This window comes from Ceratosolen solmsi, unplaced genomic scaffold, assembly GCF_000503995.2.
Source record: "Ceratosolen solmsi marchali unplaced genomic scaffold, CerSol_1.0 scaffold6, whole genome shotgun sequence".
In the NCBI taxonomy this organism is placed as follows: Eukaryota; Metazoa; Arthropoda; class Insecta; order Hymenoptera; family Agaonidae; genus Ceratosolen; species Ceratosolen solmsi.
The window spans coordinates 9,584,788-9,638,898 of NW_011948414.1; the positions used below are offsets into that span (position 1 = coordinate 9,584,788).

At 23.9% G+C, this 54,111-nt stretch overlaps 4 protein-coding genes across 4 annotated transcripts; 1 reads left to right on the forward strand and 3 right to left on the reverse strand.

Annotated features, from left to right (window-relative positions):
• Positions 1-4,472: 4,472 nt before the first annotated feature.
• Positions 4,473-15,224, reverse strand: stau (double-stranded RNA-binding protein Staufen). Its single transcript, XM_011506894.1, has 10 exons — positions 15,048-15,224; positions 13,607-13,784; positions 10,384-10,527; positions 9,341-9,694; positions 8,801-9,021; positions 7,936-8,286; positions 7,225-7,567; positions 6,254-6,460; positions 5,954-6,162; positions 4,473-5,111 (listed from the first exon to the last, which is right to left on the reverse strand). Exons 2-10 carry the CDS (start codon positions 13,779-13,781, stop codon positions 4,842-4,844), a joined length of 2,274 nt encoding a protein of 757 aa, XP_011505196.1. The 5' UTR covers positions 13,782-13,784; positions 15,048-15,224; the 3' UTR covers positions 4,473-4,841.
• Positions 15,225-19,542: 4,318 nt separating this feature from the next.
• LOC105368011 (multidrug resistance-associated protein 4-like) lies at positions 19,543-37,463 on the forward strand. The gene is made up of 18 exons (XM_011506895.1): positions 19,543-19,623; positions 25,304-25,414; positions 25,541-25,672; positions 25,932-26,136; positions 26,665-26,890; positions 27,140-27,296; positions 28,160-28,409; positions 28,691-28,882; positions 29,928-30,214; positions 30,950-31,133; positions 31,416-31,759; positions 32,115-32,872; positions 33,233-33,463; positions 34,083-34,354; positions 34,992-35,255; positions 35,894-36,204; positions 36,710-37,046; positions 37,293-37,463. Exons 1-18 carry the CDS (start codon positions 19,553-19,555, stop codon positions 37,374-37,376), a joined length of 4,416 nt encoding a protein of 1,471 aa, XP_011505197.1. The 5' UTR covers positions 19,543-19,552; the 3' UTR covers positions 37,377-37,463.
• A 2,064-nt stretch (positions 37,464-39,527) lies between these two features.
• Positions 39,528-46,597, reverse strand: Sld5 (DNA replication complex GINS protein SLD5). The gene is made up of 3 exons (XM_011506897.1): positions 46,254-46,597; positions 40,252-40,512; positions 39,528-40,065 (listed from the first exon to the last, which is right to left on the reverse strand). The coding sequence occupies exons 2-3, from the start codon at positions 40,470-40,472 to the stop codon at positions 39,612-39,614; spliced, it is 675 nt and encodes a 224-aa protein (XP_011505199.1). The 5' UTR covers positions 40,473-40,512; positions 46,254-46,597; the 3' UTR covers positions 39,528-39,611.
• Positions 46,598-46,721: 124 nt separating this feature from the next.
• On the reverse strand, positions 46,722-48,946 carry Tmem18 (transmembrane protein 18). The gene is made up of 5 exons (XM_011506898.1): positions 48,646-48,946; positions 47,548-47,665; positions 47,413-47,467; positions 47,245-47,338; positions 46,722-47,066 (listed from the first exon to the last, which is right to left on the reverse strand). The coding sequence occupies exons 1-5, from the start codon at positions 48,706-48,708 to the stop codon at positions 46,917-46,919; spliced, it is 480 nt and encodes a 159-aa protein (XP_011505200.1). The 5' UTR covers positions 48,709-48,946; the 3' UTR covers positions 46,722-46,916.
• Between the last annotated feature and the right edge of the window lie 5,165 nt (positions 48,947-54,111).

Sequence of the window (54,111 nt, forward strand, 5' to 3'; positions counted from 1 at the left end):
TAAGCAAAATTTTTATTTATTATTATAAACTACTTATACATAAAATTTCTTTTTAATTTAATTCATTTAAATACCTCTATAAATTTATAAAAACACTAATAGTTATAAATGTATATAATGTATACCGTGTATATTATTAACAATAGTCAAAGATCATTTAGTTAAAGGATTGAATAAAAAACAAAAACATTTTGTTAAACTGTTTATTGTTTGAAATACAAACTGACATGTTCGTTCGCTTTTTTCATTTTTTTTACGAGGCAACAAAATATGTTTCAACATTTTTTGTGGAATACGCTACCTCGCATTGCCTCGAATGAATATTATTATTTTCTAAATATCTTGTATATTTTATATGAATTCGTATTTAGCACCTTTTTTAATTTTATGTACACGCAGGTTCGTGCTTTTAAAAAGATTAATAATTTTATTTTACCCAAATAGTTAATTTCTTTATGTCAAAAAAATTCTTAATGATCATAATTTTTTTTCTTCAAATTATCAAAAAGCAAAATTAATCTAAAAGAATGTTGTTTGTAAATAAATATGAAATGAAAAATATTATAACTTAATCAAATAAAAATATATATATATAAAGTCGAACTAAATCTTTTGTCGTTATTAATTTTCATTTTTATCATTTACTATTATGAAAAAATGTAGAGCATAAGCATACAGAAACATGTATGTATAATGAAACTTATTTACTCCATTTTATAAAAAATCGTAAAATTAATAAAGTAATTTATAAATTTTAAATATTGGTTACTTTATTGGATTATTATAATATTTTAAAATGTAGTCACTCGTGGTACATAAATTATTACTTTTCATATGACAATATAAAATAAAAAATTTTATTCTAATTTCATTTTCTATATTGTTTGAGAAATTAGAATAGTTTATTCATATTTTAACTATTTAATAAAGAATATTTATCGAAATTATTTTCTATCTCGTTTAAAATAATATTTATCAATATTATAAAAATATATAAATACTTTTTAAACTAAATAAATTAATATAATAAGAATTTATTATATTTAAGTATATATTTAGGATGAATTTAAAAAGAATTTCAAATGTGAAAAGTATAATTCGTAATAGAATTAAAAATCATGATCAGAAAGTATGTGTTTAATTTAATGTTTATAGATTTGAATTTTTTATAAACGCTTAGTGATGGAAGGTAATATAGATTCCCGCATTCTATAAGAAATACGTATAATTAATGATGTGATATTTAGAAATGAAATATTCATCGAAGGGCTTATCACACTAAAACATAAAAAGTATATATAAAAAAATCTTGTGAAGATAAAGAAAGAAAAAAATTATAGCAAAACCTGTATGAAGCTTATCAGAGACAAGAAAACTACTTAGAAAACAGTAATTATTATGAAGAGGCATATAACAAATGTTTTCTTTTTTTAGTGCATGGCAAATACAGCACTGTTAATTACAATATTTTCGTATTTAAGGTAGGCTTATACCGTAAGATTTAAGAATTGTCTATTAGTCAATCTTTAAACATTTAACATAATTTTGTAAAACAAATAAATGTTTTCGTTACGTATGAATTTTTTTAATAAACCTTTTTAATGTAGTAATTTTGATTCTTGATCATGAAACATTTATGCAGACAGTGTAAATAATTTTAAAATGCAGAGAAAGTAAAAATCAAATAAGCAATTGAAAATTATATAAACTAATTTTTAGTCCACGTTAGAAATGCTCTTTATCATATTCTCAATTGTTTTCTAAAAACTTGATAAAGATTAACTAATAAATACAATTCATGCGAAAGCGACTAAAATGTAGATATTTAAGTATTAAGCTCTACCTTAGCTAGAAAAAAAAGTAGAAAGATCTATGAAATAAAATGGAGATTGCAAAACTGCATAAATTGCAAACTCTCTTAATAAGATATATTTCAATGGATTGAATTGAATTAAATTGGTTATATATGTGTATTATATATAAATATATACATATACATATGCATGTATATATTTATACATATATATATATATATATATATATATGCAATAAGAATAATGAATATAAGATAGTATTATTAAATCGATTTGTCGGTACTTTCATTACTTTGCAACATTGTAAATATTAACAAAATATTAACAATTATGTAAATACTTCAAATTACTATCAACACATTTTTATAACAATAATTTAATAATTGTTTTATAATTTCTATATTGGTTGTTATCTCAAGGAAATGTATTGTTCATAGTCAAAAAGTTTTCAGTGTGTTCAGTGAGTTTATCTTGTATTAAAAATTAAAATAACTCATATTTGATTATCTAAAGAATATTTATAAAAAATCCTTTATCTTTGAAAATAGCTGAATTATTAAATTCTATTCCTTTCGATTAATAACAAATTTTGTATTTCCTATTAATTTCATATTACTATTTTATTCATTATTTATTGTTTTAGTCTAATTTTGAATTTAAATTATATGCACGATAGTTGAAATTTTATACAGATTATAAATAGAACATATTGGTACTTGAAATATTATTTTCATTTAAATTGATTCAACAATTATTATCTAAAGAAAAATTTCACTCGTTATATTTAAATAGTTTGAAAAAATCAAACATATAATCAAAAGATAATGAAAGTATATATACCGACAATCGATATTCCCTACATTCATTATTGTACATACTTAAAGGATTTTTTTCTTTGTTTCTCTTCTTCGCTCGCTGCTGGGCAATAGACCAAAATTCGCTTGGCGTTGTTTCAGAATTATTTAGCGACTTTATAATATAATTTTATAAGTGTTCGCAGTGTCGCACTAAATCCTAATACAACGGGGAAGAATTTCGAGATATTAGCCCATTATCAGTTTATTATTATAATTCTAATAAAAAACCGTTTTCTTTGAAATTTTCTGACCGAACAAGCCACCAACTTTTTTCAATAAAATTTCACGTAAGTGGCTCGAGAAAATTTCAAATGGCTTGTTGTTTTACGTGTTCGTTTACTTTTTTTTCATTTTATATTCAAATACCTTTCATGACATTTACATGAATATAATCCCAGAATGCTTCTAGGCCCCGAAAAAAGCATATTGGGACTTAAAAACGTACATGAAATTACCTAGTCGTTTTTTTCGTTCATTTTTATGATTTTTCGCTTTTTTTTTTTTTTTTTTTTTTTTTTTTTTTTTTTTTTTGTAAGTTTGCTTCTTTCTTTTCTTTTTCTCTTTTTACGCACAACTTTGTTGCTGAATTGTATTTTATTTAGTTACGCAATGAGCATCAAAGTAAACATTTAAGAGAAAGTAAAAAGAAAATTAATAATCACTACAAATTTTAAGTTTTGGTAATTAGGTAATTTCGATACAGCATAAGTTACATTCATGACAATGACAAAGATCAAGGTATCAGATATTTTTTTTATGAAGTCGAGATATGGCCGCATTTCATCGATTGCGATTTATACTTTTTTTCGATTCGAAAATATAAAAAGTACGCTATGTAATCACAAGCTAAGAGAAAAAATTGTAATGAGCTACCATCGTCGTCACACAAATTTTTGCTTGCAGATTCACTTCGCAGTTTAGTCAAATCACGTCTTCGTTCTCTTTGTTTCTTTATCATTTACACAAAAATACACAGAAGTTTATCTTTGTTTTCTCGCATCAAGCCAGAAAACCTGCGAAATGAATTTACATGCCGATCAAACTTAATCGTCTAACGAAATTGATGATGATAAATACAGCGATAATACGTGCACAATGAATATCTTCTTTTTTCTTAATAATAATTAAAACAAGAGAAAATAAAAAATGAAATAAGTATTCCACTGGTTGAGTGTTTTTAATGTTAAAAATACCTTATCATTTGAAATTATTTTCGTTATCTATCTTCAACATTAAGCAACATTCAAAGTAAACTCCGTACAATAATTCATTCAGTCTGACAAGTGCCACTGTTAAATCATAAATTTTACAAATTGATTATTTTAAAACGATAACTTGTTCCAAATAAATTAAAAATATATCACTTTTTTTTATCAATATTAAAATTATACTTTGTGTACATATTTTTTCAATATCATAAAGTAAAGTGCGTTTCAATAATGTTCACAAATTTTGCAAAAATATTATTTCAATTATTTTTCATATTTTCTTTTTCTCTTTTTAGAAATTAAAGTAAATATTGAATTAATTAAATAAAAATTTTGTTCTTTTGCTGAGGACCAATAATGGCAAGATCAATTGAACAAGTAAATGAAACTTTTGCATGTCTAAACTTATGTTTAATAATTATATATACAAAATCGTTTACTGTTTTATTCAAAAAATTAAATCTGGCTGATAAATTTAATATATAATATTAAAGCCTGTTTTTATCTAAATAAAACAAAAGATCAGTTATACAAGTATTTATTAAAAATATTTATTAATATTTATAGAAAGTAATTGACAATACATACTCGTGATCCCATAAATTTTTAAAAAGGATTAAAAAGCTAGTTCAACAAATATTTCACACACAAGCAGTTACTTAACTCATAATCATGAATTCATAATTCCAATTTAACAAAAGTAACATTTACTCGTTAATTTCAATCTTTCCATCAAGCAATAGATAAACATATTTTTATTCTTTTCACAAAATATTTTCTTACATTAGTAACCTTTTCCGTGTAACTTTACACTCGCACAATGAAAAGTTAATAAAATATTGTCAATACATACTGTTTATCACGGAACGTGTCTGAAGTAAAGCATTAATGAAGGAAAAACTTTAGTGAGCAATGTGAATAAAAAGAAAAAAAAACAAAAAAGGAAAAATTCTCTTTCTTTTTCACTTATCCATTGCACCATTAATGACGCTGTTACTCTGAATCTGCGTGTTGTAGGTGTGAAGTCCATTTCCGTCACTATTAGATGTGGTGTTGGATTTGTCTTTTTTGTTGGAATTAGTAACACTATCCAGACCTAATTTACTTAGGGTCCGCAATGCAGTAAGTGCTGCTTGGTCACGACTAGCGCTTTTGGTGGGTCCATGGCCATGACAGACTTGCGGTGGATCCGTGCTCAGCGAAACAAGCGATAGGAATTCCTTATAGGTGCCCTAAAACAAAATGCATTTTATAATCATATAATTAGTTTTAAATAATTGATTTAAAATACAATGTATATACAATAAATTAATTTTTAGTCATTTTTAGTTTCATTTATCGTACATCATACAATAAAAGCATTATTAAAAAAATTGTAAAATTAATCAATGCAATTTGTTTGTTTTTAAAATTATTGTACTAGATGATAGTATATTCATGATTATTAAATACCCATTCTTAAATATTATATAAATATGACATAAGACTTTTATAAATAAATAATTTGTTCATAAATTATTGATGTAAAACAAATATTACGAGCAACAAAATATAATTCATTTAATTTTAATTGTACTTGTATAAATTTAAAGAATCTTTTGAATATTTACTTGTAACAAAAACTATTTTTAATTCACATATTTCTCAAGATGAGTTTTATTATAAAGTTAATATTGTTTTATATTTTAGTATAATGGTATATTGTTTAGTATACTCCAAATACCAAATTAAACAAATAGTATTGTTAGATATAATATATATATATATATATATATATATATATATATATATATATATATATATATATTTTTTTTTTTTATTTTTAATAACATATTAACTAGTAATACCTAGTACATAATAGTATAATACATAATAATTAGTAATAATAAGGTTTATTAAATTATTAGTTTTAATATAATTAATATAATTCATTAATTCTAATATTTTCTCAGTTTTACTTTAACAGTTTTTTTACGTCATGATTACAAAAAGGTAAATAATTTTGAATATTACAAGATGAAACTGTCATGAAATTTATTTCAACGAGCTTATGAATACTTATAATGTAAAATACCTTTGGAAAATCACTAAACTGTACTTCAAAATCAAGCAGTTGAGCAAGATATTTGAGTTGCTCCTTTGGTGAGACAATATTCGACTGGGGCTGCTGCTGCCCGCGCAGCTCCTCAGCAACAATTTGAACGCTTGGTCCGCTGATAACTTTAGAATCTGCACCATTATCTACCAGAAGAAGTCCAGGAACTAATTGACGTCCGATAGTACCTTATTGAATCAAATGATAAATAATATTTTAATAATGTATTTTATTTGCAGTTGAAGTACAATAAAAAAATGAAAATAAAAAAAGAATTACCTCCTTGAGAATGATTGTGCGTTGTATCGTTGTTTGTATCAACTTCTACAAAAGTGACCTTTCGCTTGCCTTCATTTTCTTTGTTTTCCGTTCCATTACTTCCCACCCCAACACTGTTACTATTTTTGATGGACGGCTTTGTTGGTTGTGGCTGTGGTTTACTGTATCCCATAGTCTTAAGAAGTGCCTCGGCTGCAGCCTTTTTTGCTAAATGAGATAAAAAAAAAAATATAATTATTTCACATGTTAACAACTCTACACTACTGTCTACGATTTTGTCATGTGTAAAAATAGTTAGCAATTGCAAAAGTAAAAGGTGTATAATATAAAATATCTTTGTAGCATCTCCATGTAAATTCAACAACTTAAATAGAAAATAATTATAGAAAATAATAAATAGCAATTTATAATGCGAAGATATGTTTAGATGTAATTTATCATAATATTTTTTGCAAAAATATTTGGATAAAAATTAAATAAGATACATAAAAATTTTTGAAATAATTAAAAAAATATTCTGAAGAAAAATAAAACGGCATTTGTTGGTAAGTGTCAGGAAATGCGTATTGGAGAGTTCAGTGGGTACTTTATTACCCTCTAATGCCTCTTCCACGCAGCGAACTTGAAATGAATTGCCGAACACTGTTTATTTGAGGTGTCGTCAATTATAAAGAAAAGGCGGTATTATAAAAACGCCTGTGTTAAAACTGCACACAATATAGTCTTACATTTTCCTTTCTACAAAAGAAATGTAGTTATTTAGAATAATTGACACAAAGCAGGCGTTCCGATTTTAATGCTTAAATTAAAATCTTTAAAATTTATTAAAAAATTTTAATCGCACAATTCATTAATCATTTAATTGAAAATGCAATTTTAGCTCTCGACTGTTTCTCAAGATTTTATAAATATCTAAACAATTTATTTCAAATATACTTTAAATGCACGCCTAATGATTATTCCTATATTACCTAATTTTTTATTCGGTCCTATTCCTTGGGCTGAGTATTGTCCGACCGAAACTTTCATGATGAATTCACGCCTCCGAGGCGCACCCTTTTCTTCCACGATATTATACATCGGTTCGCGTTCGCGCTTGGCTTGCTGTATTTGGACAAGGCGAGAAATAGGGTTCACCTCGTCGGAGCTGTCCGATTCAGTACGTGGCTCCTGGTACACCTTGATCAGATTGCGTGACTTCTTTCTTGTCGCTGAGGGCTTACGTTTCAAGCGCAGATTCCGAATATTTACAGCAACTGGTGGTAGACGCTTCAGTTCTTCCAGCATCAGTTCAGCAGCACGCTTTTTAGATACCTAAGGGATAAAGATAAGTTTGTTAAAATTGGCGTCTTCTGTTTACTCTACCTCTGTCTACTCTCGTCCTTTTAATGACTTGTAAAACTTGTGCATTTACAAATAGATAGTATAAAATGATAATAGATTTTGCAATTATATTTGCCAGCCAATTAATTATTTTCTTTCTTTCTTTATTTCTTCTTCTCTTTTTTATTAATAATGGAGAAAAAAGCAAAAAAAAAAAAAAAAAAAAAAAAATATGTTTGAAGAAGCATAAAATAATATTCACAAGCTATTTTATATAATATTGCGGAGTATATTTAAAGTAGAAATAAAAAAAATTAAGATTACGATTTATTTTCAAGAAAACAGGACTGAAAGAATACCTTTTTCGAGGATCCCTCGCCTAAAGTGACTTTCTCGCCGACTGTGCATCTAGTCATGAAGGTTCTGATGTGTGGTTTGCCAGTTTCTGAGACAACGTCAAAACTAACAGAGAGGCCACGTTTAAGGGCCGTTTCGTGCACTAGTGATACGGAACTTTTGAGTTCTGCGTTGGGATCGTCGATACCACTAGATCCGGCATCGTTTCCGACGCCCTCGCCCACCGCCACCGTGGAATTCACCATCTCCTCGGGTAAAGGCAGTTGTCGAAGCTGCTCGAGTGCACGGCTTGCCGCATCGTGTCGTGCTGCTTGTCCCGTTGTACCCCGACCTATGAATTCTCTCTCACCAACCTAATAAACATTTGGTACTCAAATTTCATTCTCTGTTTGTTTATGTCTTTAAACAATAACAAATGAGAAAATTATGGAAAATAAATCCAAGTTTTAGATTTTTTTCGAATTTTTGAAGCGATGAAAAATAAACAAAACATTTTTATATTATTTATGAAGTTTTTAACATACGTGATTATGAATTTAGTAAGTTTATGAACAATTGTACGGATAAGAAATTATCATAAGGATAAAAGAACATTAAATACCCTTCGTTGACTTTGTCAAATATTTAATTCAATATTTAACTTATTTTCAAACTTATATTATTGCAACTAGATATTGATTGAGTGAAAATGAATGTTTATTACTAAATATGATTAGGCAGCAGAAAGAAGAGTCTAGTATTTAGTAATTCAAGCTAACCAATAATTTTTATCAGTGGATAAGATTATCTATTTAGCTGGACAAAATATAAACATAAAATTTTAATAAGATTTGAAATTGAAAGTATTTTGCGATGATTAGATTTTACCTTTAATGTGACAAGATAAATTCCTTGAGGTTCTGGATGAAAGCCACGATTATAAGTTGAATATCGCGGTGTAAATATCCGTGGAAACGTAAAGCCGTGTGCGATGAATTGCTGTGGTGCTGGAGTTGTTGCCGGGGGTGCATGTCTAAATGTATAAATTGTCGGTTCCCCCCTCTTCATCGCCAGAGCATTTAGTTCTACTGTCGGCGGTAAATGTCCTCCTGAGGAAACAAATTCTGAATTAAATTTATCGTTCGTTTAATAAAACAATGTAAGCTGTAAATTTATAAACTCATCGATGTCTATGTATATCATGCAATTTAAAATTATGATTTAATAATTTTATAATAAAGGCTTTTATGGATTCCCTTAGCTTATCTGGAACAATGCCAGATATATAACTGTCCTTACTTCAATAATACGTCCACGAAACTGTAAGTTTATAAATTTTATTGGATTTTGGAGGCTGTAACTTTGCCTTTATGCGTTAGTTTCGTTATGGGAAACGCAATTCCATTGGTTGATAAACGAGTGATTTACCAGAACCGGTTGGGCACTTTCCGGGCATCCTGATGGCTCTGGTGGGCTTGGGTGGTGGTTTTCTGTACCAGGTCTTCGTCAGAGCATGGCTGGCTGCACTGTGTTGTGCCTTTTTTATGCTTGGCCCATCGGCGACGTATTCCTCTTCGCCGAGCATCAACGTTACGGTGAAGCGTTTTTTGTGCGCGGGCCCTTGCTCGTTCGTTAACCTGTATTGGTGCTGGATCTTATTGAACCTGGCGAGTTCGTTCACCAGGCACATAGGTGTCTTTTCTCGCGTGTTTGCCAAATTGGCGTTGGTCGCGTTAGATTGGCACTGCTGCTGGCTCCCTGAGCCGTCATCCTTTGACTCACCTGAATCATTCATTAAAAATTATAAACTTTTTTTCATAACAATTTCAAATCTACAGTTAATTCTTCTGTAATAATAATAATGAAAAGTTCGTGTTCACAAATGTAACCTTGAGGTAATTCGATATAACTAATTCATAACTAAAATACAAACATACATACATTATTATTACCCATGAAGAATCTATGAAGCATTATTATTTATAAAGTACTTAAATTTTTAAGTTTGTATTCGTGTGATTGTTTTTGTTATAGATTTTTGAAGAAATGATCTCTTAACATATTTTATTATTTTGAAATATAGTGATCTTGCCTTGGAAATACAAATTTAAATATTTTTTCTTATTGCGTTACTTTTTATTTCTCTAAAAATTTGCAATTCTTTGTCAAAATGCACATTCTTTTCTTTCTTTCTCGAGTAAAACAAATTTCACGTCCTATAAAGTGACGTTCTGATCTTTTATATATTACTTTATTTCAAACCTACTTTAATAATAAGATTATTAATACGAATTATTTTATATAATATGAATATAACGAAGTTAAAAATCGTTTTAAATAAATATGTAATTAATTTGATAAACTCTATTAAATATACAAACTCATTATATTTTGAATAATATATCCAAAGATATACTTTGAAATTCTGGTTATTAAAATTTTCTTAAGTAGAAACAAAATAAAAAACTTACCAGAATCATCATTTGGAATCTTCTTTTGTTCAATATTTTTTTGAATAGATTGTTGCTGTTGTTGAATTGAAGGATGATTCTGGAGCGTCAAAGGAATAGCATTTGCCTGATCTTTTAATCCAACGTTCACCAACGCGATCGTGCCTGTAATTGTCATTATATGTTAAATTTCTCAATTTCTAACATAAAAGATGACAAATTACAATATTTCATCGAAGACTTTAACAACAATAATCTAATTAAATTAAATGTATTTTTTTAAATAAAAAATTACTACAGGAATTAGCATGAAACAAGCATAATCTCAACGAGCTGTTAGTACTATTACCAATCTTAGGGGCAACATTACAAAATACCAAAGATCAATTCTAGCCTTTTCTGTTTCAATCCAAATTAAATTCAGCGATACATGATATATTTTACGTGCAATAAACATTATGTATAATATAAAATTAATAAAACACAATAAAAAATTTTAACTGAAAAACGCCAATTAATTAAAATTATGGTGTATTTAATTTACGAAATCAAAAATTACAAAACTTGGACAGAAAAATTTATATAAAATATATGCTTTTATATACAAATATCTTTAATGTACATTTTTAATATAAGCTAGTAACGAATGTTAATAAAATTAAAACTAATTATTATCTTGGAAATAAAATAAAAGAAGGGACAAAAACTTAAAGTAGAATGTATTTTCGACTTGAAGAATGAAATTCCATATTACAGAATTCGGATAAAAGTATCAAATCGATCAAACAAAATACCATCGTTATTTATCTTAAAATCCTCGAAACAAAAACAGACCTTCAATGCACCCACTTGGTCCAAATAAAAATTCCAAGTTTTCAAGATTATCTAGTTTGGTGATTGATGTTTTATTGCATCTGCACAGGATATGGCGTATACCAGTATTACCAGTAAAACGTAGCGATGCACTAACAAAAAATAAACAAAACAATGATGAATGTGATTTTCTAACTACACGGTTTGTCCTTTCGACGACTTTAAATTTGAAACCTTTTAATCAATAAACAGAATAAAAGCCATTAACAATAAAATCATTTAAAGACTTTCGTAATAAATTAAAAAATAGCATTTAAAATGTTGTAAATATTTATTTAAGATAAAGAATTAATTTTCGATACAATTAATGTAAGTATAATTCACTTTTTCGACAGTTAATAACTAGATTCATTAGTTCAGATATTATCAAAATACTTTTTATTAAAAAAAAAAAGAAAAAAATATATTTATACCACTAATAAAAATACCTTAAAATAATGTAAACAAAATGGTGGACATAATTATAAAGTATTGATAATTTATTTTAATTGTTTTAATGTTTAACTCCGGTGTTAACGTCTTTTAGCTAATATTCTGCTCATTAAAACAAAGTAATGGAGTAGGAGAAAGTTGATGTTATGATATTTGATGATGTTTGCTAAATCTAAAAACAATCTGGGATGTTGGTGCGAAAAAAAAGGTGTTATATGTGTAGCAATCTATCACACATTTAAATTAACTAACGTGTTTACTAAATAAAAAGAAAATTCTATCGTCACCATCACCTTATTAAATTAAGGACATAGAGTATTTTTAGCAATAATGGTATAACATAAAAGTTAAATATAGGCAATAACAAAAATTAATTCATATATATACTTATCAAAACTATAATGTCAAAATTAGAATTTTTCATTCAAGAAAAATACATTTATTTTTTAATCTTAAAAACGCATATGCTTAATTTATTGTATTTCGATAAATTACATTTGTTATATTTCACGATTTTCTGTATATTTTAAAATGGATAAAAATTGTTTTATACGGATTTAAGGTTCGGTCTTAAAAAATATCAAAAGCCATGTTACGTTTTAATTCGCGGCCAAAGCATTCTAGAATTTATTCACACAGTTTCAAAGTATCGTAAACCATTTTGAATGTAAAGCGCAAAGAATTGAACAATACCAATAAACACTAATCAAGAACGTTATTGTGTTTATAAATTGATGCATAACAAATTAATTAATCTATCAGGTCAATTGAAATTTTATTCTCTAAAATTTAAAAATATTTATTTAAATGTATTAAAAAAAACTTAGAAAATTGAATTATTTCAATTAATTAAAAAAATTCATTGATAAATATTTTTCTTAGACCATTAAAATTACATGATTTTCTAATGTTTACTTGTATTCATTTACAATTTTCATTTTATTCATTTACTATTAAGAATGTAAGTAATCGATACACTCATAATGTGCATTTCTAATGATACTGGAAATACTACATATTACTTCTACACTAAAAAAATAAAATCAATAAATAATAAAGATCTAGTTACATTAACAACGCAAGGTATTATTATAACTTAAAACAATAATGTGTACCAAGGAAATATTACAGATTATCTTTTTTTATTACATATTACAGATCTTTCAGACTCTATAAAAATTAAAATTCAGTTTCTTTTTCTGTTCTGAAACTGTAATCATAACATAATATCTAACAATTATAATAATTTAATTAATTGACAAATACAAATAAACAATGGTGATTACATTTATTTAATATAATTTCAATCATCGATAACTTTGATAGTAATATTAAAATTATATGTTTGCCAAGATTATTTCAGATTTATAAAAATTCTCTTTCGCTTCAAGCTTTAGACATAATTCTTTTATTTACAAATACTTGTATGCCGTATATTACAAATTTTATTATATTTTAAATATGCAGTTTGTATAATATTACCAATATTCAACATGTCTTAATTGTTAATTATTATTCTTAGAAATACAAACTGTTCTTGAAAAATATTAGAAACTGCTTAATACTAGATTTTTAAATGAATTTATTTATTACAATTTTTATAACACACACTCACTAATATTAAAAATTCTAAATATCAATATTTATTTAATAAGCTAAATTTTTGCAAAATTGAAAAGAAAACTAGAATAGTCTATGTCCTTGTATTTTAATTATATTTTGATAAGACATTCCCAGTTTCTTTTTTGTCTTTCTCAAACTCATTGAATTTAGTTTGTAAAAACTATGAAAGCAATTAAATGCATAAAATCAGCAATAACTATTAGCTAAAAATTTAAAAATGGACAAACTCATGCATCAGGGATCTTAGCTTAATTTTTATACATAAAGCAAATAATACGAGAGAGAGCAAAAATTAATGCAATAAGTAAGGACTTACCGTTAGAATTCTGAGTGCTCATACCCATCAAAATTCGTTGATTGGTCATGGCTGGATGCTGCATATGATGCATATGTTGTTGTTGATGTGGTGCCATTGATAACAATTGATGATGGGTATGATGTTGCACAGGCTGATGTGTCGGGGCCATTGGAGCCTGTTGCATGGGACGCATTACCTATTAGAATAAATACGCTTATAAGTATCATTTTTAGTATTCTACAAATTTAATATACAAATTAATAATGAAGTTTTATAGGATAGAATTGAACGAGGAAACTATAATATACATTTACATAGGCCATTAAATATTTAAATTAGATATAAACGTAAAATCATTATGATTCTTAATAAATAAATTGTTACTTAATAAATAAATCAATAAATGATTATTTAAAAAAATATATACATATATATATATATATATATATAGATATGGAAAATATTAATTTGAAGTTGAATTTTTTGAACTTTTAGTTGGTAAAATGACAAGATAAACAAATCGAAATTATATTGAATATAATAAAACTAAATTTTGTTTAGAACGAATAATGATTCATTACTTGTATTTTCATTAAAAATATAATTTTAATATACTATTACGTTTTAGTAAAAGTTATGTAAAAATTTCAGTTTATTGAACTGAAATCTAAATCTAAACTAAATCTTTCAATTCGAATGAAATTAAACTAATACATCATAAATTAAAAATTTGTTGTTATAACCTATTCCACAATGTTAAGTTTTAAAATAATGTATCTTTTATATTTGTTATAAATACATACACACATGCATTCAAACATATATATATACTATAATCTTAATTCATGAATTGGTACAGCCGCATTAAAAGTATCAATTATTATAATTAGTATATTTTTTCATTTTCCAGATTTCAATAAAAACAGTTAGTATATTATTTATTATGAAACTTTAATATTTGTTTGTAATTGTAAATTTCAAGATGCATTCAATTTTATTAATGAAGAAACTTTATTAGTATAATTTTAAATCATTTAATCATAAATTTTTTGGGTAAGGTAATTAAAACTGACGGGCTGAGTTATGGGAAAGAGGAGACGATTGCGGGTGACGAAATGATCAAAAAGGGAAGCGGCTACAAGAGATAAAAACCGTTCCTCCTTGCCCCTTCCTTTTACTACTACTCCGATAAAACGCATATGTACAAGTTCAACATGACGTTTCTCGAATATCGTTGTGCGTCAATATAATGTTCTTCTGAACAAGCCGGTAGGCGTTTAAAAGCATGCAATATTTTCATAAGAATTTCCATTTGAGAAATGGAATATTAACCTTAAAAACTATGTCTTTAGCATTAAAATGCAGGTACAAGGATATCAGACAGCTAGAAAAGAATGCAGAACAATAAAAAAGAAACGATTTATTAAATAAAGGATAATTGGTATATTCTTTGACTTACCTTAAGAAAGTCTCTCTCGCTCCTCTCCTCGAGGAACTTGACGAATTTTAAACAAACGTGTTTCTTAGTGTCGTCTCTCCGGCAGTTAAATAGCAGCGAGAGAGATAGAGGAAAATGAAAGAGCGAGACAACGGCGGGGCCGGCGACGACGACGTCGACGATGACGACGACGACAACGGCAGCGGCAGCGGCGACGACGACGACAACGGCAACGGCAACGGCAACGGCAGCGGCAGCGATGACGGCGACGACGGCGACGACGACGACGACGGCGACGACGACGACGACGACGACGACGACGACGACGACGACGACGACGACGACGACGACGACGACGACGACGACGACGACGACGACGACGACAGAAACGAAGACACGGACAAGTTTTTGAATATCGGACGGCTAAGGTGTTGCGACAAGTCTTGTTCGTACGTTAATTGTAATGTAGGGCCCCTTATGCGCGAATTCTACTCAGAACGGCGATTGGCAAACAGTAAAGAAAAAGAATATTGCGGAGAGAGAGAGAGCGCTTCCCTTCGCGTGTAGACTAAAATGCGGCCATTTTTCCCTGGGTACTTTCATAGCTTCGTATGCGTGCATGCGCATACGTTTGTTTGCCGCCGCCTGCCGCTGTGCTGCTAAATTAAGATGAGTACTTTAAGGAAGAATTTGGTAAATTTGCCGCCATGACAATGACAATGCAAGTAGATTCGTCCTTTTAGGTAAATTGAAAAATAAGTGTTCTTATCCGCGAGCTTCTTAGATTAAAAGATGGATAAAATCAGACCGATTGTAAGTTGAAAAAGGCAGCAACGAATCTCTCCATACATTACTTTAAACTCCGTAGCTGCGCAGTGACGCGCGAACGAATGAAACACACGCGAAAAGAGAATTAAAGTAGGAGAAACGTCGTCAAATATGTTGTGAAAAACAATGTTCATTTGATAATTTAAAGACAAATCATGTTTTTAATTACAGTTGTATTAGGAATGCACAATAGCTTATCTAGCTATGATGGTGTAATACAAATAATGTTAAAGTTTTAGAAGTTTAGAAGTTTTAGAACTTTAAACCTATTATTATTTGAATTGTATATTAGAAGCTTTATTAAACTTTATTAAGCTTCTGATTGACATTTATATAATTGGACTTTTATATACTGACATTTCTAGAATACAATATTCACTTAATATTAAGATAGTAAGTCTTCTGATTTTTAAATCAAAATATTGAAAAAATTTTACATCCTACAAATATTATTTAGCCATGAAAATTGCTAACTAATAACAATTACTGTTCGAGCTTAATTAATAAAGTATTGATAATGCAGTAACACATAATGTTTAACAATTATTTTTATAATGAGTAAAAAATTGTGTATGAAAGCATAAATAATATATTGCTTTGGTTGATAAGCTTGTAGATTTAATACGTTATTTAATAAAATAAATTTATTATTTAGCTTCAAGTAATATGATTAATCAACCGTATTTTATTTCGCTATTAAATTAATAAAATAAATAAAGATTAAATTTTATGACGCTTACATACAGAAATTAATTGAACAACTTCGTACTGGTAAAAGACAAAACTCCTGTTGTAAATATTTAATTTAATTTGCTCTACATTGTTTTAATAAAAAGTCCGTTATGTTTGTATCACTTTATTAATTTTATATTAATAAAAACATGAACAAATTAATAATCAATTATCTATTACTATTTATGTGAAAAGCTAGTATAATTATTTACTATATGAATGAAGAAAAAAAAATCATTAATAATGTTAATATAATAAAAATGTTGTCGATATACAAACTTTCCATTAATTTATCAATATATGTTTTCATTACTTTGAATTTTCTATAATATAAATAATGTACATACAAGAAATTGCATTTAACATCTACAATTTTATAAGAATTTAAAGAAATCAATAATAAACGAATCTATACAAATTCTATAAATTTATGAAATATTTATTACAATAAAATGCCGAACTTTCATGATACGTTAATAATTTTATAAGTTAATAGTATATCTATTTATTAATTTTATTTTTATTCATATTTATTAATTTATTTTATTTATTTATTAATGGACTATTCAGCAATTATGATGTAAAAATTATACTAATATAAAAAGAGATCTTTTAAATGTTATATTGTCAATGGAAATTTCAAGTATTTTTATTGACATTTTAAATATTATTGTTTCAAACAAATGAAGAATATGTAATTAATATTCATACAATTACAATTACTTTACTAAAAATTGCGTTTACATTTGTACAATTGTAAGCAATTTCTTAAGTTATTATATTATACGGGAAACTTTGAAAAATAGTTAAAGAAATGAGAAATTAATAAATTTACAAAATTCATTTTACTCTGGGAGTTTTCAATCTGTTGTAGATTCGATTACAAAAGCATAAATTATTATTAGTAGTTAGGAAATATTAGGAAAATTACCAGTCACATATTAAATAAATACATGTAAATTCAAATGAGAAATTCTATATGAATTTTTAAATACATTTATATTTCAATGAACTTAATAAAGAAAAGCGATTGAACAAATAATGATATTTAATGTATTATTAAATTAATTTCTTTTTGATAAATTATATATTTGTATTGTTACTCAAAAAAATACACTGATAGTATAAGTTTTTGTATTTTAAAAGTTATATTTAAAGTTATAATTATTATAAGTTAGCCTAATCTTCGTTTAATTTATAGAATATGACTAATTAAAAAGTATACAAATCTCAAATATCAATAGCTAATAATTTAATCAGAAAAAGAAAAACTAATTAAAATATTTTACAAATTTAGAACTGTTTAAACGTTTAAAATATTATTTTTTCTATAAAATTAAGAAATCTTTTATAATATACATGAGAAATATTGAAAAATTGAAATCATAAGATATAGTTAAAAAAAGGTTGAATAAGAAATACTTCATTTAAAAAATTAATAGTATTATAATATATTCGGTATATACAGAATTTATTAACAATTATATTAATTAATTGACAAAAATATTGGATATTAATTATAATTATATATTCTAGTGATATTATTTCATTTTATAATATCATTTATTAATTTATATATTCATATAAATGCATAAGTATATTGCTACTATATTAAATTAAAAAATAATTTTTTTATAATATTATAATATAAACATAAACACTGTTTAAAAAATAGATAAATTAGTAGAATTTTAATATATATTAATTGACTGAGTGTATTCATTTAATATTATTCTGATATTAGCTTAATGCTTAAATGTAAACGAATAATTATTGTGTTTTAAAAATTAAAAATGTTTTAACAATTATTAATTACAATATTTAATCCTTTTTTTTTATTTTATTCAGTATCTGTGATTTCATAAGAAAAACAATTACTACTATTTCAATCTATTAAACTCCATAACATAATTTACTTAAAGTATTTAATATAAGAGACACTTGTTTTTTTATTTTAATTATTAAATTGTAAATCATTGATATGATCTTTGTATTATGCGTGTACTGAAAAATTAATATTTACATGTATTTATCGTTTTAATAATACATATATTTAAATTAATATTTACCGCATATAGAGATAATAACTCCCTCAATATTGAAATCATGTAATCAATTACAATAGTAAAAAAGACATTTTTATTCTATGATAAATAATAGAAAAAAGAAATCATGTAAAAACAAAAATGATTTATTTAATATTTAGGAATTAGTATAATATGTGTTAATAGTAGCGAAACGAAACAATTGTTTACTAAAGTTTTACGCCATGTATAATTAATGTTTTATCAATAACAATAACATTTTTCGTCAGATTTTTGTAGCATTCATCGAATTTTGCAGGTATTTTGTACAAGTCACTTTGAGTTATTTATAATAAGGTATGAATGATTAAATTCCATTGAAATTTATGCTTTTGCATAAAATATAAATCGACGTGCAAGTTTTGTCATTCTTCTTGTCTTCTTCGCGTATTATCTGTCTCCCCTCCATATTTTTTCCTTGTCCCTCTGCTATTCTTTCTCTCCGTAATAGTTAAGTCATGCGTTGCTCGTATCGTTTCCTCTGCGATTTGTATTTGCCTGACTTAGAATCTCGACGGCTCGCGACGCCTTAACTTTGAGGTTTGAGCACTGAACGGTAGAGACGAAATTTTAGTGCCGCTGGCACCGCCTGTGAGAGTTGATCGTATTTGATATTTATCTGATTTTCAATTCGTATGCTTAAGCGATGACTGCGCCAAGTTTGGGTTTGATTGTCATCAATCGAGTTTGTTTACACGATTTTCAGAGTGTTTATACAGACGTTTACGCATAATTACGATATATTTGTATAGTTATTAAAGGTATCCGAAGAGAGAAAAATTCAGGAAAATATAACACAGTGCCTTGTTGAACGCTACGTGCGTGTATAGTTAGTGTATCGTTATTTCCCCCCTCCCCCCATTTTTTTTTTTTTAATGAAAAATGGGTCAATATGTGCGTGATAATCCGAGTCCTAGACTCACGGCAAATCTCTTTAGCAAATTATTTTTTTGGTAAGATATTTTTCCATTATTTTTCTGACTCACTTTGGCAAAGCTCTGAATTTATTATTTTAACCTTTGTTTCGTCAAATAAAACTTTTAGAATAATTACAAATGATTATAGAAACATATTTTAGAAAATATCTAAATATTCCTTTGCTTGCTTATCGTTGTGTCTATAAGGATATCTCAAGATAGTAAGCTTGTCAAATATTTTATCTTGATTTCTTCTTCATATTATAGAAATTTTAATTTCTTATATTGGTTTATTTAATTTCTTTATGAAAATTATTTGGACATCATATATACGCATAAAATACTTTTAAGATTGTTAGAAAAATTTAACATAAATTTAATCGGAATGATATACAATAATGAAATTCATGAGTCAATGACGAAGCAATGAAATTAAAAAAATAATAGAATAATAGTGATTGTCCTAGGCAAGAAAAAACAAATGTACATGCGTATACATTTGCAAGCGCGTTAATGTTAATATAGTGTTTTTATTTAGCATTTTCCTAACAAAACGGATGTACAAATTTCATTTCAATTATATATTGTCTTCTTAACATAATGTAAGGTATTAACCGTAGGTTATAAACGTGGACGTGAGTCTAGTCTATAAGCCAAAAATGATCAAAGTAAATTTTTATCAAATTACGTAGTTTATTCATAGAATGTAATTATAGAATTCATAAAAATAATTATTTATAAATACGTACAGCGAATAAAAGAAAGTTACAAAATATAACGCGTGGGTAGTACTTGAATTATTAAGCAGATTAAAATCAACATATCCTTAAGCGAAATATAATTTTGCTGTCAACTAACCAGATTTTTGTAAAATATTGATTAAAAACTTTGTTGTACAAATATTGCTTCTGCATCATAATTATTAAGGCTCTTACTGTAGGCGGTACACTCAATAAAGCCAGAAGATAGTTTTACACAAATTACACAACTGCCGATGTTCATTATAATCACATCAAAATACTTGTAAGAGCTATTTTTCAACACGTTTTATGTTTATATCCTGTTTGACCACTCAAGAATCTGCATCCATTGCAGTTTGAATATTTCCAACGTACTCCAGTACATCAGTGGTTGTAATGTATCCTACTTTTTTCTCTATACTATATCAAAGATAAATTACTGTCTATGTACTATAATTAATAAATATTTTATGGAGGTATCAAACAATGGTATGTCAAAGTTGATAAAAGTAAACATTTTAAGAATTCTAAATTCTGGCTGCATATATAATTATTGATATATAAGATTTAGGTATGATAGGTAGTAGATAATTAATGACACAATTATATAATTTATTGCTATAATTATTGTGATTTTTTTGTATATTGATTAAAAAATGTATAAACCTTTTTGGAATATTTTTATAACAATTTGTCCAATTAGCATGTTTAAATTTTATTTTATTATTTTATTATTTTATAAGTACGTAAACTTTTGTATATTAAAATAAACATTTGACAAAATAATTATTCTAGCATTATAAATAGCTTTAAAAGTATTTTAAATGTTTAAAGTCATTTCATTACGAGCAATTACGTTATAATTCAATTAGAATTTATTATCTCACGTATTACAATTGAAACAATTTTAGGCTATTAACTCATTGCTACATTAATTATTGACTTTCTCCATTAGAAATTTCCTATGAAAAATTGTATTGAAATTTTAATATAAAAATCAAAGATATGTCAGAGTAAGTTTTAATTTAAAAACATATAATTTGGTGTGTGATAATTGAGTTAATAATAATAGCATCAATTTTGTCAAAAAGTTTTATTTTTAAAATAATTTACACAAATTAACATAAATTTATTCTATTTAGTTTATTTGAATTTTTCTAAGGAAAGAAGTAGAAAAGAAATTAATTTTCTTTCAATATTTATAAAAATTCACAATAATTAAATATCAATAAATAATTCAGAATATGTTAAAAAACCATATTTTTTTAAAAAAGTTATGAATTTTGTTTTTAAATTACATTCTCTTATTTTCACCTTATTAGTTATTAATAAAAATTAAGCATACATAATTAAGCATAACTTTTCGCTTAGGTTATATATATTTGATTATTGTAATTAAAAAATTATGTACAAAAGCAAAATTAATTAAGCTTTCATTGTTTAATCTTACGTTAATTCATCTATAATTCCTTAATTTTTTCGACAATTCAGTGATTTTATATCTTAGACGAAAGCTAATGAATTAACTCGTATAATGAAACATAAATGTTACTTTCATTTTCCAAAAACAGTGATTGATAACTTCATGTTTTAATAGTGCAATATTTCGAATTTTTATATAAATCATAAATAAGATCATCTCTTATCTGAAATTTAGACTAAGTATTATATTTCAATTTAATATACTTAACTCTGTACACGAATAAAAATAAAATTATCTTTCACTTTTATCGATGAATTTTCATTTTCTGTTATTGATATAGTAAATGTAAGAGATAACGCTATTATATAATTTTTTATGACTTTAGTTCCTCAGTTTTATATATTTTCTGCTATGTTATTAAATAAATATATATACATTTCTATTGCACTTTTATTGAAATTTTATAATTTAAGTAAATATTAAAAATGAAAAATATTAAAATCAAACGAAATTTTTTTTTTCAACTTTGTTAAAATTTTAATTTGTTTCGTTGTACGCTACGATATCTTATAAACAGTGAATAAATACATACGTAATTTTAATATATTTTTTAATACTACTACACAAACTTATGTATTTTAACTTATTTGACATGAACATGATTGAATCAAAATTTTCTACTAGTTAAACAATATTCAACAATTAATTTGAAACAGATTTTCTTATTTTTCTTATTTCTATATATTACAATATAATATATAATCTGCTAATTATTTAGTTACATTTTTTAATATTATAGAAATTCAAAGAATTTCCACGAATGAATATATAAAATCATATGTATTTGAAATAAATGGATTTTAAATAAAGGTACACAATAGCAATTTTCTTAGAAATTCGGAAGGAATAATTCTCTTTTTTCATTTTTAGAAACTGAAATTAATATTAAAGTTTACATTTTCCAAAAATAGATTATATTAGTCAATTATAAATTTTTTAATTTGAATAAGATATATATTAGTTACTAAAATCAAGGGTTATTAGAAGCATTTCAAATGTCGTTGAATTTTTTAAATATGCTCAAGCAGGTAACAATTGCTTTATAAAATGGAATAATAATTAAAAATTTTAAATTAAGTAAAAAATTATATCGAGTTTCTTCGTAGAAGTGATATAAAATTATTGAGATTGTCGCAGTATTTTTTGATAAGATAATGCACTGTTCCACATATTAGCTATGTGATTGAAAAAAGTAATTTTTAATTTATCTCATTTTTTATTTATTTTTAAAATATAATTTTAAGTGACTTAATTTTTAAAACTAAAAATATTATTTAATAAAAATAAAAGCTAAGGAATTTTGTATTTCTCAAATAACTAAACTATCTTTAAAATCCTAATTTATGTTCAAAACTTACAACTCAGCAACAAGATGAAAATAAGAAAAATTATAAAACTAAGTCAACAATTTTTCATAGTGATTATGTTAAAAAATAAAGCGTAAAGATATTTTATTATTTAATTATATTTTTAAATTACCGAATCAATTACTCTCTAAAGTATTCTATTTCAGATTTCAATGAAATATACACATGTTTACTATTGCATTATAAATATACGAATAAGGTACATACTTTTTGTATAGACACGTTTAGTTATTAATAAATATACGCAATTTGATATCATGTAAAATAAAATGTGACTGAAATAGATATTTATTTACAAAAATTTATCAATATACATTTATAATATCTATCTAAAATTGATATAAATTATTTTCAATACAATTAGATTTATGAGATAAAATTAAGAATTAACTATAAGATGTTGAGCTGAGTTATTCTAAATGAAATTTTATAATACTATAAAGAGCAAATTAATTTTTACTTAATTTTAATATATATTTTATTTAATGTATATTTAATTTCCAGTTACATAATAAAGGGGTTTTTAATTAATTGTTGTTTTCATAATAGCTTACACATATATATTTTTACATAAGTATACATTATATTATTTGTTCAAATATTGCTTTTATAGAAATATTCAACATGGAAAAAATTATAAAAAAATTTAATTCATTTACTTACTTGACAATAAACTGAATTTAAATTGGTCCATTTTTTAAGAATATAAGCTCAAATTATATAATGCAATATGTAAATGTTTTTATAAAACAAATATTCTCTTTCATTGAATAAATTAATGATTCAAAAATAGTTACAAGAAAATTTATAACTATAATATAAAACTTAGGGTTTTTAAAAAGTTGTTCTGTTTATGATTTTCATTGTAATTTTTTACTTAAAAATATTCATATATATCCACTTATATTTTACTATATATAATTGAATAATCATACAGTTTTAAAAACAGAAAGTTTATGAAACAATTTTTCTACGAACGATAACATTGAAATTAAGTAAATACAAAATAACAATTATTTTTGACTTATTAAATGTTCAGTGAAACAATTTGTAAGTAAAATCATATTAGCAAATATCCAAAAGATTGTTTCATAGCACTTTTATAAAATTACATTTTTTCTAATAACATTTTGTGTTTTGACTGTTTTTAATACTAAACAGCGGGCAATCAATTAATTTATGATTAAGTTTAAATCTATTTAATAATATTTAATAAATGGTAGCATGTATGTTTAATTATATAATTGAACAGGTACGGCTAAGTTGTAAAAAATCGGTAAACCAAAAGCAAATAAAAAGATTTCATTTTATAATTTTTTTAATACTCAAAAACTATTAAGTATTGGATTGTACTTTTATTTTCAAGTTATTTTTTCAATTTATTTGCCTTTTATATTTATGATTATACAGAATCGCATATGAATTAAAAAACAAATTTAATTTAATACTATATTATAAATATAAATATGATAATCATATTATTAATGGATAGATCAATGAAAAATGTAATTTGCACTCTAATACATTAATCAATGAAACATAAAATTTAATATTTTAATGTATATTAATATATTTAAATCTTGACCAAAATGCAATTATTTTATTGTGCATAAAATGTTGAAATTACTTTCGAAAATGAAGTTATGAACATTTTAATAATATAATATAAAATATAAGATTGACTAAAGAAATTACAATTAAATTATTTGATTAAATATTTAGAAAAGAAAACTTATACATTGATCCCTGAATAATGTAATGATAGGCTATATAACAATTTTCAAAATTAAAAGTAAATTTTATTTATACGGAAATATATTCCTTTATATATAAGTATTACAACCAAAAAATAGATTCGATATACAATATAAATTTGTCTGTATTTTATTTTTTTTCTTATTTCGAAGTTTTTCTTACCTTTTATTACTTAATTATTAATGTGCTTGTTTTATGATATTCATTGAATTAAATAAAAGCCTAATAAAATAAAAAATTAATAAAAGAAATTGATATAACAGATAAAAGGTTTGATAAAACAAAATTATGAATATTTGAATTTTATTCGTTTAAATAATAGAATTTTCTACAACCATGCAATTTAACGAAGCTCGTACTATTGTATTTAGGTGGCTGAAACCTATTTTTTATCATGGAAAGTCTCGCGATCTCAAAAACGACGATCTTCATGATACACTTCCGTTCGATATCAGTGATCAGCTTGGTGGTCGCCTGGAAAAGTGAGAATCTTTCAATTAAATAATAATTATTTGTCGAATAACGAGTAAAAGATGACATAATTATTATTATTATTAAAATTATTATTAATATGACTTTTTTTTTTTTTTTTTTTTCAATGATTATAGAAATTGGAAAAATGAAGTGGAAAATGCGCGTCAAAACGACAGAAAACCAAAACTGGTTAATGCCATTAGGAAAAGCTTCGGCTGGTCATATTTTTATTACGCTAGTCACATGTTCGTCTTGAATTGTTTAAGGTGAGATTATCTAAAAAATTAGTTTTAATATAATTTAATATTAATAATCTTGTTTTATTCCAAATATTATAACCATGGCTTTTGAGCTGCATTAATAAATCTTCTTTGTAACGTTTACTTTCAACAATATAAATTGAGTGTTGTATATAAAGTTATATAAAATAAAATTACGAGAAATAAAGATGATATTTATATTGAGGAAACTCTATTAGCAAATATAGTGGAATTGCTAAACTATGTACGGATATATAAATTTTAGGGTATTACAACCATTAATGTTGGGTCTGTTGGTCGAATATTTTGAGATTGGTTCTCAGACAACGAGAGATGAAGCGTATGTGTTTGCCTGCAGTTTAGTGCTACTGATTCTATTACATTGTATATTGAAACATCACATTGACTTGGGTGTTCTTGAGATCGGTATGCGTCTCAGAATTGCTTGTTCCTCTCTTATTTATCGAAAGGTAAGTATAATTTGCATATTTACGGAGCTTGTGTATACGTTGGTAAATATTTTTTAAATTCAATTCCTTTAGTACCGTATTCTATTAACGGTGTTATAAAATTATCGTTTAGTTATTGCATTATTTTATTTTTGATACTAATTTAACTTTAATTATTTTAACTAAGTACCTATTTTTCTTATTTATCAAATATCTAATTAAAAATAAAATACAATTGCTTTTGCCGTACAAGGATTGAGTTATTTATTATTTTAGATAGTTACTCAAATCAATTGCAACGTTATAAATAATATACGTTAATAAAAATCTACTCATATTACATCAATTTATCATTAAGAATCATAATCAATCATATTTTAGGATTTAGTCATTAAATTTATTATTCTCATTAATTCGGTAAATTTAATATGTTTATTATTTTAACATAAAAAGTTAGTATATATATATATATATATATATATATATATATATATATATATATATGTGTGTGTGTGTGTGTGTGTGTAAGCTAATTAATTATCTGTATAGATTGTGCGGCTATCAAATGCATCGATGGCTGAGACTCAGGGCGGTCAAATAATAAATTTGTTATCGAACGATGTCGTTCGATTTGATCCATTATTTATGTACTTACACTACATTTGGATCACACCCTTTCAAGGAGCCTTAATCGCTTATCTTATTTGGCGTAACGTTCAACTCTCTTCTCTCACTGGTGTACTACTCATGACCATAGAGACTATTCCAGTTCAAGGTGCTCCACCTTTATTTTTTTTTTTAGATTTTTTTTTTTCTTTTAGATTTTTTCAGTCAATCAACACTATTATTAATATGTCAATTTAATTAAGTTATCAATTTAATTATTAACTAGTTAGCCTTTGTAATTTTGAAGTTCAATATGAATAGAAGCATTCATACTCATTGCTAATTAAAGTCGCAGAATGAAATGTATCACTTGAATTTAAACATTTTCTCTTAAAAGTATAAGTGGACATTTTTTTAGTTTACATTGGTAAGATAACATCAAGATTACGAGGAAAAATTGCAGCGAGGACCGATGAAAGAGTTCAACTAATGAGCGAAATAATTACTGGAATTCATGTTATTAAAATGTACACTTGGGAAAAACCTTTTGAACGTCTTATATCTCTCGCTAGAAGGTAAGATAAATACTATAAAGCGAATGCGTGATTTTTCTGAAGCTCATATGTAATTGTATATTTTGTTATTATTTCTTTTATAATTGTCCTTCAGACGTCTATTATATAACTGCACTTGCAACTTTGTATCATATACGTAATTATTGTATTTTGTATCAGGTAATTGTATAATATAGAATTAAAATTTATGTAAATATTAATTTCAATATTTATTATTATTGTACTTCAATATATTATAGCGTACGTTTATTATTATCTAAGATTTCTTTTTTCATTTAATAATTTTATGTTTATAATTTTTAATTTCGTCAAATTATTATTTATATAATTTTTTTTTTTTTTTTTTTTTTTTTTTTTTTTTTTATTCATAGACACAAAAATGATTTAATTACAATAAATAAAAATATATTCTCGTAAAAATATTGCACTTAATTTTAGTATTATGTTTGTAAAATTTGATGTAACTCTAATTAATGAGTTAATAATTTTTTAAATATACAAATATCTATTAGAGTGTAAGATCAATCATTTTATCTAACAAACTTGTTTTTGATGCATTTATTATTTTTGCTTAAATTATTCATAATAAATGTTTATATTACACAATATATTATACGTATATATTGATAGTTTTTAAGATAGAATTAAAAATATTAATAGAACAAGGAATTGAAATTATCCATTTTTTATTATTCACTATAATTATCGAATCCTTTAACGAAAAAGCTGCTGACTCTTCAAAATATAATTTTTATTTGTGATTATAATATATTTTTAACTGTATACAAGCATTTAAACTATAATATTTTTGTATCTATGTTTAAAAAGCTATAACAAAAATTTTGATGAATTACCTAATATAGGAACGAGATCAATATGATTACTTACATGTCCTATCTAAGAGGCATAAATATTGCCTCTAATGCTTTCATCGATCGTACGTGTTTGTATGTCACATTGATGACTTATGTTCTTATGGGCAACGTTATATCAGCTCATAGAGTTTTCTCAATGGTCCAATACTTCACAATTTTGCAAAATCTTCTGGCTTACAATTATCCACGAGCCATTTTTAATGCTGCAGAAGCTAGAGTTTCTATCAAACGCATTGAGGTTAATTTTGTTGTTAATTATTTTTTTATAGGCTTGATAAAATAATAATCAATAAAGTATTCAATATTTATATATACAATAATTTAATGCATTTACTAAATGTGTTATAATATTTTTATAAATTTAATTATTAAAAAGTATTTGGTTGAATATATAAAATTTGAAAATATAATACATTTTATTTGATAAATTAATTGAAATTGTAAGAAATTTAATATTTTTAAACAATTTTCTTTAATTTTTATAAATAATTTAATAATACATTTCGATTATAATTGTAGAAATTTTTAAAATTCGAAGAGATTAAAATAAAAGCACCTTTATTATCGATCGAAGACAATGCTGGCATAACATTAAAAAATATTACGGCTTCCTGGACAGACAATTCAATTGTGAATACTCTTCATGAAATTACAATGCATATAGCACCAAAAAAATTGCATGCTATCATTGGTTGCGTTGGCTCTGGAAAGGTATGATACAGTATATATATATGTATATTATTCGAATACTTAACAATTATTTTATAGGCTTAAAATCTTATTATAGTAATACAAAACTCCTAATTTTAACTATAAGTTATGTTTTAAATGTTTTTATATACATATTTTAATATAAGTTTTAAATATTTATTAATATAACATACAAGATTTTAATAATTGGCTGTAGTTCAGCGTTGTAGCAAATATAAATTATAAATGCTACAGTATTTGTCGAGTTTTGAGAGAAATAAATGAAAAATCATTTAAATCATACAATGTTTACTGCACTTATCAAAATATATTAAATTTACCGATTCGCCCTCATCCATGATAATAACGTATGAATCTAAATTTTTTAGATATAATGTTTTTTAAAACAGTTGTATAATACTCGTGTAAAATAAATTTCAGATACATTTTTTTGTTACTGAAAGTTTTTTTTTACATCTATAATATCGAAGTTTGCTCAATTATCCTAAACGTAATTATTTACACCTTAGTTATCCAATAAATTATTTATTTATACCTATTTCAAGCAAAAACCCTGTGATATTATAATAGTGAAATATAAAAGTTCTAAGATTTATGATAACAATAGAGAGCTAAGAGAAAACGAAATGTTTTTGTTTTAAAAGATTCAACCATATAACATAATCATACAGTGTAATAAAATAACAATACAATATCATATTTGTATAATACATTCATTTTTAAAATTACAATATATTATTACATTATATTTTTTAAATCATTAAAATTGAATAAATGTTATATTAGCATTAACAGTTGTTATTTTTAATGAACATTGAATATCAAACCGTAGAAATGATTATATTAGTCAAGTATTGATAATATCGCTGTCGTCAATATCGGTATATAATAATATCAATGCTGCAAATAGTTAATATTTTGTATTGATTCCTTAAGTGCACACTTTGATATTTCTGATATTTTTTCTCATCATCTCTGAAATTTAAGAAACAGTAATATTCAATATTTCCTAATAGCTGATCAATGAATATATTTTATGTTGCAGAGCTCACTTTTACAATTAATACTGGGAGAGCTGCAACCATCGTTTGGAGAACTAAAAATTAATGGTACGATATCTTATGCCTCGCAGCGTTCTTGGCTGTTTCCTGGTACGATACGCGACAATATACTCTTTGATCAATCATATAACGAGACGCGTTACCAAGAGGTCGTCCACGTTTGTCTGCTTGAGAGAGATTTTGAACGGCTGGCTCATAGCGATTATACGCAAGTTGGAGAAAGAGGTACGAACCTCAGCGGTGGACAATGCGCGAGAATTAATTTGGCTAGGTAGATAATTATTTTATAAATTCTTTGTTTGTTTTTTTTTTTTTTTTTTATCTTATAATTTGCTTTTGTGTATTTGATTATTAATTGACAAATAAAATTTGAAATTGCATTATAGGTGCTTTTAAATTTTTATGCTTTTAAATATTTTAAGAATTATTGTCTGACTTATGCTATTGTGTATTAATTTATTAATTATTTTATACAAATACATAGCATGAATATACGCAATTTTTAATTTAAGAATTATAAACATTTTAAAAATTTTTATTTTCCCCAACATAATATTCATTATATGACAATGATTTATCGAACGGAACGTTCTTTTTTAAATCTAAATTTATTCGATACTTTTCAAAATATTATATAGATTTACAAATGATATTTCTCATTATCCTTTTAAATTAGTATAAATGTGGTTTCTTTAAAACTCTATAAATTTAATAATATTTGTACGACAATAAGTTAATAAATTTAGATTTAAAATGTAGAAAAATCTTATTATAATTAGTGTTATAATCGATACCAAAATCCGTCCGAAAATAGGCTGATTTACGCATTTTCACTATTGGCCGATGGCCGATAAATGAAATTAACAGTAAAGTTTAAACATTATTTTAATACAATAATTAAGAATATATATGTAAAATTATGTATACACATATTAAGATACGTATAGAGTGAAATAAGAAATAATTATTACTCAATGTTGTAATTGTCATTTTGTGTTTCTTACAGAGCTGTTTACAGAGATGCCGACATTTATATACTCGATGATCCGTTTTCCTCGGTAGATACTAATGTTTGTAAATATCTATTGAATGACTGTATTAACGGATATCTGAAAGATAAAACTAGAATATTCGTGACACATCGAATTCAGCTTTTAAAGGAGACTGATACAATTTTTTTATTAAACAATGTAAGTCTTTATACGTTATATTGAAAGTGCTGTTGTACATACAATGTTATATACATTTCATTTCTCAATTTTTTGTCCGAAACATTTTTATGATTTTTAAAAAATCATGTTATTTCAGTCAGATACATACATTTATACTGCCTATAAAATGTTTTTATCTTATTAACTAAAATGGCCAGATGATAGGATAGATTTCTTTCGCATATAGTCAAACATACACAGCTAAAATTTTTTGTATTTATATATCAAAATACTTTTCATTATAAATTCATCATTTTATAGGGAAAACTAGAGTTTCAAGGAAAATTTGCAGATTTATCTAAAAAACAATTATATTTTTTAAATGTTCCTGTTGAAAATGAAATTAATGTACCAATAGAAATGAAAGAAATTAAGAAAAAAAATTACCATGACGGTATCTTATTAAAATCAATTGGAAATTATGAGCCAACAGATAAAGAGCCTCAAGAGACAGAAGAACTCATTGCAAAGGGAAAAATGAAAACGTCTATACTATTAAGATATTTTCGATCTGCAAACTCTAGTTTCCTTCTCGTGACAACAATTTTATTTTTTATTTTAGCACAGGTCATTAGAAGTTGTTCAGATTATTGGTTAGCATATTGGTAAGATTTATTTTACTTATACTTATTAATATTTTAGAGCAACATATGTTTTAAAGAGATTGTATAATTGTTAGATTCATATGAATATTTTTAACGAAATAAAAGTTAAAAGGATATATTTATATTTTTTTGTTTTTATTTAAATATGATACTTTTTTTTTTTTAAATTTTTTCAATATTATCTTTACAATACAAATTTTAAATACAAATATTAAAACTACGTCATTATTATAATTATATAAAATTATTCTTATTTATAAAATAATAAATATTTTTACTTTTATGAATATCGTGAAAATATTAAAGAAACATTAATTTATTTAAATAAAAAAGAAACAATATTCTTTAAAATTAGGACAAGCAGAGAAGAATTTCGCTTAAATTCTATAAAACAGGAAAAATTAAAACTAACGTCTAACGTAACAATAAATTCTACCGAAAATTCTTTGACAAATTCAACTACTACATCGACAAATCTAAACAAAACTGTTTTATTCAGTACGATGTCAAGTTTATTTTCAACTACAACACAAAATACGTTATCAAGAGTAAAGAGAAACGCATTGTTAAATTCTTCTGATTTGTTATCACATAAAGTGCCAGATATATTATTAAATGTAACTGAAACATTGTTACCAAATGCAATGGCAAGTTCATCGGTAAATAAACAAACTTCGTTATTGAGTGCAACTGAAGATATATCATCAGATAAAACTGAAAGTATATTATCAGAAATAAGTAGACATTATATATCGAGTCCTACAGACAGTTTATTAATAAATGGATCACATGATTTAATATTAAATTCAACACAAAGTTTAATGGATATTTTTTCCTCTAATACAACAGAAAATACAATTTCAAATATAATATTAGATCAATCGTCAAATTCATCATTATTTAGTACTGAAAACATAGAAGCTCCAAGTTATTCAGATGTGAACATTGCTTTAACAATATACGGTTGCATACTTTTAGGATGTGTTGTTACAGTAATAATTAAATGCTTATTATTCTACAAAAGTTGCATGAATGCTAGTACTAATATTCATAATAAAATGTTTTCTTGCATTCTACGAACATCTATGCAATTCTTCAATAAGCAAACTTCTGGTAAGATAACTGATCTAAGATTCTTTTTAAATAAGATAATAAAATTAATATTATAGAACAAAATAAAATTTATACGCAGAATATAATTCAAAATAAAAGTTGAGAAAATACTTTTGAGAAATAGTAGTTTTTCTTTTTTTATATTATCTCGCGCGCGCACGTACGCACAGAGAGAGAGAGAGAGAGAGAGAGAGAGAGAGAGAGAGAGAGAGAGGCGCACGTTGACAATTATAATTTTTTTCAATTTCATAAAAAATAGATATTTATAAGAAATAGATTTTTTTTTCGCTTTCAATAATAACTGTTGAGACTACTAGCATTAAGTGTGTTTTAGTATATATGTGCTTAGCTTTGTTACAGGACAAATTCTTAATCGTTTCTCGAAAGATACTGGTGCAATGGACGAAATTTTACCTATCACGATGTATGAATCAATTGAAATATTTTCTATCATCATGGGAATTATAGTACAAGTCACTATTATTAATTGGTGGTTTCTTCTGTCAATTATTATAACTGGTTTCTTATATTGGAAAATTAGAAATTTGTACGTATTCACTGCATGCAGCATCAAACGATTGGAGGGTGCAGGTAAAATAGTACTTTTAATAGACATTAACATTTAATTATCTATTTAAAACTGTAATATTATTTTTAAAAAAGTATTTGAATAGATGTTTAATTTAAAATAGTATTTGAAATAGAATAAAAAAGAATTATACTATCGAGATATTTTAAGATGATATGTTTTTTTAATTGAAATAATTTAACAAGTAATTACAGATTTTTTATAATATATTATTGATGGGTATTATTTAGGAAAGAGTTTTAAACTATTTGTTAAAATTTCCTACCATAAACAATATCTTTGTTTTTGTTAATGTAAACAAATATTTTAAAGATAATAAAAAATGAAATAAAATAGTTTTGCAGTGAATTTGAATGGTCTTTGGTTTGAAATTGAATATTAAAAGGATATTTCGTTTATTATCTAGAAAATATATTTAAAAATCGATTGCAATATTTTTTACGAATCTTTTATATATCCTTTGTTAAAGAACGTTTATTGTTAGCAAAAAATGTAATTTACATTTGTCAGGAAAAAAATGAATTTTAAAGACAATTTCAAGAGAGTATTAATCAATTTTAAGGCAAATTGATGATGAGGGAGGTGGATCATTTTTAATAATATAATGACAATAAATAACAGCGAAAAGCCCAGTTTTATCATACGTTACTGCTTCCTTGGATGGTCTGGTGACAATTCGCTCAGGTCGTAGTCAGTCAATTGTCTGTCGGCGCTTTGATGCCCATCAAGATGCGCATACACGAGCTCACTTCCTTGGAATTGCCGTGGCCTCGGCCTTTGGACTTTGGCTCGATATCATCTCAGTTTTTCTCGTTGGCTTTATCACATTTGGATGTTTACTTACTGATGAATCGAATACTTTCGCCGGTAACGTTGGACTGGCCATTACTCAGGTACACATCTCTAATATTATTTTAACTTTGTGGATGTTTTCTATACTAGTACAGTACTAGTTCATTTCTTCGTGTATAAGAAATTCGTAAGAGCTTAAGTGAAAATTTTTAATATAAAACAATAAGTTTTTACCGTTTGCTCCGATATGAATTAATATAAAGTTTTATAATTATTTTATTTTGTAATTTATAAATTATTGTTGAACGAGTCTACTACGAGTGTATTAATCTTAATTAGTAATAAGAATTGAAATTTTACTACATGCGATTTACTTTTCATGCGATTTATCTTTGCAGATTCTTTTTACTTCTTTAAATTTAAAAGTCACATTTTTTATTTCTGCTACCCTTTTAAAAGAAAGATAGGAATTATTTGTAATAAAAGAAAATAATAAAATTTTAAAGAAAATTATAGCATAATGAATGATACAAAAGTTTTACTCGATTAGATATTTTAATTTCGAGTATATTAAGCAATCGAGAGCTTCAGTAAAATTAAAAAATTGACAAATGTTTTTAATCTAATGTCCTATGTGAAATAAAACTTATTATTTATTTTTGCTAATAATTAAGATTATGTGAAAATTATACCCAAATGTTATAATACGTCTTATGTAATTCAATATATTTTTTAAAGACTTTGATGCTGTGTGGGATGCTGCAACGAGGTATTAGACAAACAGCCGAAACGATGACACAGATGACGAGTGTTGAGCGAATATTACAATTTACTCGATTGGAAGAGGAGGGCAATAATGAGGTGTTGAGCGTTAAAGATAAACTGCCAAGTGATTGGCCAAAAGAAGGGAAAATTGAATTTAAACAATTTTATTTGCGCTATGCTGAGGATCTGGAGCCCGTCCTTAAAAATGTAAATCTTGTCATTAAACCCGGCTCGAAGGTAAGAAAAGCAAAGCACTTTCAATATTCACCATAAATAGATACAAAACCTAATAAAGATATAATATCTATTATATCCTAATTACATTTAAATATATGGTATCTTAATGCAATAGAAATTAACTGAAATACTTACAAAAATCTATAATACCTTGATTGAACATAATAATTTAATTACGTAATCAATACTTACCTTATGCAGAATGTAATAATAGTTGAAAATCGATGAAAAGGTTTACGATGAATTTTTTAAATGTCAGAGAATATAATTTGCCGTAATTATCAAGATAGGTGGTTATATTATTTTCCACCTTGTCTTGGAATTTCAAGGCTATCGTATTCTATTCCTCGTTACAATAGGCGCAAATATCAACGTAAATTAGTATCTATTGTATGATTAATGTAATGTGACAACAGATTTGTTTATACATTCATATATGCATCATATATTTTTTAGTTAATATAATATCTAATATGTATACCGGTCGTGACTGTATCAAATATAAAAAATAAAATAAAATCTTGATAATGGATAAGAAAATAATTTTTCTTTCACGAGTAATATGTAATTAATAAAATAAGTTGTTGATTTCAATATTTTTTTTTTTTTTTTTTTTTTTTTTTTTTTTTTTTTCATAGGTCGGAATAGTTGGACGTACAGGAGCGGGCAAGTCATCGTTGATTTCTGCATTATTTCGGTTCGCTCAGTCCGAGGGTCACATATTTATCGATGGCATTGATATTAAGAACGTCAGTCTATACAAGTTGCGCAAACACATTGCAATAATACCGCAGGAGCCGATGTTATTTTCGGCCACACTACGCGACAATCTTGATCCTTTCCACGAGTTTAAAGACACGAGTCTTTGGGCGGCCCTCGAGGATATCAAATTACATAAAGCTTTCGTGCCTCTCGATCATCCTATTGGGAACGGTGGTAAAAATCTAAGGTCGGGATATACTTTAAGTGTTTTTTATTTTTTGCATACAGAAATTAATTTTACGTAAGCCTAAGCAAGTTTAGAGAATGGATTATGTCTATTAAGATTCTCATTAAAAGTGTATTTATTTAAATTTTTAATAATATAATGTTTGAAAATGCATTAAAAACTAATTAAATTTTTTTTTTTTTTTTTTTTTGTAATAATTTAATTGAATGTTAGGTTAATAATATTGAGATTAAAGTGAATTTTTATCTCATCAATCATGTCGTTTAATAATGTAAAAGGGGACTATAAGATTACACACTATTTTTACGTAAAATTTTCAGATTTTGTATTAATAACTCAACTGTGCTTTTATTAATATTTATGAGAAAAAAAACGCATATAAAAACCTCGTGCAATCTATCGTAAATCTATTAAGGAGTAAGATATTTGTTTAACTGATAATCATTATGAGGCAAGTAAGTGTGGATATATTCTTGATAATCTCATCTTTAATTCTTATTTTTAGTGCCGGTCAACGGCAATTGCTCTGCCTTGCTCGAGCAATCGTCAAGAGGACTCGCATACTCGTGCTTGACGAGGCCACAGCCAATGTAGATCCAGCAACGGATTCACTAATTCGCGAAACGATTCATAGCAAATTCTCAGACTGCACTGTGTTGACGGTGGCACACAGGCTCGAGTCTGTTATAGACAATGATATGATTATGGTTGTCGATAATGGTGAAATTGTGGAATACGATCACCCCCACGAGTTGTTGCGAAAGACGGACGGTCACTTGGTAAGGATGGCGAGACAAGCAGGCAATGAGATGCTAGAGTATTTGAAAAAAGTCTCTGAAGAGGTAAGTGCAATTAATACAAAAGCTCGTATAATGACATAATGAAATAATGACTGATTGGTTATATTATAAAATGTACTCATTTGACGTGAGGTGAAAGAAGTGTAAGGCAAAAAATTTAATATTTTTTACGAATTTATTGTGCAATAATTAGATCTATTGTATCGAGATAATCCGTGTACTGCACACTATAAACAATTCCTGTTTAAATTATAAATTTTTAAATGAATTTTTTTTTAATGTTTTCAGACATACACAAGGCTGGATAATGAAGAACTAACGATTGATCTTCCCGATGAAAAATTAAACATAATTGAAAATGTGAAAAAATAATTTCATTGAAATTTTAATGAATGAGACAGAAAAATGATAAAATTCAGTAGCTTCTTACAATAGAAATTCTTCAAATGTGATCATCGATTTTACACGTAAATTTAGTTAAATTTTAATTTTTTAAAAATAATTACTCAATATTAGATTAGAATATTGGATTAAACTAAAAATATAATTTGTAATCTGGATATTTTCATAATATTTATAGAATATTGTTAAAATATAAGTATAATAATATTTTACATTAACATGTCAATAAAAATTAAGTTAATACTTCCTAATTACAAAATAGAACTATTTAGCAGATATTTATTGAAGTTATTTAAAATATCTATTAACACAGTAAAAATAAATTATTTTTTAAATTTATTTTAAAAGATCAATAAAAATATCTTTATTGCAAATACAATTGTCATGAAGCTAATGTATCATTTTCAAATATATTATTAGAAATTAATATAAAGTATTTGTTATAATTTAAAAAAAATATTTTGGTATTATTTTGTATTATTAAATATATAAAAATATATTTGTATTATGTAAAATATATTGTATTTATGTATAATACATATAAAATGAACGATAAAGATAAAAAAAAACACACACACACAAATCTTTTATGTACTTTATTCTTACATATATATTAAATATTATTTCACGTAATCATTTTGTATATTTAAATTTATTCTTATAAACATTTTTTAATGAAGCAAAAAGGTAAGATTTTATTCATTTTAATTGAACTAATAATTCAATTTAAAATTCCATTGCATTTCATGAATATTATATTAACATTAACTGGATAATATTAATAAAGAAAATATTAATGCGATACTTTGTTGATTTTTTTTTTATATTTTTTGTTAAACTATCGAAATTTTTTTATACCGTAACAATTTAGTATACTTTTCAAAAAAAAAAAAAAAATGATTTAGAGATACGGATTCATTACATCTTTCGTGAGATTAAGTCATTCAAATCTCGTTCATTTCAGGTGCAGGTTTCTCTCATTCAATTTTGTTCGTGCTTGTGTATCTTCATTCCCGTCTATCGAGAGCGAAATTTAAAGTTTTGTATATATTTTTGCCCTTCTTATTCAATAAAATTATGAAATATCTATTTTTTTAACAATAGAAGTTGAATTGAAGATAAATTATTTCGGTGCTTTTACCCATTATAAATCACTATTGTTTATAAAGTAATATAAAAATGGTTTTTCATTAAATAACATTTTGTTAGTAACCAGTTCAATGCATTATATAGTAGGAATATTATTATTCAATGTATATTGTAAAAATCATAATTAAGGAAACAACTTAATTTAATGTACTAATAAAATTCAATCTTCAATATTACAGATTAAAATTCTAAAAAATTTCTTTAATTTATATCCATTATATGGATGTATATAAATTATATGAATTCTATTATCGTTACTGTGATATTATGTTAAATGTGAAACAATAATAGATATTACATTTATTAACAACAAGTAGAGATTAATTTAAAGTAAACGTAATTGTTTATTTAATCCATGCTACGCAGTGTTGTTTTAAAAATATGTAATTTTTGTATTGTTATGCATGTATATTCCATAGACTCTAGGTATCGAGTATTGTTAAACCAATAGGTCAGTTTGTTCCTTAATTATAGATATATAATATAAAAATTCTATTAAGTTTGTAATTATTTATAAGACAAAATATCTTATTTATTATTAGTGTACTAAGAAGGAAGTATAGAATGATGATATTAAATATTATGATTAGATATATTTCAAAAGTTTTAATATACAAATATTATTTGATTAATTTTTTTTATATTTTTTGAAAATGCTATCAAAGTTTGTATTAATATTAAGATTTCTTTAAATCCTACATTTAAATTGTAATTTAATATTGTGTGTGAAACTTAAAATATCCTATAGTAGCAATTTAGTTTTTATTAATTATTCTATAAATACAGTTAATCAATACAAAATATTTACAAATCTATAAAAATTAATCTTATAGTAGACAGTAATAAGAATTATTTTTAAATATCCTATTACAGAAGGAACATGATCATAGATATAATTTACAAAATTGAATCTCAGTAAGAACTCGATCATTTATTTTATCTAAAAATTATTTTTGATCTATTTATGAAATATTAGCTGAAATATGTTCATTGTGTATTTATTAAACTTAAGGCACATCATTTTTAAAAAGATGACAAACTATTGATAAAAGTATACTATATCAATTGGACATGTCCATTTTTTACTAAATGAGCAATAGCAGCATATTGTATAATATGTTGTGAATCTTCTTTAAAATCTTGCTCGTTCATATTACCTGGAATTAATATTCCATCGGTTGCCTTATTTGCTCTTATAAAAACATGTTTATTCAAATTGGGTTTAGAAGACATTGCATTTAGTTCAAAGTCCTTAATTCTTCGTGGCATATGCTGTAAGGCTAAAGTTGTAAATAAAGATTCAACGCTAGACACATATTCCCTTGCAAAATGTGTTTCAGCAGGTGTCATAAAAGCTTCTTCGGAAGACCTATTTGCATCTTCCGATAAAAAATAAATGGCATATTCTTCTATTTTGTCTAGTCTTTTTCTAAGGTAACTTGAAATTATAAATCGTATCCTATTGATTTCCATTGTATGAATATTTAAGCGAATATCTCCTTTTTCTAACCTAATAATAAATGCATTATTATTTTAAGTATTAATATTATAAAAATTAATGCAATTGTTAAAGAAACTTTTATCACACAAAAAATATTATTTTATATCAATTATGTGATATAAACAAATATTAGAACATTTATTAATTAAGTTAATTTTAAAAAATTGTTCGATTATAAAAAATTAATTGACTAACTTTTTTAAATTTTCTTCCATATGTGAAATTTGTTCTAACATACATTCAACAAGTTCTAATTGATGGGGTAACAGTTCTGGGGAGAATTTTTCGTTCAACCAAGCATTTTCAAGCGCTTGCAATGCTCGTTCAGCTGTCATTTCATCATCACTTTCTTCTAAGTGAGATACATTTTCATTATGTTCTGTACTATATTCGCTTTCTGAATTTTTTGTTTCCATTTTCGTATAAACTTATTTGTTGTTACACCTTAAACAATTACTAAACAAATTAATTGATCTTATTATCTAAGTTATTACATGTTTTCATTAGAAACTCTATTAATATACATAAATTTGATCTGTATTTATTAATAAATATATTGTTGATTTTCAGTACAATTTAAATATTTAAAATTAAACAATATTTTTTTATTTGTCACGTCAAAGAGGTTAAGTATCTTTGCATTTTAAGATTAAAATTTATTAATTTCGTTAAGCCATTTAAATAATTTATATTACTTCAGTTTAAAATGGTTTTCTTGTCCCTATTCTATGAATTTTTTTAACTTTTTGAATCACCAGTACATTTGAATTTATATTTCTAACAAACGTGAATTTAAGTTGCAGTGGTGTCAAGATGATAGTCACACGACAAGTGTAATTTAAAAATATTAGGATAATACTTTTTAAAAATTTTAATTTAATAATGAGATCATATTATAATAAAATATTTAACAGCCAATGAAACATAAAAGTAACGGAAAACTAATTTTAATGCCATTATTATTAAAAGAAGGTTATGATGATAATAAATACACATACAATAAACTGAACACTTTGACATCGTTCCTAATACTCATAAAGCCTTCGCTCCGATTTTGTTTCAAATGCTTTCAGAAATTTTTTCATTAGTAAATTAATTTTATAAAGTAAAACAATCGATAAAAATAAAAATTAAGAATAATTAATTCGATATATTTTTAAATATAATATTAAATATTTAGATTTTTATATTTTGTTTTTTAAGTAATAAAAAAAATTGTAAACAAGCATGTTGAAACATTTATTGAAATGTTAATTTATAGATAAAGTTTTGTTTTCTTATTCTCAGTTTAAAAAAGTACGTAAGTATATGTTAAATAAGTACAATTTCCAAAACTTATTTAAGTACTAGGTTAAGAATATTATTTTGCTTTGCTTTACGATATTTTAAAATAAATTCTACTTGTGAATCACAATAACAAGTTTCTTAAATAACTTTTAAAAGTTCTGGAAAAAAGTTAATTATAAACTTTGAACGTGGTATTGATTCTGTAATAATTTATTAATTATATACTTATTAATTTACATCAAAAGAAATAAAGTAAGAAAATGTCTAATTTAGATTGAAATAAATTAAAAATATTTTGAACTTTTGAAATAATACATATATTTCAATAACATTTTATTCTAATATTAATCAATAAATAAATTGATACAGGGTTGTAAGGAAAAATATAAATAAAATAAAAACATTGTTATATATGCTTTCGTTTTATTAATGTGTCAATTATTTTTTAGAGGTCATAATTTATTTTGCATACATGAGGTAAATACAATTTTTCTTATGCGTTTTTTTGAATGCCGAAACAGTAATTTTTTACAGTTAAAGAAATTTTCATGTACTAATGAAAATGTTTAAAACTTATTAATAAATAGATTAATAAATAGATTAAAATATATATATATATATATATATATAATATTTATAATACCGAGGTGGCAAACGATAAATGATTATAACAAGTTTTTAGCATATTAATTTTCGTATCAATCATCATAATTTCAGAATTATAATTTAAAATTTCTTTCAAATACGTAATTCATTATAATTGCATATTTAATAAATATATACAAAGATATTTTGTCTTAAAATAATCAATAAATCAAAAAAGCAATAGTATATGGAATAGTCAAATTTGTGTTTACAATATTTATATCATAGTGATGTAGAAATCTTATTGCATCACAGAAGTTTCTAATAGCTCTCCCTCTCTCTCCCTCTCTCTCTCTCTCTCTCTCTCTCTCTCTCTCTCTCTCTCTCTATATATATATATATATATATATATATATATATAATAAATAAACAAGATATTATTTTATATCTTAATTACAATTTTCCAATTTCGATCTTATGTAGATAAAGGTAAGGCTAATTTCACATCATATTTCATTTCTGAACGATTGTAAATATGGCAATATTGAGTCAAAATTATTAATAAAATAATAAGAAATATAATTATATCATTTTAATCTATTAATTTATGATAATTAAATATAATGTGAATTTTGTTCTTGTTTTTAATTCCTTTATACTTACTTTTTTCTCCATTTTTTATTTTTCTACTTTCATCTCATATTTTGTGATTTTAATTACATATTAAATTTCGATCTTTGTTTTAAATTCAAATGATCGATACCGTTTGAAAATTTCTTCATTGAAATAATAAGTTTCGATTTTTACATCTTTTTAATTTATTTTTTTTATCTTTACCAACCTTTTTCATTTCATAAATTCATTATTTTTAATATTTAATAACTTCAATATTATTGTACACTACAAATTACAGCATTTTAAATTTTGTATATAAATCATTTAATATTGTTAGTTCAAAATATATACTAATCATTAATTTCACCATTTTTTCTGTCACTTTTCTTCGTTATTACTATTGTTTGAAATTTTTATGCTGTCTTTAAAATATATTTTTGGTTTTGTAAAATCAATTTGCAATTTTTCTTATTGACAATATCATTTTTTTTTGCCAATTTTTATAATGAATTTTCATTCAATTTTTTTTAATTTTAGAAAAATTGAATTTCAAATTATTGATACTAATTGTTATTGATATGAAATTCTAATTATTATTGCACACACATGATTATTACAACTCGTTTATTTTAGTACTTTTGAATGCTTTATATTATTAATTATTTTAGTACTTGCATTTATACGTTTATTTTGTAACTTATGAAATTATGAGAACAAAATATGTCAATTTGTTTTTTGTAATTATAGAATATAAGATTATAAGATATAAATTATATATTAAAGATTAAAAAATATAAGATTACACAAATATAAACAAAGAAAGTATATAAAATTATATAATCAGCAGAACAGTATGCAAGGGAAAAACTAGAAAATTAAATTGTTCATGTCAATTAATTTCAAGATTCATATAGGTTTATTTTATACAATAGAACATTTAATGTTTTTTAAATTGAAATTAAATCGAATTGAATTACTAATTTTTAACTTTCATCTTACTTTAAGTCATTATTCAGGAATACTAAATGTCTGAAATCAATAAGTCAAATTAACTTGTATAACATAAAATTCAATCGATTTATTATCAGTGTTTTTAATATAATTTTAAATTTCGTATTATCAAGAATTTCTTGGACTATATACCAGTATCATATTCTGTATTTTATATATTGAATATATGGAATATATATTAAGGAGAAATATTGATATGAATTTCTTAAATGTTAATTTATTTTAATTTTTATAGTTAATATAAAATTTTGGTCAAATTCTTTATAAACATTATTATTTATTAATATTATCAAATATATCTATAAACACTATTAGCATCATAGAAAATTTAAATGTAGTATTATTGAATACAACCTTATAAACTTTTGTTAATCTTATACTTAATCCTCATGTTTTTTTTTTTACTATTTTCTATTCAAAGTTTCATTTTGTATGATAATTTTCATTTGGATTGATAATGTTTAGGTGAATAATCTTATACAAATTTTTATATTATATTACAAATATTATAAACGTAGTAAAAATTATTTCTAATACTGCTATGCAGTCATGTTATTCAATATTTATTTATAATATAGTTCTTATTCTATAAAGAAAATATTAGTAATTTAAATATTTTGTAACCAAATATACTTCTTTTGTAGCAGTACCTGTGAAAACAATTTGATATAGTTTGTGACTGGTAATTTATATTTTGGCGCATGAATTCTTTATTAAAATCAAAATTTAATAAAAAAATTGACAAAATAAACGATGTATTATGTTGACTTCCTGAATTAAAAAAAAAATATATATATATATACATGTCTTAGTTTATTTTTTTTGATTCGGTGCATCCCGATAAAATTCAAATGAATTTACTACATTTGAAATATTTTATATATTAATAAATATATTAATAGTATTCGATTTTTTTTTAATGGTTTGTGAACGATTATTTTATTTTTAACTTTGGCATATTCAAGGTAGCTTTGATTTATATAGATTTATATACAACATATGTAATTTACTTGAATGATATATATTCAGTTACTTATACCTTTTTCATGAGGTTATTCTTGAAATTTAATAAAATTTCTCTATTGAAATGCTTTTGCATTTTACTGCATCAATTTTTAATGGAATCAAATGTATCTATTACTTATTTAAAACGGAAATCATATAAAAAAGCATTGTTTGGTTTTCATTGTACTCGTAATTTATCTTTTTATCTTAAACAAAAACTTCTAAATGTACAATTTAATGTTAGTTAAGGCATCTTTTCTATGTTTTAAACTATTCCATTTTTATATTCATATGTATATTTCTTATTTGATAATGCTTTTCATTCTTTTAAAAATCAGTGATGTTTATTGCAGATTTTTTTTATCTAATTTTCTTCTATTTAATTCGGTTTTTAAATTCATTATTTTTAATTTTATTGACATTTTTTTCGAAATCTTAATTTGTATGTAAATGATGATGATGATGATGATGATGATGATGATGATGATGAGGATGAAGGTGGCCAAATGAACGCAATTCCATGTAATAGAAGAATATTTAATATATAAATGCTCTCATCAACTATAAAAATTACATAAGAATATTTTAATTGTGTAAATATATCCAAAATAATGCTCAAATCATTTATTTTTACTCTCCTTTAAAAAAAAAGTATGTTGTAAACATATACATTTGCATTTTTTTCATTATTCATACGCAGACTTGAATATTGCATTATATATATGTTTATATGCATTTATGTGTATACGCGAAGACAAATTTACAACAATAATAACAAAAAATAATGTGCATAATAAACACGTATAAGATTTAATCCAATTTCAATAAATACATTATTTGTAACGTTAATTTCATTCGTATTATTCGTGCTTAATAAGATTTAGAACAAGAAAAGTGGCAGAAAACGTGTACAATACTTAAGATTAGCATTATATAATGGAATTAAATACAAGCAAATTTAAAAAACTTACAACTGTATAGTATATTTCTGATAGAAAAATTATGTAATCTACTAAATTTGAAAATACCAATTATATGTTAAACATTTACAAAATTATAATGCGACAATTAATCGCGTAAAGTTTTCTAAAAATTTGTGATTAATATTATATTTAAATTATATTAATTTAAGAAGATTTACATTATATTTTCGTATCAATGAAGTTTTTCTTGACGTGCTACAAATATTAAATAAACAATTAAAATCATTCTAAAATTATAAATTGTCGTATTTTTTGTTTACATTGTACTATTTAATAGGTTCGAAGTTCGTAAAGAAAATTTAACAAAATTATTGTTTGAATCTTCTTTAAGTTATAAGTTTCTAAGATTTACTTATATACATTATGTTATCCAATATTTGTTTTTGCTTTCATATTTTAAAATAAAATTTTTTATAATATTTACACTTCATTATGTATGGAACTCTATAGTATATTTTATATAAATATATAACATTAAAAATTATTATAAAAATTTTTTGATTCCAGATAGTTTTAAAAGAACTTAATTAACAAAAATAAAAAAATCTATTACATTTTATAAGAGTTTCTTATATGTATCCATTGCTACAATAATTAAATAGTTTTTTATATTAGATATTGAAAAATATTTCTATTATAAAGAAAATTAAAATGACGTTAAAATTAATATAAAATATTTTAAGAAGTCGAATTTTTTATTTTTATTCTTACCTTCAAGCGTAATAAAATCTTTAATAAAAGCTGGAATCAATCACTTATATTCAAAAACGATTTCTTGAAAATACTTAAAAATTTTATAAGAAATCTCTCCTTAACTTGATTTAGTGATTTTTACTAGTTGTTTTGTGATTAATTATCAAAATATTTCAATTATATTTTTTAATTGGTATTTTTATATAGCTTTCAAAATCTATCACTATTGCAAATGCATTAAATAATAACTAACTCCATAATTTGTAGTTACTTGTACTGGATGTATCCTTCAAAAGAATAACTTATTGTTCAAACAGAACATATATTTAAACAATTACTAATTATAAATCTTTTAGTCTGAATTTGATTTCATTTCTTCTTCTGAATTATCAATGATATTTCATATTTAATTTTTATTGTTGTTAACATTTAATTTGTAAATTTAAATTATTAAATACAATAACCAAATGTTTTTTTTTTTTCGTATTCAAATTAAATACTACCTTGTAGCATTTACTTCTTACTTCAAATTTAAGAATTTATTGTAAATTTTCAATTCGAAGCAGTTTTTGTGTTATTAATGTTGAATCGATAGATCAAATTTTACATCACTTTGTTATATATCTTATAAAAGAATAATATTGATATCTGGGGTCTATGGGTGACTAGAATGGATTATTTTTAATCATTTTTTTTCTCGCCAGAATTAGAGACGCTATTAGTCCCATTTGATGTATCTCTATTATTTGTCAGTCTATGTTTTGCCTGTTGACGCAATTGTGCTCTTTTTAGGCTTGTCATTAATTGACTTGATTGATATAACCAACTTGCCTGCAAATGAGATGTATTTAATATATTGAAATATATATTGTTTATGTTGTAACAGTTTCATCGTACGAGTAGTTGATTAATTATTTGTATTATTTAAAGTTATACTACATATAATATTATAAAATGATTTTATTATAAAAAAGTATGAAACAAAATTATATGGTTTATTTAAACTTACCACCATTATCATACAGTTCATTAAAATTGGTACAGAAAATACAATTGATATAAATAATCCTTTTGAATCAAAATATTGTTGTTTGGAAAAAACCCTACAATTTAATTATTTTTTTTAATAACAATTTATTAGTTAGTGATTATAATGCTTTTTGTTTTATGGACTTACATCCAATGTGTTGCCGCTACTTCGTTAATACTTTCAGAAAAATAAACTAACAATACTGAAAATAAATTAAAAAATAATAATAATATATTTTCTAACTGCTTATATTTGTATCAAAATTAATTTGGAAAGACTTACAGAGAACAAGAAATAATAAAATCTGAAAGTTTGCATGATTTCTCGTCATTAATGCTGTCATTGTGACAGCTATATGAAACGTTATAAGTAATACAAGCCATGGATCCCTCCATTCAATCTATAAGTAAATTTCAGTTATTAATTTTATGAATGTTGTGTTTATTTTTCAAATTTTCTATTATTTATTATAGGTTGTATAATTGTTAATATAATATAACATTACATTTTTAAATTGTATTATATTATAATTATAATTTAGAATAGTTTTGAACTATTTATATAAATAAAATTAACTTTCTATAGGATGATAAAATGTTATAACTAATAAAAACCTATACACTATCTATTTTTTATTAAATAATATTACAATTTTATAGCATTGTATTCTTATATAATAAAATTAAGTAAATAATTTATTTTAAATATGGAATTTCTAAAAATTTACATTTCATTTGAAAATATCAATTTACATTTCACCTTATATTTGTATTAAACTTTTTAAAAAGTTCTTATTTAACAATTAAATATATAGTATAAACATTGATTCATTTGTGAGTAAAGTAGTGTTATTAAATTTTTCAATTAATATTAATTAGATTACTTTGATAATTTGACTATAAAAGAAAAACATAAATTATAATTCTTTTAAAAATATATTATTACAAATTTACAATATATAATTAACAATTTGTATTGAAAATGAATAATAAATATTTGTCTTTTGTATATTAATAGATTTTAGTAAATCTAAATCATAAAAATTTTCATTTAAATAATTTAAATTAAAAAATGTTTAATACATATTGAGCTTACAAAAAAATTTTTATTTTATTTTATTATCCAATAATACCACTTAAACATTAAATTTGAAATAAGTAAATAAAATAAATAAATAAATCATTCACAATATAAACATAAAAATAACTAAATGAAATAATACCTTAAATAACATTAAATTGATGTTAAAAAAATTTCTTTATCAATATCAATGGTAATATAACAGAATCCTTAACCTAAAAGTTCGGCACATCAAGGTCTAATTTTTTTGTACATATGAAAATTTTCAGATATTAATTGAATAAACATAAATAAACTTACGTTTTGTAAAAATGGCCAGACTCCATGCATCGTATTGGACGTAATAATTTCCGGATTTGACATATTATTTTTCCGAAAATTTTTCGTTTGCTCACTAAAAATTGTCAGAGTTTTGCACTATTCCACACTACTCAACCACAAAACAACTATCCTTTTATATTATTATATTTTCATTTGTCTTCTCACTCGTTTTAATTTAAATTTGCAATGGGCGTGAAAATACGAAGACGTACATGTACAGGTTATTCAAGGTCTTGAAATTTACTTTTTTTATTTGCCAGTGGATCATATGTTTTATTCTACATGTAAATATGCAATAATAAATTGTAGAAATATGTTTCTTATACATATATATATATAATATATATAATATATATATATATATATATATATATATATATATATATATATATATATATATGTAAATATAAATTTATTTATACATACGAGTGTGTATGTATAAATAATATGTACTTTTTATTTATTATAGTTTTATTTCATTTTTTATATTTGTTTTCTTTTTCTCTTTCAATCGGTAACAATGACGTTATTGAAGCTGATAGATCGTTTTTGCGTACATAGATATTCTGTGCTTCTTTGCGCATGTGTATGTTTCTTGAGTTTAGACGCGTCGGCGTACATGAATCCACGTGCGTTACGTGAAAATGACACGGTTGAGGGCAGTATTGATACCACGAACATACATTTCTCTAAATTGAAACTAATCGCATGCAATTATATATATATATATATATATATATATATATATATATATATATGCATATGTGCATATGAGTGCAGGGATAACGATTAATTGAAATGCAGTTTTTTTTTTACAGAGAAAATCTGTTACTTTATTTATGTTAAATAAATTACTTTCTTTCATTATTTTCTCATCTTTTTAAATCGAATTATTTTAAAAATACTTTTAATTTAATTGAAATATTTTATCTTTTATTTAGTTAAATATAAAGAAAAATATGTATAAATAACAAAATGTTAGTAACGATTATAAAATATTATTATTATGTATTATAATAAAAAATTAAATATTTTTATTAATATGATTCAATAGGTAATGTATTGAATATTTTTCAAGGTAGTTGCAAACTAGGGTTTCATTATGAACACGAGACATTACATAATTCATCACGTACTGATGGCTAACAACCTAAAATCAGTTTCAATACTGATTTTAAAGAAAAATGATTTTTCGTTAATGCTAATTTACATATATAAATGTTAAATTAACTACATATACATTTAGACAATAAAATATGGAGAAAAATGTTTAAATGTTGAAAATTTTAGGTATATAATATGTTATATTATATGTTATATTGTCATACGAATACGGATTTTTTTTTTAATATTATAAGCTTGTCTAGAAAATCATTGAAAGTCGATAAATATCATAGTACTGTGCTGCAACTGGTAGCATTTATTATCCATTAATAATTATAAAAAATTATTTTATAAAATTGTAATAAATTTATTATGCAATTATCATAATACTGAATATATGGATATACTTTTATTTCAGATTTTGAAATAAAATATTTTATTAACAAGTTTAAATACTGGCACTTTTCATATATATTTTCTACACATTTTTAATGATAATTCTTATTAAATACTCGTAAAAATATTTAAGATAAGTATATATTAAGATAAACAAATATTATTCAGATAATTAATGATAACATAACATATAATTAGTGTTTTTTGTATGGTTTAATAAAATCATGATCAAGTATTTTTATAAAATATTTTCAATAGAAAAGGAACGATCAATTTAAGAACGTATGATAATGCATAAGATGCTAATGAATTCAATTATGTAAAAGAATCGGACGACGTTTTTACAATTACTGATTTAACGTAGTTATTTTGTATACTCATTCATGTATACTCATTGTATACTCGTAAGTCTTATTTCTTCATATACTTCTGCATTTTTCGAATCTTTTTCAATTACGTATTTTATAATAACTAAATTAATTATATTGATTTCAAGTTTTTATTTGGTGATATTTTCTATATATGAACAATCTAAGTTTCTATATAAATTGGTATTCTAATCCATTATTAATAATAATATCAAGTTTTTCAATACATATATATATATATATATATATATATATATATATACATGTTATGTAAATGAAAGAATTGATTAAAAAGATTTTTATTAAGTAAGATTGAATTAATATTTTATTGAATATACATTTTATTATAAATAACATTTTTTCTTATATAATTGAATTAAATATATGTCATTTTATCGTATTAAATTTGATGTTCATCCTGAAATTAATATAGAAATAAGTAATAATAAAATTATCACCAGAATAATATATGTTAATAATTTATTTAAATTAAAAAATTGATAAAAAAATAACTTTTTTTTTTAAACTGATTTTATTAATTGTTCATTCATACAATTTCGATAACACAATAAACGTAGTAATTTGTTTTCCAAAAATATAACAAATTGTATTTTCATACTCACATGGTACAATTCTATACTATTTATCACTGAAATTACAGAAACTTATTGATACTTGTATTTCAAATATCAATTAATACAAAATTGGCAGAGACAAACTGAATTAGCGAGAATGAGGTGTTCTATAAGAAACTGCATTGTAGTGTAGAATTGTGTTAATTTACGTTATGTTATTTGAAAACTTTATAGATTGCAGTATTTCATGTATTAAGATTCCTATTGTTAAGTATATTTTTAAAATTCCATTTTTCTTTTCATTTTGTCCCTTTTATTCCAAATGCTTATTTGCTAAATAGATTACAATTTATATACAGGACAACTTTATAATAATTTTTTTTTTTTCAATAATTTGAGTTTAAATAATAATTTATTATATTCATTAAAGTTATAAAAAGAATGAAAATAATGAATATTACAAATTCTACTTTATCTTCTGTGCATTAATGCTTTATTATGTGATACAATACGTTGCCTTCGTGGCCATAAGTATTTATATAATTAGAAATACATTTATTGTTAATAAATATCACTAAAATCTGAAAGCTTTATTAATTATACAACAGCAATATCTTTGTAAGAGAAATTAATTAAAGGATTATATTAAATCAATTTTACTTGGAATGGTAAACACACGTATATTTAATAAATATATATTTTTATTGTGTAAGATGAGTATGCACCAAAAATTAATTTTATTATAAGTAATATTTTTTTGACAAATTGAAATGATTTTGATTTTTCAATAATCTTTTTAGATACGTAATTTAAGATAAAATATTATATTTTATAATTGACATATTTACTATGAATATTTTTATGTTATTTTGTTAATATAAATCATTATGGAACTTTGAACCAGTTATTTTTAAGTAATAGCATATTGATTAAAAATAGAAATAAACATTTAATGCATATTATAAATATTTGTTATACGATTTTTTTATTATGTACAAACAAATACCTTTACCTAATAAAATATTAAGAAATATATATTTTAATATCTTTAATATTAAAATAATCATAATAAATTCTTACAAATTAGAATTCTTCTTATGAATAAGAAATAAGAGTTCGACATTATGCTATTTAGTAATCAATAAAAAATTGTAAATTTATATTTATGTTTATTTCGATATGTTCAAAATTACTAATGGAATTCATATTCAAAAGAAATATTATTTTATATTATGCCACTATAGGTTTACAAAACTTATTATTGTGATAGTAAAACATTGTAATTTTCAATATATTCTATAAAACATTACCTAAAGATTAATAAATATTATTTAATATTTTATTAATATTTTAATACTAAGAAATATCTATGATTTTCTTTTATATATTAGTATTAATACAGTTTGATTCTTGTATTAACAAATTCACGCTTTGAATAATAATTTACAATAATATATCATAAATAAACAATGCAACATTTTTACTATTAAAATTTTTCAAATACATTTTATTTATGTACTTTATGTTCATGATATATCTTTTTCGTTTGGTAGATTTATTCCTTCCGATTTATTAGAACAATATTACAGAAGATATTGATAGTAATATTTATTTTACTATAGTTATAGTTTTACTTTCTGGCTCAGCTTATCAACAACCATTGCACATACGAGGAATGAATAATGAATAATTAAAACAATATGTCTATCTCCGAATATCTACGACTCTGTTTCAAAATAAAATGGCTAGAAGATATTTCAAAGATGTGAATTGATTGGTATTAATTTTAATAGTAAAAAAAAATACAGTAAAAAAAAATTCCATAAGTATTAAAACTAAAAAATTTAATGATTTAATAAAAAAAAAAGTCGTGAATTTGAAGAAAATAAAAAAATATATACATTATCCAGTGATTTTTCTTATTTACTTAATAGAAAATATATTAATAATGACCTTGACTTACTTAGAAATTTGGTGATATTTACATCACTCTATTGATTTTCTAATACTAATAACGTTATTATATATTTTCTTATCTATATTTTTATAAATTAAAAAAAAAGTATAAAATTATAATATATGATTTATTATATTATATAATATGTCTTTCGCTATAAGTGTATAAACATTTATTTTGAGTTTCAATTTAGAAAATACTTAAAGTATTTAAAGAAAGCTTTAATTTATCACGAGAGTGATATTTACATCTATAGTATAGTAATGAAAAACAAAAAAATATATTTTTTATAGATTAATTAACATATATTGGAATATTCCGTCTACATTGTAGTAATTAGATTGTTTTACTTACTATATATTATTTATCATTTATATTATTAAATGTAGCGGTATATTTTTGAAAATATATTTTTTATAATTATCTTATCATACGAATGTACGTATGTATATTTAATCTTTTATATTTAAATTAATAATTTAGCTATTTATTGCTTTATCAAAATTTGGTATAAAGTTGTGCTGTAACTGAATTAAAAATAAGCAAAGTGAATATGCACAATCTAAGATAATTATAACTCCGGACAATGAATATATTTAATGTAATGATTATCAGGAGATTTTGATAGCTGATGCTTATCAATAAAATTATCATAAGAATCTTGCGTAAAAATCAATATATTCTAGTATATTGCAGGTCTGTACTATCTGTTATCAAACTCAAGGTTTGATATGTTTTGATACCGTTCTTGTATTATATTTGTCAGTAGAAATGTATTAAAATTTTAAATTATTGTAAACTAATATATATTTATATACTGTGGAAATTGTACAATATTCATAATTAACAAAGGCATATAATTTTTTGTAAAATTAAAAAAAAATTATTACATTTTACTACACAGGTACATCATGCTATAAATATCACAATTATAAAATTATTATTATTTTCTATGTATAGTCTTATATAGTCTTAAAAGTATGTAAATTTTATTACGTGTAAAGATGTACATAACAAATTGTAATTGTAATTAATTTTACCATCA

What these genes read in the sequence shown, in the direction of transcription:
- Tmem18 (XM_011506898.1), bottom strand. Translation starts at nt 48,708, where the DNA reads ATGTCAAATCCGGAAATTATTACGTCCAATACGATGCATGGAGTCTGG. An exon ending in TTTATTATTTCTTGTTCTCT is followed by an intron (nt 47,468 to 47,547) that starts GTAAGTCTTTCC and finishes ATTTATTTTCAG; the next exon opens with TATTGTTAGTTTATTTTTCT. An exon ending in TGAACTGTATGATAATGGTG is followed by an intron (nt 47,067 to 47,244) that starts GTAAGTTTAAAT and finishes TCTCATTTGCAG; the next exon opens with GCAAGTTGGTTATATCAATC.
- Sld5 (XM_011506897.1), bottom strand. Translation starts at nt 40,472, where the DNA reads ATGGAAACAAAAAATTCAGAAAGCGAATATAGTACAGAACATAATGAA. An exon ending in ATGGAAGAAAATTTAAAAAA is followed by an intron (nt 40,066 to 40,251) that starts GTTAGTCAATTA and finishes ATTTATTATTAG; the next exon opens with GTTAGAAAAAGGAGATATTC.
- LOC105368011 (XM_011506895.1), top strand. Translation starts at nt 19,553, where the DNA reads ATGGGTCAATATGTGCGTGATAATCCGAGTCCTAGACTCACGGCAAAT. An exon ending in CAAACGATTGGAGGGTGCAG is followed by an intron (nt 33,464 to 34,082) that starts GTAAAATAGTAC and finishes AATAAATAACAG; the next exon opens with CGAAAAGCCCAGTTTTATCA. An exon ending in TCATTAAACCCGGCTCGAAG is followed by an intron (nt 35,256 to 35,893) that starts GTAAGAAAAGCA and finishes TTTTTTTCATAG; the next exon opens with GTCGGAATAGTTGGACGTAC.
- stau (XM_011506894.1), bottom strand. Translation starts at nt 13,781, where the DNA reads ATGCGTCCCATGCAACAGGCTCCAATGGCCCCGACACATCAGCCTGTG. An exon ending in GATTCCAAATGATGATTCTG is followed by an intron (nt 9,695 to 10,383) that starts GTAAGTTTTTTA and finishes TGAATGATTCAG; the next exon opens with GTGAGTCAAAGGATGACGGC. An exon ending in AGGACCGAATAAAAAATTAG is followed by an intron (nt 6,461 to 7,224) that starts GTAATATAGGAA and finishes TATCTCATTTAG; the next exon opens with CAAAAAAGGCTGCAGCCGAG.